Raw genomic sequence first — 60,948 nt, 5'->3', positions numbered from 1 at the left:
CTAATAGGCTACACAGGGGATGGAACAAGCAGGGACAGAGTAGAGAATTCCTCTTGGAATTATTATGAAGATTCTGATTTACATGTTAACTGTTCTCTAGGTGGTCTTAATTGGCTTTGGTGCCAGTCACTACTTTGAACCTGAACAACTGTTGACCTCAGTGTTTTACCTTTTCCTTGATACCCAACTGCACTCCTGGTGCCCTTCAGATTTTCCCATCCACCCCAGGCAGGCCTGTGCCCGCCATGATGAGCAGCTCATCCAGCCCAGCTGAGTTCTACGGGGACAGCACCTCCCTCCTGTCCATAGACTCCAGCGTCTTCTACAGCGAGCCCCCTCTTGTCTGTGGCGACCCACTGGACTTCTTCACCATCAATGTGGGTGGCAGCCGCTACGTTCTCTCCCAGGAGCTGCTGGCATCCCACCCAGAAACCCGGCTGGGCAAGCTGGCCCTGTCCACACGGGACTCTGCCCTGGAGCTCTGCGATGACACTGACTTCCTGGAGAATGAGTTCTTCTTCGACCGCAGCTCACAGACCTTCCAGTATGTGATAAACTTCTACCGCACAGGCCACCTGCATGTCAGGGAGGAGCTTTGCGTGCTCTCCTTCTTCCAGGAGATTGAGTACTGGGGCATCGACGAGCTCTGCATCGATCCCTGCTGCCGGGGACGCTACTACCGCCGCAAGGAGCTCAAGGAGAGCCTGGACGTGCGGAACGAGGCTGAGGCTGACGAAAGCCAGGACGAAGACTTCAACGACGCCGCATGCCCAGATCTCCGCCGGCGCCTGTGGGACCTGCTGGAGAAGCCAGAGTCTTCACGAGCGGCACGCGCCTTCGGCACGCTGTCAATCATCTTCGTGGCGGTATCCATTGTCAACATTGTGCTCATCTCGCTGGACCTGGGGGATGTGGGTGGGAACGGGATCGGTGACGAGAGTGGGGGCAGTGACGGGGGTACACCTTTCTTCGTGGATGCACTGGAATATGTGTGCGTGGTGTGGTTCACTGGCGAGCTGGTGCTACGCTTCGTCTGTGTACGCGACAAGTGCCGCTTCACCCGTAGCATTCCCAATGTGATCGACCTGCTAGCCATCCTCCCCTTCTATGTGACTCTGGCAGTTGAGAGTCTGCACGGTGGCTCTACAGAGCTGGAGAACATGGGCCGCGTGGTGCAGGTGCTCAGGCTCATGAGGTCCCTGCGCATGCTCAAACTGGGACGCCACTCCACAGGTAATGTAGTCATCTATCTATACATACTATCAAGGTAAGACCCAAGTGCAGACTGTGTGAAGTAACAATGTTTATTGTGACAACAGGGGCAGGCAAACAACAGGTCAAAGCAGGCAGGGGTGGATAATCCAGAGTAGGAGCAAAGGTGCAGGCAGGCTCAGGGTCAGGGTCAGGCAGAGTGGTCAGGCGGGCAGGTACAGGGTCCGGACAGGCAAGGGTCAAAAACCACGAGGACGAGAAAAAGAGAGGCTGGGAAAAGACAGGAGCTGACAGGACGAACGCTGGTAAGCTTGACAAACTAGACTAACTGGCAACAGACAAACAGAAAACACAGGTATAAGTACACGGGATAATGGGGAATATGGGCGACACCTGGAGGGGGTGGAGACAAGCACAAGGACAGGTGAAACCGATCAGGGCATGACACATACAGTATAATCATTTGTAGCAGTCAACTGGAATGCATTTCAATTAAGAAGGTGTGCCTTGCCTTCTTAATGCGTTTGAGACAATCAGTTGTGTTAGGACAAGGTAGGGGTGGTATACAGAAGATAGCCCTATTTGGTAAAAGACCAAGTCGATATTATGGCAAGAACAGCTCAAATAAGCAAATACAGATGACAGTCAATCATTACTTTAAGACATGAAGGTCAGTCAATCTGGAAAACCACCACAGGAAAGGAAGACCCAGAGTTACCTCTGCTGCAGAGGATAAGTTCATTAGAGTTACCAGCCTCAGAAATTGCAGCCCAAATAAATGCTTCAGAGTTCACAGAGAACTAAATAGCAAGAGTGAGAAAGGGAACGATGACAGGCTAGGAGAAGGAGAAAAAAATATTAATTCATATTTCACAAATTTCCTCAGGAGATTGAGAAAAGGGGGCCTGACAGATGAATGTTCCTGAGTCCATTTGTGTATGTCTGTGTAAATGTGCGTCCGTGCGCGTGAATGGCTTGGATGTTGCTGATTTTGGCGAGGGATGAGAACCCTGGTTTGGGATGTAGGCTGTGAGTCCATGCATAATGAAGGGAGATGATGTTACCACACCAAAAGAGAAGATAAGAGGGGAGGCAGTGGATCAGAGACTGTGACAGATACAGAGCCAGCACGTCACATCTTGTCCTTTCAATGAAGAGGAAAGAAAAAAGAAAAGGTGATGAGAGGTCGACTTTGTCTTTGATCTAGGATGCACTGACACACTAGGCCATCATTACACTTTTATAGAATTATGGGATATATTACAAATCTTTGTTGGCATCCATGACTGCAATTGTGACATATTCCCTCTAGTATGCTACTTCAACAAACTGGTAAGTATGGCGTCAGGAAAAGAAAGAGAGAGAGAAATAGATTTCTCACTCTGTGTGATGGCCATTAATAAAACAGATGCTTTTAGGGGAAAAGTGTGGATTTATAGGGCATGTTCTCCACTTTGTCTACATGCTGGGACATCTTGATATCCCTGAGGAGTCTATGACATTTGCTCAGTTTAAGTCCCATGATCTGACTAAAGTTACTTGAAAATATAAAGGTAGGAGTGTTCTTGTCATGTGTGTGACAATATGTCTGTGACAATATGTCTGTGACAATATCCTGAACAAAGGTGCATCCCGATAACTGTATCATTTTATACTTATCTCCTATTTTAATATAATATCATTCTTTCCTCTGCTCCTGAAGATCTCTGGACACAGCACTCAGGGTGTCTTTCTAATCTGATTAGATAAGGGAAAAAAGATCATACAAAAGCAATATGAAAACAGATACATGAAGCTCAGAGAGACCGTAAAGCTGGCGTTGTCCTTGAGAGTGTGTTATTATTATGAACCCTCCTTGTTTGTGCTATTGGAAGCACCCATATAATCTAATAAAGGGCCCAGCGAGCACATAACGTTCTGAGAGCCATATGTTTCTTAGAGCTTGGTGAGAGCGTGGTTGTCCTATGGTTATTTTGCATACAACCTTCCCACATACTTCTTGGAATGGTGCAGGATAGTTGCTTGACTTTAACATTCTCAGCACATTTAAGGAACTTGACAAAAAAAAACGTTATTTTCTTATTTTCTTACTTCAACAAAACGTGTCCTAAATGTTCAAACATGGTTACATTTCATTTCAATTTTTGTAATGTTCTAAGAATGTTCTCCAACTTGTTTGAAATTAGGAATGTTCTCAAATAGTTCAGAGAATGTTAAGAAACAACCTTCTTTTGTGGGAATTTCAGAACTTCAGCATAACGTTTCCTTCAGGATTTCTCATGGTTCTATTTAAAGTCATATTCTTACATTGTTTTCCGAGAACGTTAAGATACAACATCCTTCTGTGTGAATTTCAGTAGTACAGCATAATGTTTCCTATAGGTTTCCTCATGGTTCTATTTGGTCATGTTCTCAAATTTGTTCTGAGAACGTTATGAAAACTTTCCATAAAACCACAAGAAAACTTTAGTAATGTTCAGAGAACATTTTAGGAATGCGAATGAAAAATATATACATTCTGTTCTCAGCATCAACACAACTCACTATCATCCATCTTGTTAAGTGTTCCTTTAAAATGTTTGAATAGACTAAAATGAACAGCTTTGTATGAGTAAAAAAAATGGCATGCTAGCTCCCTCCTAGTGGACTAATTCCATGGATAGAGAACAGATGAGCATAGGTATGACTCTCACTGACGCTGTGCCATAATACATTTTTTATTTGTTTGCATGATTAATGCCTAAGCAAAAAAATGTACATGTGTCCTATCTGTGCTTGGAGTTCAACATAGTTAATCCAAACTAAGCTAGCAGTGTTATTAAGGCTAATTGAAACATGTTCTCAGAACATGATTTAATTACCTTCAAATAACCTATAATTAATAAAACCAGTGAACCATAGTAAAACGTTCTCAGAACCTACCTAAAAATGTACCCAGAACAGGCTAAATGTTCACTTCTGTTCTCAGAACGTTTTAAAAAAATGTTCAGTTTTACCGCTCAGGAAACTTATGGCTTCGTTTCCAGAACCAATGGAAAACCAAAAACGTGCTTTCCCAGAACTTCCAAAGAACATAATGTGCTAGCTAGGTCTCATTTTGATCCCATATAGTTTCACAATAGTGTTTCAGTTGATCAACACCAATTGTTATTGGTCACATACACATGGTTAGCAGATGTTAATGCAAGTGTAGCGAAATGCTTGTGCTTCTAGTTCCGACAGTGGAGTAATATCTAACAAGTAATCTAACAAATTCACAACAACTACCTTATACACACAAATGTAAAGGGATGAATAGAGTATGCACATATAAATATATGGATGAGCGATGGTGTGCGGCATAGATGTAGTAGATGGTATAGAATACAGTATATACATGAGATGAGTAATGTAGGATATGTAAACATTATTAAAGTGACATCATTTAAAGTGACTAGTGATACCTTTTATTAAGTCTATTTATTTATGTGCCAGAGATTTGATAAAAAGAACAAAGTAAACTTGGTAAACTTCACCCAATATCTATTTTCTACTTGAGAAGTTTGGAGAGCTTTACAAGCAATTTCAGCGTGTGAATAGTCCTACCACCTGCTCAGTTGTGTATATTTAGAGTTTTGCACTTGTTTTAACTGCCAGCTTGCTGTTAAATTTTCCCCACTAAATTCTCAGTCATGAGTTTCGCACATCAACACTTGTTGTTGTTTACATTAGCTCTTTGTGGAATACAGTGTATAAGTTGGATAGATGCACTACAGTACCTTCATGTTAGGCAAGTGAAAAGGTATTTAGACTGATTTAAGAGTTAATTATTCAGGTAAATTATTATACACTTGAAAGTGTGCCCCTGCCACACTAAGATTTGCATACCATCAAAGAGTGTACACTTTCAGCATGGTCTTCCAACAGATGGCATCATGCTAACGCATCAGTGCAGACAGCCGTCAGACTATCTAACGTTAGACAATGCACTTTCAGGTGTACGACCTGAATAAGTAATCTGTCATTTAATCTCCTTACAAGATGTATAATTGACCCCAGCCCTCTGTATCCCTGTGTCCCCCAGGCCTCAAGTCCCTGGGCCTGACCATCACCCAGTGCTACGAGGAGGTGGGTCTCCTGCTCCTCTTCCTCTCCGTGGGCATCTCCATCTTTGCCATGGTGGAGTTTTCCCTGGAGCATGACATCCCCGGTACCACCTTCAGCAGCGTGCCGTGTGCCTGGTGGTGGGCCACCACCTCCATGACCACGGTGGGCTACGGAGACATCCGCCCCGACACCACCCTGGGCAAGGTACTGGCCTTTCTCTGCATTTTGTCTGGAATCCTGATCTTGGCACTGCCCATCGCTATCATCAACGAACGCTTCTCTGCCTGCTACTTCACTCTCAAGATGAAGGAGGCGGCGCTGCGGCACGGGGAGGCGCTCAAGAGGCTGGCGCGGGGTTCACTGGGTGACTCGGAGGTGGGTGAGGCAGCAAGGGGAGGAGGGGTGAACCTGAGGGATGTTTACGCTAGGAGTGTGACGGAGATGCTGAAGCTGCAGGGGAGGGAGAGGGCCAGCACACGGAGTAGTGGAGGGGGTGAGCTCTGGTGGTAGTGTGGAGACGGACCACAAGGGCAGCTGTGGAGAAAAAGCTATGGAAAAGTTAAGTCAATTGGGTTAAAGATGGAATCTGCAGTTGGGGGAAACAACACTACTGGCTGCTCCACCACTGTTGTTTTTCTTGCTGAGCTGAGGAGCGTCGCAAAGCATGGTAAAAAATGTAATCGGTTCATACTATGCTCTTTTATAGCTCGTGCAATGATGTCAGAGGGGGAAAAACATTGCAAGCGGACGTGGTTGTTTCACCATTAAGGATTCCAGCTTTAGGAATACCGTCAGAATATGACAACAGTGTGTACAATGTATAGGACATATCTAAAGGATGATGGGGGACAATTACTTATGTCACCTGAAAGATTAGCCACAACTTTCATGGCTAACCTTTTTCAGTGTTGTGTTCTCTGACACAACTGTTGCATGTTCTGTCTCCTCTGTATGTGTCACATAGACAAGATGTACAGTATAGACTGAGTGATGTTACATTGTGTTTGATATTTCAAAACTTCTCTCCGCTGAAAGATGTAGTATGTTGTGATGTATAGAACAGTACAACATGATTTCATTGGAGAGCAATAAACAGATTTGACTTCTTCTTCACCCCGGTCTCTTTTTCCTGCGGGGTCACAGTAAAATACCATAAGAGCGCTGGGAGGAGGAGTCTCCGAGTCAAGTCTGTATGCAGAGCACACACAAATATCCTGAATTGGTTAAAGTCATTCCACAGGGTAGGTTTGACAGAGCAAATGAAATGTGACCATACTTTATCAAATAACATCAATGATGCTATTTAGGCCTGTATAGCATTTGGGAAGTCATCAAACGCTATTGTTTAAACTAAATATAGACAAATATAGGCTGAGGGTTTCAAGCTGTGGTTGATTTCAAATGGAATTTTGATAATAATATAATAACAATATATGTTGGATTCAGGTCTGTGGAGATCTTCACAATTGCTGTAATAATCTGTTCAGAATCTCAAACAGCTCTGACCACTTACACCATGTAATAATCTCAATTGCAATCCAGGTCATTTGGTTGTGTTAGTATATGAAGTACAGTGATAACACGTTAAGTTGTTGTATAAATTAATAAACAAACTATCTACCCTTGTATTCTCATTTGAACTTTGTTGTGCTTTTAAATGGTTGAAAGCACAGTGATAACACATTTTGGTGACAACTAAACCAAAAATCTGACATTTGATTTTCCATTGGAATTTGGTTGTGCTTTTAGAAGGAGTGAAAGCCATGTAAGGGAATCATTGTGATACCACATTAGGAATTCAACAAACCTTTGGTTGTATTTCTGAGTGGGTGAAAATAGCTGTAATCTCATTGATCAACGTATCAACCAAATATTACGCAATTAAGTGGTGTGCCCAGTGGGAAGAGACTGTTCCATCTCCATAACACAATCCAACCTGCCCTCAGAGTAGAATGTTTTCTCTATGTAGCACTAAAATAAAATATTTTTCTCACATTTCTCCCCTGCAGTCACCTATAAATACTGTAAATGATATACTGTACATACATTCGGATTATACTGTATTTAATCATGTAGGGAAAATATTTCCAGACCATGGGATTTTTAGCCTACTCCAAACCTCACCTTCAGCCTTCTCCGAAACTGAAGAGCTTTTCCCGAACATTCTCAAGAAAGTATTGTTTTTACTCCTGACAGTCACAGATTTCCTTACATGGCTTTTGGGCCACAGGGCCAGCCCCTTATCTCTTGGACATGTAGGAGTCCCTGCTATTATGGCCAACCTGCACAGATGTCAATGCTTTATGGGCCGGTCAACATATGAGGACAGTCTAAATATTAATTAGCAGTCTGAGACATTGGGCATACAGCACTGAAGTAGTGATGGAACAGAGTGGATTGCGTGGATTGCGTGCATATTGTACAGCTACATGGTATGGGAGTCGTTTTGAGATAAGATGTAGAAAAAAATTGATTTACAGTGAACCCTTTCCCAACCATTTCTGGCCAAACAAACAAAATAGCGGTAGTTCACAGTAGTAGTTCTCACTTGGCAGAACACATTTTTTATATTTTCATTGTGACCCCTTGTTTTACCACAAGGGACCTCTGGCCTACTTATTTGTCTAGACCAGTGGTTCCCAACCTTTTTTTTAACCTTAGCACACATTGATGGGATATAAAATGATTTGGCACACCTAAAATGTCCCTATTAATTTATTTAGTGGTAATGACCTCCATCTCATCTGAGCCATACTGCAAATCATCTATTTTCTGTGACAATTTTTTTTAAATATAGGTTAAATAGGGTTTATTTGAAATATTTTTATAGTTTTGATAGTTCCTTTCTTATGATGGTTAATTTAGTTTAGAACGGTTTGGGCTACAGACGAGCGGTTTTCTGCATGGCAAATGTGCAACCAGGCTGTGGTATAGCTAAGCACAGAGCCATAATAAATATCAGACTTGCCTGTGCTAATGTTTTTCACAGATGAAACAAAATTATACAAATGACTTTGCTCGTGATGCACGCCCCTCAAACAGCCTGAGAAACAAGTTAGGATACAGATCCCATTTAATGTATTATCTGACTGGCACTAGTGCTTCTAAGTCAAAAATCCCATGTGCATTCCACATGTCATGTTTAGCCTATAATTGACTGTTACATTTTTTTTTCAATAATAGGAAAAGTTTCAAGGCACATCTGAGAGTTCCTGGAGGTACACCAGTGTGCTGTGGTACACGGGTTGAGAACCACCTGTCTAGACGAGAGAATCAAGGACAATAATCCACATCCATCTCCAGAGTGCATCTCAGTACACTCATTCAATATTATTGGAGGGATTGTATAATTTATACAATGTTCTATCCTCTGTATTTGTATTTGGGGAATAAATGACAAATAGAACTGGCATCAACCCCAGGAAAACGTTTTGTGTTGGCAGGAGAGTAATCAACATGAGAGTGATAATAGTCCTTTTAATGCTGCATCAGATGAGTCCTGTTTGAACAGGCCCTGTGAGTTTTTATAAAACACACATGAAGCTCAAATAATAAGGGAGTCAATCAGACAGAGCGCACCAATCAGCATGCTCTCTGGTGAGGCTATTGGAATATAATTAATTTGCATGTGTTTGATCTACAGGGATGAGAGCACTATCCATGTCCCAGCTGGACAAGTACTCCCAAACCTCTGGAGAAAACGTACACACACACACACACAGTCAGGCAAGCTAATTAGTTGTGTGTGTGTGTGTGTGTGTGTGTGTGTGTGTGTGTGTGTGTGTGCGTGTGTGTGTGCGTGCGTGCGTGCGTGCGTGCGTGCGTGCGTGCGTGCGTGCGTGCGTGCGTGCGTGCGTGCGTGTTGAACTATCCTTGTGAGCCCTGAAAAATCCTATTCTAGAGTTAGGGTTACAATTAGGGTTAGAATTAGGGTTAGGTATAGTTTTAGGATTAGGGGTTTAGGTTAGTCTTAGATTTAAGGTTAGTGTTATGGTTATGGTTAGGTTAAGGGTTAATTTTAGGGAAAATAAGATTTGGATTGGAATCAATTATTTGGTCCCCACAAGGATAGCAAAACAAAACTGTGTGTGTGTGAAAGAGAAAGACAGTTAAGAGAAGGGAGAGATCAGAGAGAGAGACTGAGGGAGAGAGAGTGTGTTGACAGTGATCAGACACCATCCGGACCAGGCATGTCAAAACAGTTTTTACTTCGGATGCTTTATGGGTTGAGCTGTTTATTTTACTGCATCCTTTTCCTGGATTCTTTTTAGAGGATAAATCTCTTGGGTTTTACAAGCAGCCCCAGTACAAGTTACTTACACTAAACAGACATACACCACTCAACCGATGTTACCTTTTTAAAAGAGTAACTATCAAACATAGGCAATAGCCACTGTATTGTTTCTCATACAGGATGGTAATAGAGAGGAGAATATAAACTGTTTTAGTTTGAATGCTAGTTGTGTCTAAGTACTTGGACCCCAAACTCAATTGCTATTTCATGGCTCTGGAAGTATATTCACTTTGCTAACAGTTCTATCCCTGAGGTAAATCTTTCTGCCTGAGAGAAACGGTTAGACATCCTGCAGCCTTGCAGCTGTGTTTAACATACAGCAGGTTTAGTCAGGAAAAACTGCTAGAGAATATAGTTTACATTACTGATCACAATATCATACTTTCTTGTTAACATGTATGTGAAATGTATGTCAAGATGTTTAAGTTTCTATAAAAAAAAGATTCCATTTGATAAACAACCCTGCCTTCTCTGCTTTTACTTTCCTTGTATATCTCTGGCATCTTCTCTCTCACTCGTTCTTACTACTAGTGGTTCAAGGAGGGATATTGCCGCCTGGACAGGCAGAAGGACATGTGCTGGGCTATGTAGTACATCTTCTTTTAGGGGTATGGGGTGAAAGAGACATGAGAAGAGATTGACCAGTAATTTCTGGTAGTATTTCACAAATAGGTCAGAGTAGCAGAGGACAGATGTGAGTATTCAGTGTGTGTGAGATCAATAGGATATTTATGTTTTACCCAAATGTTCCCCCTTTCCTCCCCCCCATTCATCTCTCGTTTTTCAGTACTAAAGCCGTGTCGGAAATAGGACACACAATCTACTGTAGGTGAGTAAAGTAACAATGTTAAAGCAAAAGGGCTTTGTTACACCATTGTTTATGACCTGTGTTGTCGTTTAGAAACATTGTTGACATTGGCAACCAACTATGTCATCAATGTCATTTGAAGCGGTTCGCGATTGCAACTTCATGGCTAGTACGGAGCCTCAATCTGAAGCAGGATGGTGCAGAAGTCAAAATGAGGGCCAGGCATTCCCAGGGGCAGAGAGAGAACAAAACACGCCATGAGGCAAAAACACTGCTGGGACACTCAGGGAGAGAACACCGGGCCAAGGGCACTGAAAATTATGGAGAAACGTCCTGCTATAGCTTCAAAACTATCCTCACGTTCTAATAGTATGCTTATAAAAGAATGGACTTGCAGAACCTAGCTCTTGCAATACAGAGCCTGTTGCTTGTTGCTGGGGGTATTTCAAGTGCCTCGTGTGTGTAGATATCTGGTCCTCCCCCATCGCTGAGGCCCTGAGCACAAGTCTTTCATCCCAAACTTCAAACGTAGTCTCATTAAACCCTTACGTCACACAGTCCTCAAGGAAGCACAGTGCCCATTTTGGAAGCAGAATAGAGAATCGATCCCCCCCTTGCTTTCCAGGGTCCCATAGTTAATTAGGATCGGCAGTTAACTCTCATGGTACGTCTTTAGTAAAGTTCCAGTGCCATGTTCTATAAATTGTCAGCAAAAGTCTTGTTAAGATGATGATCTCTGACTGTTATAATCAGTGTCTAACCATTTGGAAGTGGTCTGACAAGCTGCATGGATTTTTTTTGGGGGGGGGTGCTATTACAACAGTCAATTGTAAGTATTCTTAGAATGAGTTACCTGCTATTCAGTACTGAGGTTATAAGTAGTGGTCTACATTGACGTGGTGCATGGAGAGAAAGGCATGCAGCAGTAGTGTGATCTCCTCAAGCTCCACCCACCTGTCTGACCTCTGAACCCAACAGGGAATATCCTTTGCTTTGTCCTTGGAAGAATACACCCCTCCTGTCTAATGTAACTGGGTTAATGAGCTGGGAACTAGCACCTGGAATTATATACATCCCCCATTTCCCCTAACAAAGCCTACAGTAACACTCAAATTATAATAAATTGGTCTGATATCACTAGCGCAGTGTTTGCTTTAGACTTCTGGTCTATTATTCATGTGGTTGTTATTGTTCATTTGCAATGTTTCTGTTTGGTTCACTTCTTTCATATTTCCTGGTTCCAACGTAAATGTAGTGACCACCTATGCTGAAAGACAAAATACGTAATTATACTGACCAAATACATAAAACGCCACATGCAATAATTTCAACGATTTGACTCGGTCACAGTTCATGTAAGAAAATCAGTCAATTGAAATAAATTCATTAGGCCCTAATCTATGGATTTCACATGACTGGGCAGGGGCGCAGCCATGGGTGGGCCTGGGAGGGCATAGGCCCAACCACTTGGGAGCCGTGGATTTCACATGACTGGGCAGGGGCGCAGTCTTTCCCCAAAAAAGGGATTTATTACAGACAGAAATAGTCCTCAGTTTCATCAGCTTTTCGGGTGGCTGGTCTCAGACGATCCCACAGGTGAAGAAGCTGGATGTGGGGGTCCTGGGCTGGCACGGTTACACGTGGACTGCGGTTGTGAGGCCGGTTGGTCGTACTGCCAAATTCTCTAAAACGACATCCTGGCTTATGCTAGAGAAATTAATATTAAATTCTCTAGCAACAGCTCTGATGGACATAACTGCAGTCAGAATGCTAATTGCACGCTCCCTCAAAACCTGATACATCTGTGGCATTGTGTTGTGTGACAAAACTGCATATTTTAGAGTGGCCTTTTATTGTCCCCAGCACAAGGTGCACCTGTGTAATGATCATGCTGTTTAATCAGCTTCTTGATATGCCACACCTGTCAGGCAGATGGATTATCCTGGCAAAGAAGAAATGCTCACTAACAGGGATGTAAACAAATGTGTGCACAAAATTGGAGAGAAATATGCTTTTTGTGCATATAGAAAATGTGGGTATCTTTTATTCCACCTCATGAAACATGGGACCAACACTTTACTTATGTTTATATTTTTGTTCAGTATACATTGGGTTGAGTAACACTACTTTTAATGTTTTCATTTACAAGCGCAGTGGCGATGTTTTCAGTCCAGTTGCGAGGACTAAAAACTGTCACAAGTCAAGATGTGAGCGATTAAAACACACATATTAAGGGCTCTTATGTTACTTTATGGCTCAATACTAGAACAGCACTCTCGGTTGAACTAAAGTGTGGTGGAGGAAAAAGGCATGAGAGTGCCACTTGGAGCTTGAGTGAGCGCTCAGCATACAGTTTCTCCTTCCTGTGTCAGTGGGTGGAATATGTAATCCATCTATGATCATGTCAGTGGAAATCTCTAAAACACAAGTGGGCTGGATAGAATGCCAGTTGATATTTAAAATGTGAGGAGATTAAAAACACTGTTTATTTGATAGAGCGCTTTGGATTAGGTTGCCTTTTGATATTGATATACAGTGCATTCGAGAAATTATTCAGACCCCTTCACCTTTTCCACATTTTGTTACAGCCTTATTCTAAAATGGATTAAATAAAAAATGGTTGTCATCAATCTACATACAATACCCCATAATGACAAAGACAAAACACACTTTTATAAACGAAATATTCAGACCTTTTGCTATTAGACTCAAAATTGAGCTTAGGTGCATCCTGTTTCCATTGATCATCCTTGAGATGTTTCTACAACTTGATTGGAGTCCACCTGTGGTAAATTCAATTGATTGGACATGATTTGGAAAGGCACACACCTGTCTATATAAGGTCCCACAATTCACAGTGCATGTCAGAGAAAAACCAAGCCATGAGGTTCAAGGAATTGTCCGTAGAGTGCAGAGACAGGATTGTGTCGAGGCACAGATCTGGGGAAGGGTACCAAAACATGTCTGCAGCATTGAAGGTCCCTAAGAACACAGTGGCCTCCATCATTCTTAAATGGAAGAAGTTTGGAACCTCAAGACTCTTCCTAGAGCTGGCCACCCGGCCAAACTGAGCTATCGGGGGAGAAGGGCCTTGGTCAGGGAGGTGACCAAGAACCCGATGGTCACTCTGACAGAGCTCTAGAGTTCCTCTGTGGAGATGGGAGACAAGGACAACCATCTCTCTAGGAGGACAACCATCTCTGCAGCACTCCACCAATCAGGCCTTTATGGTAGTGTGGCCAGATGGAAGCCACTCCTCAGTAAAAGGCACATGACAGCTTGCTTGGAGTTTGCCAAAAGGCACCTAAAGGACTCTCAGACCATGAGAAACAAGATTCTCTGGTCTGGTCTGATGAAACCAAGATTGAACTCTTTGGCCTGAATGCCAAGCGTCACATCTAGAGGAAACCTGGCACCAGCCCTCGGTGAAACATGGTGGTGGCAGCATCATGCTGTGGGGATGTTTTTCAGCTGCAGAGACAATTCAGGATAGAGGGAAAGATGAACGGAGCAGAGTACAGAGTGTTCCTTGATGAAAATCTGTTTCAGAGCGCTCAGGATCTCAGACTGGGGTGAAGGTTTACCTTCCAACAGGACAACAACCCTAAGCACACAGCCAAGACAAAGTAGGAGTGGCTTCGGGACAAGTCTCTGAATGTCCTTGGGTGGCCCAGCCAGAGCCCGGACTTGAACCCGACCGAACAACTCTGGAAAGACCTGAAAATAGCTGTGCAGCGACGCTCCCCATCCAACCTGACATAGCTTGAGAGGATCTGCAGAGAAGAATGGGAGAAACTCCATAAATACAGATGTGGCAAACTTGTAGTGTCATACCCAAAAATCCTCGAGGCTGTAATCGCTGCCAAAGGTGTTTCAACAAAGTACTGAGTAAAGGGTCTGAATACTTATGTGTATGTGATATTTCCGTTTTTTATTTTGTATAAATTTGCTATCATTTGAAAAAAATGTTGCTTTGTCATTATGGGGTATTGTGTGTAGAACGATTTAACGGTTTAATAAATTATAGAATGAGGGGGTAACACAATAAAATGTGGAACAAAGTCAAGGGGTCTGCATATTTGCTGAATGCACTGTATGCTTTAATTGGAACAGCTTTTTAAAACGTGTCAATTAAGTGAGGATGATTTTTCTGTCTTTCACTTTTCCTCTTGTAAATAAAATGTTTGATTTAACTAGGCAAGTCAGTTAAGAACAAATTCTTATTTACAATGACGGCCTATCCCAGCCAAACTCTAACCTGGACGACGCTGGGCCAATTGTGCGGCGCCCTATGGGACTCCCAATCACAGCTGTTTTTGATACAGCCTGGAATCGAACCAGGGTCTGTAGTGATGCCGCTATCACTGAGAAGCAGTGCCTTAGACCGCTGCGCCACTCGGGAACTCTTAATCATACTCACAGTTTAATACCTTCATAATTTTTAATCGATGAGTGAAAATCATTTCAATCAAGTCGTGGTGAACCAGTCAGAGATAGGATAATTCCTTGTGGAAGCCATGCCTTTGATCACCTGATGTCTGAATGAGTGTCACCAGAAGTCATCTCCACACTCCAACAACATCATAATACAAAACAAATTGTCAGTTTAGAGTGTGTCTCTGTTGATTAATCCTCACAATGTATGCATTGACACATCCAACCTGTACATTTCCACAATTAATCAAAATCAAATTTATTTATATAGCCCTTCTTAGATCAGCAGACATCTCAAAGTGCTGTACAGAAACCCAGCCTAAAACCCAAAACAGCAAGCAATGCAGGTGTAGAAGCACGGTGGCTAGGAAAAACTCCCTAGAAAGGCCAAAACCTAGGAAGAAACCTAGAGAGGAACCAGGCTATGAGGGGTGGCCAGTCCTCTTCTGGCTGTGCCGGGTGGAGATTATAACAGAACATGTCCAAGATGTTCAAATGTTCATAAATGACCAGCAGGGTCAAATAATAATAATCACAGTAGTTGTCGAGGGTGCAACAGGTCAGGACCTCAGGAGTAAATGTCAGTTGGCTTTTCATAGCCGATCATTGAGAGTATCTCTACTGCTCCTGCTGTCTCTAGAGAGTTGAAAACAGCAGGTCTGGGACAGGTAGCACGTCCGGTGAACAGGTCAGGGTTCCATAGCCGCAGGCAGAACAGTTGAAACTGGATCAGCAGCACGGCCAGGTGGACTGGGGACAGCAAGGAGTCATCATGCCAGGTAGTCCTGAGGCATGGTCCTAGGGCTCATGTCCTCAGAGAGAGAGAAAAGAAAGAAAGAAAGAAAGAAAGAGAGAAAGAGAGAATTAGAGAGAGCATACTTAAATTCACACAGGACACCGGATAAGACAGGAGAAATACTCCAGATATAACAGACTGACCCTAGCCCCCCGACACATAAACTACTGCAGCATAAATACTGGAGGCTGAGACAGGAGGGGACAGGAGACACTGTGGCCCCATCCGATGATACCCCCGGACAGGGCCAAACAGGCAGGATATAACTCCACCCACTTTGCCAAAGCACAGCCCCCACACCACTAGAGGGATATCTTCAACCACCAACTTACCATCCTGAGACAAGGCCGAGTATAGCCCACAAAGATCTCCGCCACGGGACACAACCCAAGGGGGGGCGCCAACCCAGACAGGAAGACCATGTCAGTGACTCAACTCACTCAAGTGACGCACCCCTCTTAGGGACGGCATGGAAGAGCACCAGTAAGCCAGTGACTCAGCCCCTGTAATAGGGTTAGAGGCAGTGAAGAGAAGGGAACCAGCCAGGCAGAGACAGCAAGGGCGATTCGTTGCTCCAGTGCCTTTCCGTTCACATTCACACTCCTGGGCCAGATTACACCCAATCATAGGACCTACTGAAGAGATGAGTCTTCAATAAAGACTTAAAGGTTGAGACCGAGTCTGCATCTCTCACATGGGTAGGCAGACCATTCCATAAAAATGGAGCTCTATAGGAGAAAGCCCTGCCTCCAGCTGTTTGCTTAGAAATTCTATGGACAATTAAGAGGCCTGCGTCTTGTGACCATAGCGTACGTGTAGGTATGTACGGCAGGACCAAATCGGAAAGATAGGTAGGAGCAAGCCCATGTAATGCTTTGTAGGTTAGCAGTAAAACCTTGAAATCAGCCCTTGCCTTAACAGGAAGCCAGTGTAGGGAGGCTAGCACTGGAGTAATATGATCAAATTGTTTGGTTCTAGTCAGGATTCTAGCAGCCGTATTTAGCACTAACTGAAGTTTATTTAGTGCTTTATCCGGATAGCCGGAAAGTAGAGCATTGCAGTCGTCTAACCTAGAAGTGAAAAATGCATGGATACATTTTTCTGCATAATTTATGGACAGAAAATGTCAGATTTTTGCAATGTTACGTAGATGGAAAAAAGCTGTCCTTGAAACAGTCTTGATATGTTTTATTTGAGACGACTGTACAACCATCAAGATGAATTGTCAGGTTCAACAGAATAGCTCTTTGTTTCTTGGGTCCTAGAACAAGCATCTCTGTTTTGTCCGAGTTTAAAAGTAGAACGTTTGCATCCATCCACTTCCTTATGTCTGAAACACAGGCTTCCAGCGAGGGCAATTTTGGGGCTTCACCATGTTTCATTGAAATGTACAGCTGTGTGTCATCCGCATAGCAGTGAAAGTTAACATTATGTATTCGAATGACATCCCCCCAAGAGGTAAAACATATAGTGAAAACAATAGTGGTCCTAAAACAGAACCTTGAGGAACACCGAAATTTACAGTTGATTCGTCAGAGGACAAACCATCCACAGAGACAAACTGATATCTTTCCGACAGATAAGATCTAAACCAGGCCAGAACTTGTCCGTGTAGACCAATTTGGGTTTCCAATCTCTCCAAAAGAATGTGGTGATCGATGGTATCAAAAGCAGCACTAAGGTCTAGGAGCATGAGGACAGATGCAGAGCCTCAGTCTGACGCCATTAGAAGGTAATTTACAACCTTCACAAGTGCAGTCTCAGTGCTATGATGGGGTCTAAAACCAGACTGAAGCATTTCGTATACATTGTTTGTCTTCAGGAAGGCAGTGAGTTGCTGTGCAACAGCTTTTTTCTTTTCTGGATAGAGAGCCGTTTATTATGTTCAACATAGGAGGGCCAAGCACAGGAAGCAGCTCTTTCAGTAGTTAGTTGGATTTAGGGTCCAGTATGCAGCTTGAAGGTTTAGAGGCCATGATTATTTTCATCATTGTGTCAAGAGATATAGTACTAAAACACTTGAGTGTCTCCCTTGATCCTAGGTCCTGGCAGAGTTGTGCAGACTCAGGACAACTGAGCTTTGGAGGAATACGCAGATTTAAAGAGGAGTCCGTAATTTGCTTTCTAATGATCATGATCTTTTCCTCAAAGAAGTTCATGAATTTATTGCTGCTGAAGTGAAAGCCATCCTCTCTTGGGGAATGCTGCTTTTTAGTTAACTTTGCGACAGTATCAAAAAGACATTTTGGGTTGTTCTTATTTTCCTCAATTAAGTTGGGAAAAAAGGATGATCGAGCAGCAGTGAGGACTCTTCGATACTGCACGGTACTGTCTTTCCAAGCTAGTTGGAAGACTTCCAGTTTGGTGTAGCGCCATTTCCGTTCCAATTTTCTGGAAGCTTGCTTCAGAGCTCTGGTATTTTCTGTATACCAGGGAGCTGTAACGCTCGTCCTCCTCCTCCTCTGAGGATGAGCAAGGATCGGACCAATATGCAGCGTGGGTTGAATACATAACGATTTATTAAAGAAAGACGAACACGAAGAACACTTGACAAAATACAAAATAACAAAACGACGTGAACAGACCTGTACTTGAGAACATAAAACAAGAACGCACGAACAGGAACGAACGAACGAACGAACGAAACAGTCCCGTGTGGCACAGGCACTGACACAGGAACAATCACCCACAAACAAACAGTGAGAACAGCCTACCTTAATATGGTTCTCAATCAGAGGAAACGTAAAACACCTGCCCCTGATTGAGAACCATATCAGGCTAATTGAAAATGAACCCAACATAGAAACACATAACATAGAATGCCCACCCCAACTCACGCCCTGACCATACTAAACAAAGACAAAACAAAGGAAATAAGGTCAGGAACGTGACAGGAGCTAGTTTCTTATGACAAATGTTTTTAGTTTTTAGGGGTGCGACTGCATCTAGGGTATTGCGCAAGGTTAAATTGAGTTCCTCAGTTAGGTGGTTAACTGATTTTTGTCCTCTGACGTCCTTGGGTAGGCAGAGGGAGTCTGGAAGGGCATCAAGGAATCTTTGGGTTGTCTGAGAATTTATAGCATGACTTTTGATGATCCTTGGTTGGGGTCTGAGCAGATTATTTGTTGCGATTGCAAACGTAATAAAATGGTGGTCCAATAGTCCAGGATTATGAGGAAAAACATTAAGATCCACAACATTTATTCCATGGGACAAAACTAGGTCCAGAGTATGACTGTGGCAGTGAGTAGGTCCGGAGACATGTTGGAGAAAACCCACTGAGTCGATGATGGCTCCGAAAGCCTTTTGGAGTGGGTCTGTGGACTTTTCCATGTGAATATTAAAGTCATCAAAAATTAGAATATTATCTGCTATGACTACAAGGTCCGATAGGAATTCAGGGAACTCAGTGAGGAACGCTGTATATGGCACAGGAGGCCTGTAAACAGTAGCTATAAAAAGTGATTGAGTAGGCTGCATAGATTTCATGACTAGAAGCTCAAAAGACGGAAATTTAGTGGTTTTTTTGTCAATTGAAATTTGCTATCGTAAATGTTAGCAACACCTCCGCCTTTGCGGGATGCGCAGGGCCTCATCAGGCTTAAGCCATGTTTCAGTCAGGCCAATCACATCAAGATTATGATCAGTAATTAGTTCATTGACTATAACTGCCTTGGAAGTGAGGGATCTAACATTAAGTAGCCCTATTTTGAGATATGAGGTATCACAATCTCTTTCAATAATGGCAGGAATGGAGGAGGTCTTTATTCTAGTGAGATTGCTAAAGCGAACACCGCCATGTTTAGTTTTGCCCAACCTAGGTCGAGGCACAGACACGGTCTCAATGGGGATAGCTGAGCTGACTACACTGACTCTGCTAGTGGCAGACTTCACTAAGCTGGCAGGCTAGCTAACAGCCTGCTGCCTGGCCTGCACTCTATTTCATTGTGGAGCTAGGGGAGTTAGAGCCCTGTCTATGTTCGTAGATAAGATAAGAGCACCCCTCCAGCTAGGATGGAGACCGTCACTCCTCAACAGGCCAGGTTTGGTCCTGTTTGTGGGTGAGTCCCAGAAAGAGGGACAATTATCTACAAATTCTATCTTTTGGGATGGGCAGAAAACAGTTTTCAACCAGCGATTGAGTTGTGAGACTCTGCTGTAGAGCTCATCACTCCCCCTAACTGGGAGGGGGCCAGAGACAATTACTCGATGCCGACATCTTTCTAGCTGATTTACACGCTGAAGCTATGTTGCGCTTGGTGACCTCTGACTGTTTCATCCTAACATCGTTGGTGCCGACGTGGATAACAATATCCCTATACTCTCTACACTCACCAGTTTTAGCTTTAGCCAGCACCATCTTCAGATTAGCCTTAACGTCGATAGTCCTGCCCCCTGGTAAACAGTGTATGATCGCTGGATGATTCGTTTTAAATCTAATACTGTGGGTAATGGAGTCGCCAATGACTAGGGTATTCAATTTGTCAGAGCTAATGGTGGGAGGCTTCGACGTCTCAGACCCCGTAACGGGAGGAGTAGAGACCAGAGAATGCTCGTCCTCTGACTCGACTGGCTGCTTAATGGGGAGAACCGGTTGAAAGTTTCTGTCGGCTGAATGAGTGACACCGGTTGAGCATTCCTACAGCATTTCCCTTCAGAAGCCATGAGAAAGTTGTCCGGCTGCGGGGACTGTGCGAGGGGATTTATACTAACATTACTATCTGTACTTACTGGTGGCACAGACCCTGTTTCATCCTTTCCTACACTGAAATTACCCTTGCCTAACGATTGCGTCTGAAGCTGGGCTTGCAGCACAGCTATCCTCGCCGTAAGGCGATCGTTCTCCTGTATATTATGAGTACAGCGACTATAATTAGAAGGCATCATGTTAATGTTACTACTTAGCTTTGGCTGGTGGAGGTCCTGACGAACCATGTCCAGATAAAGCGTCCAGAGTGAAAATATAAACGGTAATTAAAAAGTAAAAACCGTAAAGTTGTCAGGTAGCAAAGTAAGGTTAGCAATAAAAAAAAGTTGAGAGAGGGAAAAACTAAAAATATAAACTGTAATTAAAAGTAAAAACCGTAAAGTTGTCAAGTAGCAAAGTAAGGTTAGCAACAAAACGCACAGCAGCACGTAAACAAGTCTGCAAGTTGTGACTGCTTACCCTCTTCAAATCCTAACCATATAGGAGGGTAAATGCTAAACTGACCTTTACTGTCTAGCTAGGGGCAACTTCTTCCCTCTACATGTTTGATTGTCCTTCTCTCTTTTCCAGTTGTTCAGTGACTTTCACATGATTTCTTTATGTCTGAATATAGCGACAGACATAAGACTACATTGAAAATGTCAGCCTGAGATAAACCAGCTTCCAACCTAAGTGACACTAATTAGTTATCGTGTGAAACATTTTGTTCAAAGTGACAACTGGATTTTAAATATCATCCAAAATATTTTGCTGTGAGCCTCTAGGGCCCACACATTCTGGGAAGGGATTTGCACACTTGGCGAAGCAGTCCCATGCTAAAAAGACTAAAGAGAGAGAGAGAGTAAATCAAGATGACTACGACACATTGTAGCCTGAAGGAATGACTCACACCCTGATTTTAATCCAACATCATAGGCATTGCCGACTCAGTCTTGTACTGAAGCTAAATGTTCATATTTATCCAGTGCCAGAGTTAGCTCAAGGGCTAAACACACGCACGTCAAAGAGATGGCATAAATATCTTTCCATGCTTAAGCGATGTTGCAAGGATATTGAATGCCAAGTAGCTAGCTTAACTGCTAAATATATATTTCATCCGACACCAAAAAGATTTTTAGGGGCTACAAATCAGCTTTTATAACTTTGTACGCCTATCGATCTAACTGGTTTTCCGTTCAAATTTCAAAATTGACTGGTAAGGACTAGCCTTGTACGACCATCCATATCTAGCAAGCTTACATTCTGTTTAAGCTCTCAAATCAGGATGGTCGAGCGGGGCTAGGTAAGGATACACAGATACACAGACGTTACTCCACTCTTCATTCTGAGTGGAGACAGTGAGAAATGGAGAGAAAGGGGGAGAGAAAATAAAGAAAGAAAGAGAAACAGAGAGAGCCAAGTGTCTGCAGGTTTTGGGTTTTTCCTTTCAGTTAAGACCTAGACAACCAGATGAGGGGAGTTCCTTACTAATTAGTGACCATTCACCAATCAAGTACAAGTGTAACGGATGTGAAATGGCTTGCTAGTTAGCGGTGGTGCGCGCTAATAGCCTTTCAATCGGAGACGTCACTTGCTTTGAGACCTTGAAGTAGTGGTTCCCCTTGCTCTGCAAGGGCCGCGGCTTTTGTGGAGCGATGGGTAACGATGCTTCGTGGGTGACTGTTGTTGATGTGTGCAGAGGGTCCCTGGTTCGCGCGAGGGGACGGACTAAAGTTATACTGTTACACAAGGGCGGAGCAAAAACCCTCAGGCACGCTTTGACACGTGCCATACAGTAAGGCTCAGACAGGGCTGCATAACAAACCAATGGCTGATGTGCCATTGGTTTGGCACCTGTCTGTGTCTAGAACAATGTCAGTATACAACAATCATACCAATCAAATATTAATAGATTTCCTATGAAGCTTTTTCTCTCCCAGCTGCTATGAGGTGACATTTGGTAGACCAGCCCCCTTGTTTTGCTGGGGCACTTCAGTTGAGACATGGTAATGAGGTTAATGAACCCTGTCTGTTATCAGTACGTTAAACAACGTTTTGTTGCTGCTTGTTCCAGTTAAACATGCAGGTGTGTTCTAACGTTTGCCTTCCATATGCCAAGCTGATATCTGATCAGGGCAAGAGGAGAGATGGGTGGCACCTCACAATGGCTGCTGATTAGGTGTGGGTATTTCTGTCCTGAAAGCACCTTCCAAATAAGGGTTAAGGTAAAATAAAGTGTCACCTATGATTATCTTAAAAGAGATTGGATGCCATTCAAATGACTTCAGCCCCACTCTTCTAACCCTCTCTGATTTTATTTGGTAATTGTAGGGAAGAATGTAGGACAAGGAGCTTGTCCTTATGTATACAATTATCTAGGATTCAATGTTTGTGACATTGAAAGTAATAGCAGCAGCAAGGTTTCCAGTATCTGGCATATCCTGAGGGAGTGGCACTGGCACACTTGGTTTTCTCTTGAACATCTTTTAAAATGATAAGGCTATACGAAGGTTTGAAATTAAACTTCTCTACATGATTCTCTATTTACAATGAAAACCCTCATTCATTTATACCTCATACAAGCCACAATAGGCTTCTGATTGTTGCCAGCAAAATCCTCACAATGCTCTTACAAATTATTTATAGTATTGTTTGTGGTTGAAATTGATGGAAATCTCAACTTCATAGCCTGTCACACTAGCTGTGAATTCCCATATGTGTATACAGAAGTCCATTTGTTTACATAATCTTATTCTTTGAGGTTATTTGGAAGCCAAAATGACTAAAATATTCACAGGCAAAAAAATAAGTAATTTGATGTTTTCCACATCCTAGTCGTATACTGCCATCTGGTGTCTGTTCCACAGTAGCACACTTTGTGTACTGAAAATTAAAGTGGTTATCATTATAGTTTTATCCACATGGGGTCATCAACAGATTCAAACCAACAGAATGAAAACAAGGTCAGTTTCTGTTTCACCATGAGGATAGTATATGGCTATGCCTACTTCTCAACATGTCCTCACCAAACAGGTTTATATGGAGGAGCAATTTTTGTAGAATAAACACAAGTAGGTGTGGACATGGATCTGATTTTGGGTCACACCATAGTCTAGAAAGAGGGAATATTGCAACATTTTCCTAATGTAGCCTACTGCAGAACAAACTCTCTTGTGTCATGTAGAAAATACTAAGGATTTGGGTCAACAGTGGTGGTTCTCTTCTTAATTTCATATTTTGGCATCTTTTGATCCCTAGACCTCTATGGAGATTCAGTCGGGTATACTGACTTAACAGGATGCAATTTCTGGATACTCAGTTCAGAGAATGTTCCCCAGTCATGTACGACAGTAAGACACAACCAAAACATGCCACCATCTATTCTTTATTTGCACGAACATCTGCTATTGTGACCATAAATGATAATGAGGTGTAGCTGAACATCCAGTATGAAATGAATGGGGGAGGAGACACTTCAACAATTTATTGGCCCTCACACTGGCTATATAGTAAAGGGAAGAGCAAAACATGTTTTCCACAAACTATCGTCAACCAGTGTGGTTCAGGCCACTGGGGGCAAACCCCAGAACATAACACTGTAGAAAATTGACATGTGTCCTTTCCAACAGCGACTACACACACAGGCAAGGCCCAACAATTTCCCCAAAAAACATATTGAACAGGGGTTAAATGTTTTTGAGCATTAATTGATGGAATAAATAAAGCAGTACCATTTAAAATGGGGAAAGTGTAATCACCTATGAAACTACACTTAACAAAAATATAAACACAACATGTAAAGTGTTGGTCCCATGTTTCATGAGCTGAAACAAAATATCTCGGAAATATTCCATACTCATGAAAAGTGTATTTCTCTCAAATGTTTTGCACACATTTGTTTACATCCCTGCTAGTTAGCATTTCTCCTTTGCCAAGATAATCCATCCACTTGATAGGTGTGGCATATCAAGAAGCTGATTAAACAGCATGATCATTACACAGGTGCATATTGCGCTGGGGACAATAAAAGGCCACTAAAATGTGCAGTTTTGTTACACAACACAATGTCACAAGTTGGTATAACCATGCCAGCCCAGGACCTTCACATCCAGGATTGTCTGACAAGCCACCCTGACAGCTGATGAAGCTGTGGGTTTGCGCAACCGAATAATTTTTGCAAACTGTCAGAAACCATCTCAGGGAAGCTCATCTGTGTGCGCTTTGTCCTAAACCAGGGTCTTCACCTGACTGCAGTTCGGAGTCGTAACCGACTTCAGTGGGCAAATGCTCACATTCGATGGTCACTGGCACGCTGGAGAAGTGTGCTCTTCAAGGATGAATCCCGGTTTCAACTGCATGGAGCAGGTATCAGCGTGTATGGCGTCGTGTAGACGATCGGTTTGTTGACGTAAACGTTGTGAACAGAGTGCCCCATGGTGGCAGTGGGGTTATGGAATGGACAGGTATAAGCTACCGAAAACGAACACAATTGCATTTTATCATGACAATTTTAATGCACTGAGATACCATGATGATATCCAGAGGCCCATTGTCATGCCATTCATCCGCCGCCATCACCTCATGTTTCAATGTCGCAAGGATCTGTATGTCAGTTCTTCCATGGCCTACTTACTCACCAGACATGTCACCCATTGTACGACAGTATGGTCCACTTCCCGCCAATATCCACCAACTTCGCACAACCATTGAGGAGCGGGACAAAAATTCCACAGGCCACAATCAACTCTATGCGAAGGAGATGTGTCGCGCTCCATGAGGCAAATGGTGGTCACTAGATACTGATTACCTTATGAACTCAGTAAAATATTTGAAAATGTTGCATGTTTATATTTTTGTTCGGTGTACGTGGGGCAGCGTTTTGTATAGTAGTGTGTTGACAGGCTTCCCAAATGCTGCAGTTACTAGCTATATTTTATTGGAACCTTTATTTGATGGCGAAAAGCACACACACCAAATTGAAAAAAAACACCGTGTTTATTTTAAGACACCAAAAGGCCTGAATACTCAGGAACATTATGAAATACTTCGTTGCGAAGTGGTCATGGTAAATAACTTGACACAGACAATTGGAAAATGATAAACACAAATCCGCATTGGAATTATAAGGTTAAGCACAACAGTGTCCCATCATTATGAAAAATACACAGCCCCCAGACAGTTCGAAGAGACATTTAGTCAACCATTTGAAATGTCGCCTGCCTCAGTCTCTTACACGGTTTGGTAGCTGGTTGTTGATCCCGTTCCTTCTTTGTGAAGGAAATACAAAGCTGCCGTTGGTGTTGGGTTGCCGGGGACGTTTGGAATCCACCCTGGCATGAGTGTGGCGCTAGCCTAGCATGCTAACTAGTAACGTAAGACCTTGGTTTAAATCGGCTCGTTTCAATTTTAACGGACAAAAACAAAAAAAGGCAATGCAGGCGGCCTGATTAGATTTGTAAACAAGGTCAACGTAAAGCGTTCACTATGTTTACATAGTATTCACTTGGTTTACATAACTAGCTACTAACTAAGACAACGAATAGTGGAAAGGAGAGTCCCAACCCATAACAAAAATCTAAATTAACAATCAAAAGGTGAAGTGAGTTTCAAACATGGCTACCGTTAACTAATTGGCTAAATGAAAAGCCTAAATTAGCTGTCACAAATTAGACATGCTAACGTTACCATCATAACATATTTAATCGTTAAACATTTATAGTATAACGTTATAGCTAGCTAGCTATGTCAGCAAAATAGTATTTTCGTTTTGTCCGTAACATTTCGATAATGAATACATTGTCCGCATCATCAGCACTGCAGATTGTCCGAAAGATCTCCACACTCCGTCGTAGAAAACTGCAGCCGCCTGACTGCTTCTTTGATTAGATTCCCAGACAATATTAATTCCTGAAGTAACTGATGTGGGTCGTCGTTCTCGACAGCTGCGCTGATCCTCTTTCGGTTCCAAGGTTTGAAATTGTCCCACTCCTGGTTACTTGAGCCAGGGAAGCTGTATGGACTAGCTCTGTTACTACGTTGCCCCCGGTTTCGAAGTCGTATGCAGCACCCGGTTCGTTTTTGCAGGGCCACGCCATTGTTGTTGTTGTTAGCTTGTTTGATGTTGCTACTGCTGCAGTTGCCGGTGAGACCGTGGAGACACGACATCGTCTTTTGATTAGCACTATTGTTGTGAAGCTGCAGCGCCTCGCCGATTTTCGTGACCAAAGCGTCCACTTCTTTCGAATCGACGGTAACAGATTGCTCCAAGAGGATGTAGTTCTCCTTTCGACAAGGCATTTTGTTGTATTTCGTGTGTTTCTTAGCTGTATTTTCAAAATGAATGGGAGCCTATTTCAGTTCCTTCCTCTCACCACGTTGCTCCGCAGAAAAGCAAGCAAGTAACCCTCTCGATATTTTGTAAACAATGGATGACGTAGGATCCGGAATGTACCATTTCCAATGTGGGTGCGATCATCATTGAAATTATTTCAAATAGTGGGAATCATCATTTCTATTATTTTCCGTACAAAGTATTACATAATACATTTTATTACAAAATTCCGCATGTATGACATACATTTTCTGAACACAACTCTGACTATTCATATCTTATTTAAAGACCGACAAGCACGATTCCCCTGATTATATTCAGTCTTGGCACATCTAGCCAACTGGACACGTAACTCGTAACTGTCTAGCTATGTTATGTGGGTCAAAAGAACGATGTTTTTAAAACAACCTCATATTGTCATACACCTGACTTATTTCTTGGTGCAAATTGCTATATTCCACAACCCATGAAATCAAAAACCTTTGACTGAGAAGTATTTTATCACAGTTAGCTATCATTCAATTGTTTTCATGCAATATTATTTTCAATATCATCCCTCCACTCTAAAATGCTTCATATTTCAAATGTTTAACGAAGATTTGCTGGATTGTTGAAATAACCATAATTGATTAATGTTCGGATTATATCAATTACAATTATTACATTATGGTAATAAACAAAACAAAAATTGTGGGCATAATTTGTGCAGATGTACCTGTAAATGCATCAGAATACACGATCTCTTATGCGCAAAACGTGCTGTATGCGTTTGATTTACATCAGTGGTTAGAACATGGAGTACGTTTCTGATTTCTCCGAATCGTACTGAACTCAAACGCTCCAGTCAAAGAGCGCCCTCATGACCATATAAGGGGCGACTATCGTGTTCACGTGGTGCGTGTCTGTACTACAGCCTGTCCCTAGCCCCTTCATGTCATTCGGGTACGTGATAGATTTACTTAACACTTCGCAAGGCTTAAAATAAAGTCAGTATGGGTAGTGGATGTAGTTTATACTTATAAGATGTTTACTAGGTTCAGAGTACAATGCAATATCGATTTCCTCATTCTCTTCCGCTATGACTGAGACATACAGTAAACAGCTGGCTGGTCAACAACAATTCCTGTTTGTCTCAACAACTATTCCTGTTTGTCTGTGGTCTGCACTAGCAGCTGGTTGTGTTCCTGTTGCAGGAATATTCCCATTTTACTAGTATGACTCTATCCTTGTCGGGGAGGGGGAGGGGAACTGGGGAAACAGTGTATTGAGTGTATAGTGTCTATTCATTTGACTTTGATAGGACTTGGATCTCTGCCAAAGCAGAGGGTCATTGGGTTTCTTCCTTCCATTGAGTATGTGCTGACCCCATATAAGGCTCTTCCTAGTATTGCATCCACTGAAAAACAATAAAATAACTATTACATTGTTCAACATAAATAAACCCTGAGCTAACAGTCAAGTTACTCATCCGAGTTTGACAATGAGATCCTGACCTATGGGACATACAGTTCAGAGATTACATGACAGACAGACAGACAGAGCCCTTTTGTAATGTCTCATTTGGGCTGAAACTCAGCAAAAATATGTAGTTGGCTTCAGTAAATATTTGGTAGAGTTGAACTTGATGGATATGTAATGTGATGCTCCCAGAGATCTTGTATTAGAATAATTGACCTTTATCATATATCTTTGATTCAGTAAAAGAGAAGAGGGCATCCTCTACTGTTTATTAATATACCATTTTTCCAATGAATAATTTGGCCCTCTGGTGTGTTTACCATGAACTGAACTTCATCTACAACTTCATCTAAAGTGCAATTGACTATCCAGCTCCCTATCACATGGCAATGTTTGCATTGTGAACATGATGCAGTGAATGCCATTGGCTGTAGGACTCACTTGGCAGAGCTGCAGTGCATGCTGTTACTTGAGAGAAAGCAACGCTCTACAACCTTCAGCCAATCATAAAGCTCTCTCACCATATGAGATTGATCAACAAAGATTACATGCTGTCACCCGATACTCTTTTCAGGAGCATAGTGACCTTACTTCACCTGATTTTCCTATAATTTACAGGCTATCAATCTGTCGAGTCACATAACAGCCTCATAATGCTAAGGGGTTGTGGAAGTAGATTCCTGGCTGTAGAATTCAGTGCTGCACAACTTCTGTTCACAGTTGTAGTCCAGGTACCTTTTTATTTACCACACCCTTTTGTCTGATTTAGAAAGAATGGCACAACAAAAATGTATCATAATGCACACCCAAGTTCTGAAGTACAATTCATGTTTGATCTGAAACGGCTATCAGGGGGTATACTAACTCTGAGAAGGAGGGAGAGTGTCAGAGTCAATTTCACATTAATTTGTCAGTGCTGTGAGTACCATCACCTCAACCGGAACTCCCAGTTTGCCCAAAAGACAGCCAAACACTAAGCTCCACTTTTGCCTATAAACAGCGTAGCTTGTTTTCCACCCTTAATTTAGGTCCTTAAATGTCATGTCTAATTTGGTTAGGGAGAATGCATGCGCTGTGTCAGTGATTAAGGGATCCTGCTCAGAGGCGGTGGATAGTTTGCTCGGCGTGCTGTTGCTCCATGGTGCAACTATCAACTGGGTCCCCATAGAGAGTCAGTTCTAGGAACCTGCTCCATGGAGAAACAGACAGTGTGTTGGACAAAATCTTAGACCCTGTATGCTGACATAACTTCCTCAGTTGATGACTCGGTAATGCATGTAGATGCGTGACAGTAATTGGGATGGATGATGCTTGTACTAGATAGCTGATTGAAATGAGATGTCATTGAAGGAAGGGATTAACAATGACTCACTACTTAATTACAAAGTGTTGTAAATTAACAATATTTTAAAATACTTTAAACAGTTTCTTACCCCGAAAGATGTCCACAGAATGATGGGGGTAAACTATCTGGATGTTAAATGGCTGACCCTGAAATCGCATGCTAATAGTAGTAGCGATTTCCAGGTCAATGTACTCTTAGTCATTTAGACTAAAGTTAGCTATTGCAGGCAACTACAGCCAACTTACAATGTCAGAAAACTATTTAAGAACATTGACATTTAAGCGACCATATGGACCTACCTTTAAAAGGATAGTACAACCAACTGACAAATGTAGGCTACCTAATATTATCGGTAATTAGCACAATAATGTGTTGCCATAACTTGGTTTGAAGTTACTTTTATTTGATTTAGGCATACTATTTGGAGCATTCTTACAGAGCTCCTGCTTCATCCATTACTTTGCATTAAACTATTCTAATGCTATACTGTGTGTATGAAATCTAAAACATATGTTTTGGTTGTATGTCAGACCTTGCTCTACTGCTATTGGTGTAAAGATCTGCATTAAAGTAAACAGAGAGCATTGTTGGACCATTGCATAACATTCAATACACAGCACCACCAAATGACCCCATACAGGTTTGTACTGTACATCCTGTTTCACTGAGAGTTGTGTAACCCGTCTGCCTCTGGATTTCTGCCTCTCAAAGTCATGTAAGGTGAAAGTACAGTAAGAGACATTTGGGAGGTGCCTGCTTCTGAAATGCTGTTCTCTGCAATGAGGACCATAATGAGTATGGAAAGGTTTATTTTGAAATGCTACAAAGGAGCAAGAGGTCAACACAAGCACTATAACACTAATACTATTATTACTACTAATGTTAGTAATAATAACACAAGTAAAACTGAAGTATAAAACAAGGTTCATATATGCCACTTAAGCATTCTATAAACAGAGAAAGAGGAGAATAGTAGATTAGAACATTAATTAGATTAGAACATACCAGAACATGCTGTGTTTATAGAACAGATATCAAATACATAGACTAAACATAGAAATAAAGGACTTGAGGGTCATATTCCAGAACGTGGGGGCTGCTGTAAAATAATCTACTTCAAAGTGTGAGATAAGGATTTGAGAAGTGTTATTGTATGAATGTTAAGAGCCACCATTTCCCCACATTTCAGTTGAAGGCATTCAGATGTACAACTGACTAGGTATCCCCCTTTCCCTTTCATTTATAATACTTTATCAATGGTTCTTTTTCTTTCATTGTTGTCAAAGCACAAAGCATGCTACTGCCAAGTAACCTAGGCGATAATCCTTGTGCTTCACAGTACATTTGTCAACATAGGGAGAGTGTGTGAGTTCCTGTGAGTGTAGATTCGTAGTCCTATCCTCTTTGCAGTGGGCTAGCTGAGATTAGCGAGACATTTTCCCACTTCCTGCTAATGCTAGTGAGGCGTTTCCTTGGTACACAACCAAACACACTGAACAAAGTGCTTAAGGCATGAAAGAGCCTTGAGTTGTTCGCACAACTTTACCAAAGCTTCCTTTTGTGACCCCTTTACTTAATTCTGCATATGTTTTTTTTTTATCCTACAGGAATTGCACATTGGGGTATTCCATAGAATTTATATGGATTAAGGATTTGAAAGTAGAGAATTGGAAACTGATTCTGATTCTAACAACTCTTCCTCAAAAGATTATCCAAAAAATGGTCCAATCTGCTCCTCCCAATTCCCAAGGACAACAGACCTGCTTGGATAACAGGGTCTGTGCTCTAACACTGTGATTGAATTAATCTATTTCTCTCCTTTACTTTTGTCCCATTTGATTGATGGATTAGTTGGATATGTATCCGTTATTGTTTTCCCCTATTGCCTCCTGCTGCTTTGGAGAAGTGGTCATCATGAAGGAAAGCAGATAAGGAAACAATGCTCTTTAAGCCAATTTAGATGCAGCCAGGGGTTTGGAAAACCTTGAGCACAGTGAACAAGAAGACATCTTGTTAGAACAAGCCTATTCAAGGATGTAACTGTCTACTCTGGGCAACATGGAGGATATGGAGATAGTGAACCAACCACATGGGTTTGCTATTGAAATGCCTGCATGGTGTTGACTGTTTTTATTGACCTCCCAATGCTTCACACTGAGCAAGCATAATCCCTGTGTATTTGTGTTCATTTTGTTTTTATGTAGGGTGTTTGTGCATCAACAGTGCGAGTGTGTGGGGGTGTTTAATCAGGCTCTCAGATCAGTGGATCAGAGTCACAGGAGGGGTTTCTAGTTGCTATGAAACAACAATACATTAGGAGATTAATTTAGTATCAATTCCAGGGCTGTTTGTGAGAGCGGCTGTTTGTATCTGTGTGTGTCATAGGGGAAATCCATTTGAATTCAATCCGTTTTTGAAATCACCCCTTTTAATTTGAACGAAACCTTCCATACATACATGCTCAAAGTGACACTTTGGACCTGAATGCCAAAACATTCAAGAGATAAAAGTGCTCAAAGTTGACCCTTTTGCATACCCCACCATACCATGAGACATCCATCCATGTCTTAATCACTGGAAAAGATAAATGGTTGAGATTTAAATAATTTAAAAGCTTACAAACAGGGTTGTCAAACTATTATATAATTTATTGAAAAAAATCATCTGAGGTTGTTGTGTTGTGCCCGCCATCGGTTGAGACACAACATGCTCTTGAATACAGGGCGGGTATCATGTGAATAAAATAAAAAATTGAAATGTCAACTTTCAAATGGTACTGCAAAAATGGTTGGAGATCCACATATCAGATAATGTTGACTTGAATGGGAATAAATTATACTGTTAATCCTCCATAGAAAACCTATTGAAATCATAGAAATATAGATAATAGAATAGACTTGACCATTTACATAAGTCAGGGGTGTCAAACTCATTTTGCCCTGGGGCCGCATTCGGTTTTCAATGCGGTCCAGAGGGCTGCACTGAAAATGTGTTATTTCCCCGCTGTTAAAATATGATAAAAATAGTCCCCTATCCATGTTATTTTTCATTTTCTATGCTTCCTGACTGTCTAGCCTTCATTTCAGTGATTGTGTGAGCTGAACACGGTCAATAAACTGTATGAATGTAGGACCATTATCATTTCTACACAATTTCGATTTGGTTTTAGTCATTTTAAAGTATATTAAGTTTGAGCACCGTTTATCTCCTGAATGATTTGGCATTCAGGTCCAAAAAGTCCCTTTCTGACCACTTCTTCCATGGGCAACCATGTATGGAAAGTTTTGTTTAAATCAAATGGGATGCTGTCAAAAAGTGATTGAATTCAAATGGATTTACGCCATAGTGTGTCTGTTGTGGGAGCTGTGGGGCTGTAAGGCTACATGTGCATTCACCATACATTCACCATGCAAATTCAAATATTTGCTCTATAGGGCTCTATAGGGCCATTTACAGTTAACCAATTCAGGAAATTATTCCTCATAGAAATAATGGCCGATTTCTTTTATTTCTGAATTGAATTTGATTTCACTTCATGAATTGATAGAATTCAAAATAGAATTGGCTCCATTGCTAGTTGATATAGACCCATGGTGCGTTTATTGCCCCTTTTTAGTCAGCATTCATCTTCCCCAGGCTAGCATGGTGATCCTCCACCCAGTCAAAACAAAGCCAAACGGGAGCCTGGGAAACGAGCTGGGGAGAGAGGGAGGCAGGAATAATACCAGGCTTGCCTAGAGGGAGGGTGTTTCTCTCTCACTCTCAGAAAACCTCACCCTGGACAAATCCTGGGACTGTGATCTGATTTGGTGTGTATGTGAGATTACAGGAGTTTAGAAGGAGACGGCGACAGTATAAAGCTCCGTGTGTGTGTGTGTGTGTGTGTGTGTGTGTGTGTGTGTGTGTGTGTGTGTGTGTGTGTGTGTGTGTGTGTGTGTGTGTGTGTGTGTGTGTGTGTGTGTGTGTGTGTGTGTGTGTGTGTGTGTGTGTGTGTGTGTGTGTGTGTGAATTAATACACATATCCATATTCTTTATGGAACATGATATTTATTTTTTGGGATTAAATGAATAATGAGAATGGAGGTTTCCATTTCAACTCAGTCGTTTCATTTTCTGATTGAAACTAATTTCAGATGAAACGTCTTAAATATCCCAATGATCAGAAATTCCAATCAAGATTTTCCATTCACTAACCGAGTTGACTGAGTTGATATGGGACTGATGCCCATTGTTTGGCACATTTGTTTTTGGTGGGCCACACTTGTCACACTCATTTACTATTTCTAAGAATCCCTCCCTTTGGCCCCTCCCCTCTCTCCCCTCCCACCCTTTCCCAGGCTTTTTCGGGCCCCCGTGTCGTAGTGAAGGCCAGGTTTGTGTTGTTGGCCGGCAGGAGCACGTGTTCCAGTGAATGCACCGATTGCCCTCTGATGCTGGCCCGCTGCCAACGCATGAGCCAATTGGCTATGTTTACTCTGCGCAGAGTCTCCGTTCTCCAGTCCTGCTCCTGCGTTCACTGTCCTGCTTTTTCACCATATCTTATTATCTAACTGTCACAGTTTCTCTCCCTCTCTCTCTCTGGCCTCACCCCAGTACAAAGGGCAACAGTGACCGTAGCAGTGAGAGGAGAATGCTACCTTAGGAATGGCTGTTGTTATCGATGAGCCTTCTGTCTACACCTAGCATTGAAGTTGGATTGAGGCCCACACTCAGTAAGATCCAATTATAATAGCCGGTAAGATCATGCTGACCATTGCCAGAGGTCGACATCGATGCACTGTGTGCGTGATATGGTCTAGTGTGGAAAGTGGACTCATTAGTCATTAGACATGTCCAAGATTTAAATGGATCAGTGTTATGCAAAATAGGCTCGTCATCATCCACAGCAACATATACGAATACAGTATGTCATCAGCTTTTCCCAAACAGTTTGTTCCTTGAATACACTGGTCAAAACCTCCATGTTGTCTCTGTAGGAAAACACATCAGGCAAACATGACCCGTCACCCAAACAAACAAACAGGCCCAACAAGGAGAGAAGTGGCATTGAACTTCAGAGTAAATAGAGCCATCTGTTTTGAAATAGGGGACCCTGGTTCGAGGCTATTTCAGTCGTTTGACCGTCTGGGCTCTTTTTTTCTAAGTATAGCCATTGGTACACAGCTGGCTTGAGTGAGACATTTTCAACAATATGGCCATGGGGCCGGTGGGATGGGTCAAGCGTCACCCAGTTTTAGACCCACAAGGCTGTGAGTTATGACAGAGCTTGTTGGTACATAACTCTATCATGGCCACTGTATTCTGCTGACGAACACATTTAGCACAGATTGTAAAGTGCCTGGTGAATGATGTCCGCCATGTTGTCTGACTAAAGGTTATGGAACTGAGTCCAAACAGACTCTGAAGCAGGGCACAAACAGCGAAAGCTTTATCGTGTAGGACGTGTCGGTACGAGGGCAGACATTTTCTGTTTTTCTAGAAACTCTCCTACCTACACCTCCCCCTTCTTTTTCTCTCTGCTTGTTGCCACATGGCTCTCTGCTGGTCTCCTTCACAATGGTAGAACATTCAAGAGAAAAACGTTTTTTTAATGGACAGAACTGTACACAGCCCCTATGCAGGGGCCCCAATAATAAAGTGTTACACAACATTTTCATATCTAATCATCTGCTGTTCTGTCTCCCATGACAGCAGAGTACGTTATGTTTTCTCAGCATTCAGAGTGGGATGGAGTATATTTGGCTCTGGGCATATCTATCTATCTATCTATCTATCTATCTATCTATCTATCTATCTATCTGTCTATCTGTCTATCTGTCTATCTGTCTGTCTGTCTGTCTGTCTGTCTGTCTGTCTGTCTGTCTGTCTGTCTGTCTGTCTGTCTGTCTGTCTGACAGACAGTACATTAACTATTTAACCAGATCCAGAACCAGCTGTCTCCATGTGTATCAGAGGCCCTGTACTCTGCCTACGTTGTCTGTCACACGGACACATGCACACACGCATAGAAACCCTATCCTATCTAGGCTCTGGTGGTCAACACACCAGACAGCGTCCCCTAAGCTGTCCCTCTTCTCAACCAAAAACGCAACAGTATGAGGGAGGAGTATTTTGTCAACATTGGTACAAGATATGCAAGAGCAAACTGAGTGAATACCTCTGTTTTTTAAACTGTTCTCATAAGATAACATTTTACCCCAATCCTAACCATAGAGTATGATGGTTCAAATATATGTTATGTGACCTGGGGAACAGAAAACAAAAAAACAATTATATATTAAAGTAAACATGTTGACATGTTACACATGGTATCCTGAGTCTACCAATCTGACCCACCTCACCCTACAGTCAATAATATGTGTAATCTATCTCTGTAATCATAGACCCAGTCTATGGGGTGACAGGTTGTTTTGCTCGTATGATACTATGTTTACACACTGCCAAAAGGCACCACCAGTAATCAGATGAATATATCATGAGACCAGCGGTTATACGAGGAAAGCTACAACAAACAACCTCCTCCTCCCCCTCCTCTTCCCTGTCTCCATTGTTTTTCATAGCGATTGTCCGGAGGATGTCAGGTTCACTGCTGTACAAATCCATCTTGGTATATGTAGACACACACTGAAAGATATCTCTGAAGAGTTGTAGTAAACATTGACACGTTTCTTGGCTCCACCCTCTCACCATAAGGAAATCTACCCGAAGAGATACTGTTTCCTTGTGATTGGCTAGTTTTCTTACTTGTGATTCAATTAGTTTAGATTTTAGTTGCTCTCTCAACAACTGCTGGGTGCACGCATAGAGATTAAGATAGAGGACTCATCTTTATATCTGTGACAGCATGGGCAGTGCAATTGAGGCTACAACCCATAGGAATCCCCACCCAGTTGACCACTTTAAAATGGAGGAAGCATGGTGGAAGCCGTCAATGGTGCTGCCCAAGATAAAACAGCCTTTTAGCCACTAGAGTCCTCTATCATTGTCTATGGGTGCATGCTGCATGTGCTGTGGTCATGCCACACCTTTAGGGGAACACCAACCCTTTTCTCTGAACTGCAAGTCACAGTTTGGTGTGTGTGTGTGTGTGTGTGTGTGTGTGTGTGTGTGTGTGTGTGTGTGTGTCTGTCTGTGTGTGCCCGTGCACATGTCTATGTGTGTGAAATGACATAAGAACACTTAAATTCAACCCAGTTGTGTTGAAAGCTGACCAGACTGGTAATAATATACTGCCAGGGTATCTCACACCAACAGACAGACACACACAATCTCATTTTCTCTCGCATACCACAAGGGTCAAACGTAAAGGTCAGATTCGATATCATTTCTTGCATCAAAAACTATTTGTGGATCTCAGTCAATGAAATCAAAACTGAAATGATAGAATTTCCTGTATAACCTGTCATTCAGTCATAATGTGCCTAACATTATTACTGTCATAATGTGCCTCAATGCAAATATAATGAGTCACCGCAATATCAATAGTTATGGTATCATAGTACACCCACAGGAAATAAACATAACTGACACCTGTTTTGAACCACTAGAGGGCAGTGTCTATTTATTGAACGGACTCCACACAGTTGTAGTAGTGCATGTCGATCTTGAGATATTGATTCACCTGCTATTCTCGTAAGATAAAATATATTTTCACTAATCCCATCTCTTTAATGTATCAGCATTTCCATGGACCTGATTAGAATTTTAATTGCAAACATAACTGTCCTTTGTGAATAATCGTCTTTCAACTGTGTGAACCGTTATTGACAACAGCACTGTTATCAGTTATCACAGCCAGACAAACATATTAACAGACTGATAAACATATTGACCGAGGGATGTTGTGATGAAGATATTCAGCCATTCAGCATGCTGTATGGCCCGTGCAGGAATGTTGGGTCATCAACACAGACTCTGGGAATGTCCACGTGTAGGCCCCATCTCTACCACAGGAGGTTGGTGGCACCTTAATTGGGGAGGACGGGCTCGTGGTAATGGCTGGAGCGTAATCCGTGGAATGGTATCAAATACATCCAACACATGGTTTCCATGGTTTCCAGGTGTTGGATGCCATTCCATTCGCTCATTACAGCCATTATTCTGAGCTATCCTCCCCTTAACAGCCCCCTGTGATCTCCACCCATGTTCTGTGTGATGTATTTGCTACTGTGGTTTTCCTAGAATCACACCTATGACCCCAGGAAGGAGGTTGGGTTAGGGTCATGACTTATTATATAACAGTATGGGACACTGGTCCCAGATCCCTCGTCTTAGTGGGAGAGAGTATAGATAGTATGTGTTGTTCAGCACGCCATGGCTCTCTACCTCCCTTGTTGTGTGTGAGTGGATGAATGTTAAAGACTCCAGCCACCCAATCCATAGACTGTTCTTTCTGCTTCCGCACGGCAAGCAGTACAGATGCATCAAGTCTGACACCAATAAACTCCTGAACAACTTCTATCCCCAAGCCATAAGACTGCTAAATAGCTAACAAAATGGCTGCACAGACCTTCACTTTATGCACACTCACAAGACCCTACACACTCACTTCATTTTCTCACACACACACAACATGCGCACACATTTATACTGACTACACACACACACACACACACTATACATATCTACCTTTATTTTTTATTTAACCTTTATTTAACTAGGCAAGTCAGTTAAATTAAGAACAAATTCATATTTTACAATGACGGCCTACCCCAGCCAAACCCTCCCCTAACCCAGATGACGCTGGGCCATTTGTGCTCCGCCCTATGGGACTCTGGATCCCGGCCGGTTGTGATACAGCCCGGGATCGAACAAGGGTCTGTAGTGACGCCTCTAGCACTGAGATGCAGTGCCTTAGAGTGCCGCTGCGTCACTCGGGAGCCCTATTAATCCAGTATCCCTGCAAATTGTAAATATGGTATTGCAACTGACCCTGTATATAGAGCTTACTTACTTTGTGTTATTCTTATATCTATTTCTCGTATGTTGTTGTTCTACCTTATGTTCATTTTAGTATTACACTGTTATTGATTACTGCATTGTTGGGTTTAGAGGTTGCAAGAAAGGCATTTCACTATACGTGTGCACGTGACATTAAAACTTGAAACATGAAACTTGATGTTTGACCAAGGTATGTTTGAGTTTACCCCCAGGCCTTTATGTCACTGCTGGTGTGGTGTGTTTGAGTTTACCCCCAGGCCTTTATGTCACTGCTGGTGTGGTGTGTTTGAGTTTACCCCCAGGCCTTTATGTCACTGCTGGTGTGGTGTGTTTGAGTTTACCCCCAGGCCTTTATGTCACTGCTGGTGTGGTGTGTTTGAGTTTACTCCCAGGCCTTTATGTCACTGCTGGTGTGGTGTGTTTGAGTTTACCCCCAGGCCTTTATGTCACTGCTGGTGTGGTGTGTTTGAGTTTACCTCCAGGCCTTTATGTCACTGCTGGTGTGGTGTGTTTGAGTTTACCCCCAGGCCTTTATGTCACTGCTGGTGTGGTGTGTTTGAGTTTACTCCCAGGCCTTTATGTCACTGCTGGTGTGGTGTGTTTGAGTTTACCCCCAGGCCTTTATGTCACTGCTGGTGTGGTGTGTTTGAGTTTACCCCCAGGCCTTTATGTCACTGCTGGTGTGGTGTGTTTGAGTTTACCCCCAGGCCTTTATGTCACTGCTGGTGTGATGTGTTTGAGTTTACCCCCAGGCCTTTATGTCACTGCTGGTGTGGTGTGTTTGAGTTTACTCCCAGGCCTTTATGTCACTGCTGGTGTGGTGTGTTTGAGTTTACCCCCAGGCCTTTATGTCACTGCTGGTGTGGTGTGTGCCTATGTGTTGGTTTATGTTAGAGGGTCTCGTGCTCTATTGTTTGTGCGCGTGTCCGTGACTGTGTGTGTTTGTCTGAGTGAATGAGTGTGTTTGAGCGGAGGCCTTGTAATGTGTCGACTATGGTTTATGGGTGTGTCCCTGATCGGCTGCTTAGCGCGAGGCAGCCTCGTCTAAATATTAACTACATAAATAACCAGTAGCATCCATGACATCCGTCTCACGTCAGATGACCTCTCTTCAATCAGCACCATCAGAAATCAACACACACACACACACACACACACACACACACACACACACACACACACACACACACACACACACACACACACACACACACACACACACACACACACACACACACACACACACACACACACACACAGCATCAGGTACTCAAACCTCAATGGACTGCTGTGTTATGTAGCAGTGTATCTGTTTTTAGACTGAATAGTTCACACAGGGCTATTTATTTGTCCCCTTCAGCATGAGAGAGGCTAGGGGTCCAGTAACAGGGTGTATGTGCTGAGTCTTTAGAGACCCTTTGTGAAAATGCTTCAGTAATAGTCTCTTTCTTACCTTGGAGAACAACAGTGGAAGTGTTCTCCTCTTCTTTTTTTCATATATCTACTATATTCACCGTTTGTGCGTGATGTACTGGCCGGTTGTATTTTTATACCACACCGCTCAGCAAAATAACACAGGAATCAGGATTTTCAGGGGAATCTCAGTTTAGAATCACATCTCATCATCTTCAGAGAGCGCTTAACAGGGTCGCGCCGCTCGAGTGTGTAAGAATTGGTCGCCCTGGCGTGTGATACTGATAGGTTGGGAAAGCGAACACAACACAATTGGGCGTGCCGGCTGATGAATCATGAGGATTTGTATGACAGAGGGTCATGTTGCTTTACGTTTCATGTGACAAATTCTGCCTGATTTCCCCTTTGTTTCCCTCAATGTGTCACATCGGCAACCATCCATATCTGTTCTGTTTGGATGGGAAGACCCAGGAGGAAGTCAGTGAGCACAGATATGATCCCTTGTACCTCTCACCTCTCTCTCTACCGCAAATTTGCTGTCTCTCGCTCTCTATCATCTCTCTTCTTCTCTCTTTGTTTTCCTTTGTGTCTGTCTCGGTCTCTGTCTCCAGTCTACATTTTTCTTTAGAGCTCAAACTATCCTCCTACTGTGTGCCACACTCTGGCTCCACTGTACAATGACAGGCAACCCCCTGGAATATCATTCTACTGTGGAGGTTTTGTCAGCTCTCAGGCTTCAATAGGCCACGGTCACCCCAAGGTGTTCCACTACACACACACACACACACACACACACACACACACACACACACACACACACACACACACACACACACACACACACACACACACACACACACACACACACACACACACACACACACACACACACACACACACACACCAGAAATGAGGTAGAAACAATGGCAGAGAAAGCCGGGAGCAATCTCTTATGACCTCCCTGTGTCGGGCTTCTCCAAACCCATTAAGGTCTCTCTGGAGAATTTACACCTACACACACATGCGCGCATACACTTTCTCTTACCGTCTCTCTTCCTCGCCATTTGCTTTCATTCAATCCCCCCCCCCCCCTCAATTTGTCTACCTTTCTCTCTCTCTCACCCTGCCAACTATGTCTCTTTCTCCCCCTCTCTCTACACCTCTGTGTCTCTAGGGGTAGTCTCTGTGCCTGCAGCTAAAGCCTGAGGGGCCAATCCATCAAGAGTAGCCTCCCTCCTTTTCGTCCTGCTCTATCCTCTCACCGCCCCCATTAGTTCTCTCTCCGTTAGATATTTCTCTTTCACTCGCTCCTCTCTTTTCCATACGTGTATTCTCTCTCTCTCCCTTTTCAGTTGAAAACGTTAGTGTGTACTACTGGTATGACAAGTTCTGCATCTGTTGGGGAGCATGCTTGAGTTGGCAGACTGCATAAGTTATAGACCACATCAGTTATGACCAGCATCAGTCACAGTCAGCATCCATAGCACCCTGTATCCCTCTGCTGTCTTCCATCTGGGCATGGTCAGAACCTGGATGGGAGACTACCTGGGGAAATCAGTCTGGTGATATACCTTCATATCAGAACATTCATACTTCTACACCCCCAGACCACAACAGTTGTAAAAGCAGACTTCCCATACATCAACGAAAAGACAAACTCTCAAGACACAGACACAAATGTGGAACACACACACACACCCACCCCCTCCTGCTGACCCTCGTCCACCCAGCTCGAACGCAGCCAGTCCAATATGGAGGTGAGTTATGCCTTCATAAAATCCCTATGGTAGGTAATCTGTTAGGAGGCTGGAGCCATACTTTTCTGATCACACTCTCTCACATACAAACTGACAAACACCATCCTCTGCTGATTGCCAAAGGCGAAGGTCAGGCTTTGACGGAATGAGTGCCATTGTTGCAGAAATATCAGTGACAAGTGACACGGATGTCAACCTTCGTGGGAGTTATGAGGCCAGGGTCAGCGAGGGAGTGTATGGATGAAGTTGCCCCTAGACACTGATCTAAGTTCAGTTTTGAGTTATCCCATCTAATGGTTAAGGTTAGAGTTTGGAGAGAGGGATCTCATCCTAGATCTGTGCCTAAGGGCAAGTTCAACCTAGAGCTTCAGGGGATTTAGAGTTACTACATATAACCACCAGAGGGAGACAGAGATGTATTTACTGTACAGATATTTCAGATGCTCTTAATCAGTTTTTTCTTTCTCTGTCAATTTTATTTCTTACTTCCTTTCTTCATCTTTTCCTCTCCTCTTCTCCTTTTTCTCCTTTAGTCCAATGCTTTTTTCTCTCTGAATTTCTCCCCTCTTTAATCACCATCTGTCTATCTTCGTCTCCCATCACAATGTCTCCTCTCTCTTTATCCATTTTTATACTTGCTGTATCTGTATTGTATGTTGGCCATCCTATGCCTTACCTTGGGCAGGAACACACACACACACACACACACACACACACACACACACACACACGCACACGCACACGCACACAAAGCTCATGCCTCCTAGTGGTAGTGGGGATTCAAGTGTGTCTAAGCCCATTGGGAAGGCGCTGGTAATTCTCCATGTCAGATTTGGGGGATTTTCAGAGCATGAGCCTATACCAGCTCCACTACTCTGTTAGTTTGTTTGTGTAGTTACTGTTGTGTTGTAGTACTCTCATATACACAAAGGTAAACAGAACCCCACTAACAAACACATGCACACACACACACACACACACACACACACACCTTCCCCACTCCTCTCCATTCTCCCCTTCCACCTTTCTTCACCCCCTTCCCTAACCCTACATTCCCTCCTCAGTCCTGTACAGGGTCCTGTCGTGGTGCAGATTCAGGTCAGTGTCCCTGATGACACAGCAGAGCGCACACACACACACATCAGACCATAGTATGTCCTGCTGCCTGTCAGCAGTCTGTCTGTGGTCTCCCTAAGACAGTGTGTGTGTGTGTGTGTGTGTGTGTGTGTGTGTGTGTGTGTGTGTGTGTGTGCGTGCGCGCGCGCGCAAGTATCGTGGGTGTGTGTCGATGAGTGTGTAGGGAGTAGCTGTTGGTAGATATCCATTGATATTTCATCAGTTGCAGTATGTACCCCATCTGGGGCTTAAATGTATATTGAGTGTCTAAAGGACATTGGCCTTGCTAGACTCCTGTTCTTCTCTCCTCCACTGTCCATAGATTCTTCTTCTTTTTACACAATCTTCTTTTTACCCAGTACTCTGCTCAATATTAATACTCACAAGTACGCTATTTTGTTCTGTTGTTGATGTGAAGGGAGAGGAAAAGGGATGAGAGAGAAAGGGATTGAGAAAAGTCATGCAAAAAACACAGAGAGGGCAAGCGATGAAGAGAGAGACAGGCAATGAACAGAGAGAGCATAAGAGGAAGAGAAAGAGAGAGAGAGAGAGAGAGAGAGAGAGAGAGAGAGAGAGAGAGAGAGAGAGAGAGAGAGAGAGAGAGAGAGAGAGAGAGAGAGAGAGAGAGAGGGGAGCAGATGGAGAGAGATGACACGATTTACTCCCACTAATGAGTGACGCACTTTTCGGCCCATCAAAGTGCCCGCTGAAAAATCATGGGTCCTCGGCTCCTGTCCCCCAGCCGTCAAAGTGAACCGACCGTGTCACAGGCCCGACTGGCGGGATGAAGGGATGGAGGGAGAGAGAACGAGAGAATGACAGAAAATGAGAGAGAGGGTGAACGAGGGTAGGGGAGATTTATGATATAACATTAAGCAGCCAAGGCCATGTTGTAATAATCTCATGTTCAAATGTTTTGGCAGGCAAGTGCAATGTTGTCCTTGTCTGCTGCAAAACTCTGTTGTCATTGCAGAATGTCAGTGTTACATGTTACTGCTATAGGCTGCATTAACCCTGCCCCTTCCTAGAATCATTTTATCTATAGCTCCATCACTCTTTCTCTCTTTTCTCATCCCTTTTTCCCTCTTAGTCCTACAACAACAGCAGGGATCCTCTCTCCCTCGTTCAGTCTCGCCAGTTCCCTCCACAAACTCAAACATTGAGTAACTTGCTATTGCTTGGGGCCAGTAGTGTGTAAACATGTGTATTGCTGCTTGCCGCTCTGTCAAGGTTAAATTAAAATAACAATTGGGGTGATTATATGTGTATGCGTGTAGTAAGAGTGTATGTGTGTATGCATGTGTTTCTATGTACGCGCGTGTGTGTGCGCGTGTGTGTGTGTGTGTGTGTGTTTGTACAAGTGGGAGAAAATGAACTGGCTCTGCTCGAGCAGCAGAAAATCTGTTACTGCCAGCAGACGTGGCCAGTGCCGCGAATCACATCGGAGTGGAGCAGAATGCTGATCTCCTACCCCTCCTCCTCCTCCTGTCCTCCCTCCTCTATTCCTCCCTCCTCTATTCCTCCCTTCTCTCCTCCTCCCACTCCTCTCATCCTTCTGCTCCTCCCTTCCTCATCCCCCTCTTTTCCTCCTCCTCTACTCTTCCCCCTCCTCCCATCCACAGCAGACAGGATAGATAGACAAACAACCTCAAAATGTGTGGAGCTGAAATGCATAGTGAAGCTGCTGTATGTTTAACTCATTTTAGATGAAGTGCTGTCACGTCCAACTACAATGTGAACGGTTATTGTGGAAACATTGTGTGCTGTGGAGAATGACTATGGTCATGTTGGCTAACCCATGTGTTTCCCCTCTCTGTCTTTCCTTTGATAACCTGCACTGTACTTATCCACCAGTCCCATGGGTGGAGCTCTCCCACCAATGGAGGCTGTTGAGGGGAGGACGGCTCATAATAATGGCTGGAATGGAGTCAATGGAATGGTATCAACCACATCAAACATGTGATTTCCATGTGGTCGATACCATTGACTCCATTCCAGCCATTATTATGAGCCGTCCTCCCCTCAGCAGCCTCCACTGTCTCACACATAGCTTAGGCTTACATTCAGCAGTTTTATGTGACTCCTTCTCCGGTGTCTACAAACATGTTTGACCATCTATCTCTATGTATTAACACAACATTGCAACACTGTGAAGTAGTATTAGCTAATTAGCCAGACAATGCCCATTAATTTTTGAATAGGACTGGTGGAAAGCTTGACTGACCTTCTGAATACAGAACTACTAAGGGGGCCTTGTAAAGAGTAATGCAGCAGACAAAGCTAGAGATCAGTGTCACCAGCCATAGAGCTGAACCAGCCATTCTCTGGACAGGTGTTATTAGCTCTCCTGGTTGGGTTTTATGAGGCAACCCTTACAGCAAGCACCCACTGGATGAGAACATCTCTATAAACACACACCACAGACACACAACAGACACACACACACACACACACACACACACACACACACACACACACACACACACACACACACACACACACTAGGAGCTCCCCAGTATTTCATGATCACTCTCCTTTGCACTCTCAGACCGTGGGCATGTTGTTAGTGTCCCTCATAGAGCCTGTCACCTCCAGACTCACACACTCATTCCCCCTTCTCTGTGTCCGTTCCCCACTCTCTGTCGCTTTCTACAGACACACACCACGCCTGAATATTTCATACTAATTGGACATTTCAGGATGACTCTGCCATAACTAGGAGACGTCAGGATTGCCAGATGCATTATTAAAACTTTCCCTCCGCTCTCTCACCCTCCGCTCTCTCACCCTCCGCTCTCTCACCCTCCCTCTCTCACCCTCCCTCTCTCACCCTCCCTCTGTGTCCTTCTCTCTGTCTGTCTTTTGTGCCCTCTCTTTCCTCGTGCGCTGTGTTCTTCTATTTCAAAAACAACGCATGCTCTTTGATCAGAGTGGCATGGTGAACGTTGCCTTTCCCCGGCCTCGTTTTGTTTATGTGCTGCACAGTGCATAAGAAGTCGAAAAAGAAAGATGGGAGAACGAGTTTTAGTCTGATGTACATAGCTAATGTAGAGGACATCATTACAGACTTATTTCATCATTACTCTGAATGCTGTTTTTCAGCCACGGAAACTGTTGGTATCAGCAAGTTCAGCGAGTTTTCTCTCCAATGCATGGACACATATATAAAAATAACACATGCGCATGCGCACACACAAATGTCTTACACACTCAGACGTATGCAAACACAAAAGGGCCTCGTGCCTCTCTACGCCTGGTGATCATTAAGAAGAATAAGAGACCTGATGTGTGTCCCTAAAGGCCGGGGTGAGGTGAGGTGAGGCGAGAGATAGATAGATATAAAAAGAAGGGGAAAAGAAAGACGTATATTTGGGACAATGACAGAAGAGGACAGGCAAGGATAGAGGGGAAGCGAAGAGGGGGAATGAGGGAGAGAAAGAATAACTGAAGAAAACGGCAAAATGCATAAAGAATGCAGAGCAGACAGCAGCCGTGTCTGGGGCTGCCAACATCCAAATGAGATACCCTGGCATTTAGAATGTGGGGCGAACGCCCAAAATCAACAAGGGGCCATATGAATAATGAACAGAGAAACTTTCTGTTTGTGTGTGTGTGTGTGTGTGTGTGTGTGTGTGTGTGTGTGTGTGTGTGTGTGTGTGTGTGTGTGTGTGTGTGTGTGTGTGTGTGTGTGTGTGTGTGTGTGTGTGTGTGTGTGTGTGTGTGTGTGTGTTCATGAGTGTGCCGCTGGTTCCCTTTGTCATCCTATCAGGCAAGGTCATGCTTACAACTCTCGCTGGCAGCCGTCGCTATCTCTGACTCTCCAGCTCTCCCTCCTTCTCCTCTTTCCCTCTCTCATTATGCACTTTTTGCTCCTTCTGGGAACTTTTTTCACTCTCTCTCTCCCTCCCTCTATCTTTGCCTTTATGTATGAGAATGTACTTTTGTATTGTTTCACAGAACAGCACCTCCTCTGATCTAGGGTGCATCTCAATAGACTAAAGTGCCTTACTCTCATGTCCTCTCAGTTTCATCTGAAGAAAAATATACAGAGTGACACATCAATATTTGTTTTGCATCTGTTCAACTCTCTCAGAGCAGTGCAGATCGAGTATAAGAGATGAAGAGAAACCCTCTGCTAAGTTATTACGGCTTATTACTGATGCCCACCTTAATTCTCCCCATTTCTTGATGGAGTGAATATAGAGTGAAACTTTTGGTGTCTCTCTGAGCTGTGTAGGGACTGCGGATAGAATGGGGGGTTTAGGGCGGTGAGGCAAGTTCTTGCTGATGCACACAGTGTTTTAATCATTGAGTGAAGCGGGTTGGGTCTAAATGAGGCTGACCAGCTGTTAGAGAAGCCTCTCTCACTGACTCAGGTGTTTTTTAAAGGCCTGCAGAAGAAACTCCAATACATACGCCACCAACAGATCCCCGAGGACCCAGTCAGGGTGCAGAGGCATACCTGGAGACAAACTACGAGAGAGAGAGCAAGAGAGAGAGAGTGTTTCTAGCCTGTTCTAGTCTTCTTCCTTCCTTATGTCTCTTGACAGTGCCTTCAGAAAGTATTCACACCTCTTCACTTTTTCTACATTGGTTGTTGATAAGAGAATTATGTTCTCAAGGTACATAACTCAATTTCATTATATTACTCAGTCTGCAAACCAGAATTTGTAAGATCCTGGTCGAATGAAACAGACGGAGGCCCAGCTAAAATAGTCAAAAAGGTTTATTCACGGGAACGTTCTGAAGTCAAGAATACAAAACAATTCATTTTATACTGACTTCCCACGCACCACATTCACACAACCATACGCACACACATACACACAATGTCCTGCTACGCACACACATTCACACTACCCAGCCGACAGAGATTAGGGAGACCTTGTCCTTGAGACGTACTCCCCGTTCTCTCCCAAATCTCTAGTCAGGTCGGCACCGAGCTCAGACAGTCTGTGTTTAAAATACCATAAAGACATATTGTTTTACCCTAATTCTGACTAGGACTACACATTTATTGATTATGATTTTATACATTCTAACCAATTCCATACAATTATATGTTTCAGGGTGGAATATTCTAATCATTCAATTAACAGATAATTCTCAAAAATCATCATTTTTTTCAACGATTTACACAAAATACTCTGTAATGTCAAAGTGGAAGAAACATTTTAACACTTAAAAAAAACCTGACTATGTCTTGATTAGATAAGTATTCAACCCCCTGAGTCAATACATGTTACAATCACCTTTGGCAGTTACTACAGTTGTGAGTCTTTTGGGGATAAGTCTCAAAATATTGGATTGTAAAATATTTGCCCATTATTCTTATTTTAAACTCTTCAAGCTCTGTCAAGTTGGTTGTTGATCATTGCTAGACACCCATTTTCAGGTCTTGCCATAGATTTTCAGGCAGATTTAAGTCAAAACTGTAACTAGGCCACTAGGGAACTTGTTATCTTGGTAGGCAACTCCAGTGTATATTTGGCCTTGAGTTTTAGGTTGTTGTCCTGCTGAAAGGTGAATTTGTCTCCCAGTATCTGGTGGAAAGCAGACTGAACTAGGTTTTCCTCTAGGATTGTGCCTGTGCTTAGCTCTATTCCGTTTCTTTTTATCCTAAAAAGCTCCTTAGTCCTTGCCGATGACAAGCATGCCCATAACATGATGCAGCCACCACCTCGCTTGAAAATATGAAGAGTGGTACTTAATGATGTGTTGTGTTGGATTTGCCACAAACATAATGCTTTGTATTCAGGACAAAAAGTTAATTTCTCTACCATATTTTTTGCAGTATTACTTTAGCACCTTATTGCAAACAGGATGCAGGGTTTTTTGTTTGTTTTTTCAGCACAGGCTTCCTTCTTTTCACTCTGTAAATTAGCTTAGTATTGTGGAGTAACTGCAATGTCGTAGATCCATCCTTATTTTTCTCCTATCACAACCATTAAACTCTGTAAATGTTTTAGTCACCATTGGCCTCGTGGTGAAATCCCTGAGCGGTTTCCTTTCTCGCTGGCAACTGAGTTAGGAAGGATGCCTGTATCTTTGTAGTGACTGGGATTAATAATACAAATGAATGACATCACCATGCTCAAATGGATATTCAGTCTCTGCTTGTTTTATTTTTACCTATCTACCAATAGGTGTCCTTCTGTGTGAGGCAATGGAAAACCTCCCTAGTCTTTGTGGTTGAATCTGTGTTTGAAATTCACTGTATGTGTGGGGTACAGAGATGAAGTAGTCATTCAAAAATCATGTTAAACACAATTATTGCACACAGAGTGAGTCCATGCAACTTATTGTGTGACTTGTTAAGCACATTTTTTTTCTCCTGAACTTTAGGCTTGTCATAACAAAAAGGTTGAATACTCAGAGAAAGAAAATCCACTTTGACATCGTGGGGTACTGTGGGGAGATAAGTGACACAAAATCTAAATTGAATCGATTTTAAATTCAGGCTGTAACAAATCAAAATGCGGAAAAAGTTGAGGGGTGGGAATAATTTCTGAAGGCACTGTATGTTACTGTCGTTCCCCCTTTTTCTACACTATGTATACAAAAGTATGTGGACAACCCTTCAAATTAGAGGATTCGGCTATTTTAGCTATAGCCGTTGCTGACAGGTGTATAAAATTGAGCCCACAGCCCTGCAATCTCCATAGACAAACATTGGCAGTAGAATGTCCTTCCTGAAGAGCTCAGTGACTTTCAACGTGGCCCCGTCATAGGATGCCACCTTTCCAACATGTCAGTTCATAAATGTTTTGCCCTGCTAGAGCTGCCCCAGTCAACTGTAAGTGCTGTTATTGTGGAGTGGAAATGTCTAGGAGCAACAACGGCTCAGCCGCGAAGTGATAGGCCACGCAAGCTCACAGAACGGGACCGCCGAGTGCTGAAGTGTGTAAAAATCGTCTGTCCTCGGTTGCAACACTCACTACCAAGTTCCAAACTACCTCTGGACGCAACGTCAGCACAAGAACTGTTCATCGGGAGCTTCATGAAATGGGTTTCCATGGCTGAGCAGCCACACACAAGACTAAGATCACCATGTGCAATACCAAGCATCAGCTGGAGTGGTGTAAAGCTCGCCGCCATTGGACTCTGGAGCAGTGGAAACACGTTCTGTGGCGTAATGAATCATGCTTCACAATCTGGCAGTCCAACGGAGCCAGGAGAACGCTGCCTGCCCCAATGCATAGTGCCAACTGTAAAGTCTGGTGGAGGAGGAATAATAGTCTGGGGCTGTTTTTCATGGTTCGGGCTAGGCCCCTTAGTTCCAGTGAAGGGAAATCTTAACACTATAGTATACAATGACATTCTAGATCATTCTGTGCTTCCAACTTTCTTGCAACAGTTTGGGGAAGACCCTTTCCAGTTTCAACATGACAATGCCCCCGTGCACTAAGCGAGGTACAAACAGAAATGGTTTGTTGAGATCTGTGTGGAAGAACTTGACTGGTCTGCACAGAGCCCTGACCTCAACTCCATCGAACACCTTTGGGATGAATTGGAACGCCGACTGCGAGCCAGGCCTAATCGCCCAACATCAGTGCCAGACCTCACTAATGCTCTTGTGGCTGAATGGACGCAATGTTCCAACATTTAGTGGAAAGCCTTCCCAGAAGAGTGGAGGGGTCTGTTATAGCAGCAAAGGGGGGAACAACTCCATATTAATGCCTATGATCTTGGAATGAGACAAGCAGGCGTCCACGTACTTTTGATCATGTAGTGTATTTTCACCCATTTTCTCAGTAACAGCACCATTGTGCCACTGGTTTGCCTCGAGAACACCTTGTCCAGACCTTGCGTGCTTTGCGTCTTGTGTGTTTATGAGATTCAGATTTAAAGGTAAAGCCCCAAAACTATTCACTGAGAGGAAGAAGAAGAGGACGAAGTAGAAGAGAGTCCACACCAGTCAACAGCCTTAGCCTCAGAAAGCTGCTGGTTTAGCATCTCTTCTCCAGATTATCTCCAGACTGGGGAGACACTGGTTTAAGGAAGTAAGGGCTAAAATAAACACAGCTCTGTGAATGTGCTGCAATCCCCCTATTCCTATAAGCTGCCTGATCCATCCCCTATTCCAGGCTGCCTGGTTGGGAATAGGCTCTGGAAATTCTGCTGTTTGGGGGAAAATCCTGTTAATGACTAGGAAAAGCAGGAGACACACGTTAGAGTGGAGTAATACGATTAGGAAGGAGTTGGAGAGGCTGGGTTGAGTTTGAGCTGATTTTGGGCAAAGAGGAAACATTTCAAAAAGGTCTCAATTTCTGGGAGAAGTTGAGGTTTTCAGACTCTTTTGGAATCTTCGAAGGTACATATGTCCTTTCGCTAACACTTGACTAGGCGTGCGGGTGTGAGACGTGTGTGCGTGTGTGTGTGTGTTTGCACAGACAGGATTGTTGACATGCGAGAAACTGTCATCTGGGATTGGCCTTGGGAGAGAGATAATCGCATGTGTGAGAGCCCCAGTGTGGTTTTCTAAAGGTTAGGGAGCGGGTGTGTTTTGGTGGCAATCCAGCGCCTGACCCAATTTCTATTAATTGTGTCGTGCTACTTCCTCAGTCTTGTCTAAAGAAGTGTTGTTGTGTGTGCATGTGTGTGTGTGTGTTTGAGTGTGTATGTGTGAGATCATTCATCCAGATAGTCAGGTATAGCTGTGTGCATGTGTGTGTCAGTGTGGTAGGTAAACAATGTTTTCATCAAGGGGTTTTGGAGACACGTCCAAATCTTATGGCTTTTACCTGTCAGCAAATAGTATACAGTCTATTTACCTGCTGTCCCACCTCCTCTAGAGGTTGTGTCAAGTTGGCTGGATGTCCTTTGGGTGGTCGGACCATTGGTGATACACACGGGACACTGTTGAGCGTGGAAAAACCCAGCAGCGTAGGCAGTTCTTGACACAAACCGGTGCACCTACTACCATATCCTGTTCAAAGGCACTTAAATATTTTGTCTTGCCCATTTACCTTCTAAATGGCCCACATACACAGTCCATGTCTCAATTGTCGCAAGGCTTAAAAATCCTTCTTTAACCATCTCCTCCCCTTCATCTATACTGATTGAAGTGGATTTAAAAAGTGACATCAATAAGGGATCATAGCTTTTACCTGGACAGGTTAAAGAAGGATTTTTAAGCCTTGAGACAATTGAGACATGGATTTAGCCTTTGAACGGGGTATGGTATTAGGTGCCAGGCACACAGGTTTGAGTATGTCAAGAACTGCAACGCTGCTGGGTTTTTCACGCTCAACAGTTTCCCTTAGCTCCCAATTGGCGTATATATTTTTCGAAATATATACGCCAATATACAGCACCCCCAAACCAAAAAATCTTCCCGTGGGCCATGTTTCCACCTGTTACTAAATTCATAAATGAATGTCATAAATTGGCCCATTCCCCTAGTGAGTCGGTCCCTAAATAGAAGGAGAGCATGAACAACAGTGATGTGTAGTGAGGTGGCCCTTCAGCCTTCTAGCTCTAATCTTAGAACATCTTTCCAATCTGAAGTGTGAAAGGACATACAGTATTTTTTCAATCAAAATGATGCAGCTAAGATCAAATAAAATCCTTGACATAAAAAGACCCCCAACCAGCCTCCTTCCTCACTCCATGTCCATGCCCCATGCCCACTAGATAAGAAAACAGAAATAAAGAAAATAGAATAAAAAGATGTAGGATCTAGATCCTGCACTGATTGATTCATGAGGTGGCGATTTAGTGATTTTCACTTTAGCTTGCCTGATCCTTCCTCCTCTCTTCATCTCTTACCCTCCTCCTTTTCTCTTCCCCTCTGAGTGCTATATGAAAGAACGATCAGATCTCACGGCCAGCAGACAAGTTTCTCCCATAACCTTGAACAGATGATGGGAACTTCCGCATCTGTCTTTCACTCTTTGTTTCTCATTCCCTTTCTTTCTTTAGGGCTTTATAGCATTATGTAAAGGTTGCAGCCTTTAATATCATCAAGTCCCTCTCTGTCTGGATTCATATACTCTCACAATAGTTACCTACAGAACAGCTATGAACAGAGAGAGTTTGAGAGAGAGAGTTAAAGGGTTAGGCCGTTTGAGAGGCAAAGAAAGGGGATAGAAAGGAATGCAGAAAGAGAAAAAATGAGAGCGAGAGAGAGAGAGCATTCATCCACTAAAGCACTTGTGAAATCCATTCTAGCTAGCAGCATTCAGCAGTAAAATTCTGACTCCCTTTCCCTTTTAACTGGGCGAGTTGGATATCTCTGCCTCTCAGTCTGTCAAATGTCCATTAAAAAACAGCACTCATGCTTATCAGAGCACAGTCCTATTAATTGGTTTGTTTGTTTTATCTCATTTTTTGTGTTTTTTATGGAAATGAACTGCACTTAATTGCCAATTCATTTTGTGTTCCTTTCAGTATGGGAATGAGGCTGTCATCAAAATAATGAGCTGGTTGTCATTGCAGGAGCCCTGCTGTTTAGATTCTCTATGAGAGGTTATTCTGTGTGAATCCCCTTTGGGAGTGCAGAGGTACAGTTGAAGTCGGAAGTTTACATACATCTTAGCCAAATACATTTAAACTCAGTTTTTCACAATTCCTGGCATTTAATCCCGGTAAAAAGTCCCTGTCTTAGGCTAGTTAGGATCACCACTTTATTTTAAGAATGTGAAATGTCAGAATAATAGTAGAGAGAGAGATTTATTTCAGCTTTTATTTATTTCATCACATTCCCAGTAGGTCAGAAGTTTACATACACTCAATTAGTATTTGGTAGCATTGCCTTTAAATTGTGTAACTTGGGTCAAACGTTTCAGGTAGCCTTCCACAAGCTTCCCACAATACGTTGGGTGAATTTTGGCCCATTCCTCCTGACAGAGCTGGTGTAACTGAGTAAGGTTTGTAGGCCTCCTTGCTCGCACACACTTTTTCAGTTCTGCCCACAAATGTTCTATAGGATTGAGGTCAGAGCTTTGTGATGGCCACTCCAATACCTTTACTTTGTTGTCCTTAAGCCATTTTGCCACAACTTTGGAAGTATGCTTGGGGTCATTGTCTTCCAAGATGGTGTAGCAGTCAGACGTCTTTTGTCCTCATCTTGTCGTGTCCTGTGTATAAATTGTGTATATATCTTTTTATATATATATTTTTCGCATATATTTTCAAAATATTTTTCTTAACCTCAACTTCAACATACTCTCCTGCAATCCGCCTCACCCAATGTGGTATGGATCTGCTATTTTCTTTACATTTGAACCGGAACCCCCAACAGAAGCTAGCCAGCTAACTAGCTAGTAGCTAGTAGTCAGCTTGCCACTGCTAGCGGTCATCAGCTATCTTTAGCCCGGACAACTCTCGCCAGTCTGCACAGCTCGACTCAAACCAGAGCAAATCGGACGTATTTTTCTCCATATCTCCGAATTCCTACCGCAAGCTCTGAACCTTTTCACTTGGATCATCGCAGCTAGCTAGCTGCTATCCGAGTGGCCACTCCTGGCTCACGTCTCTGTACCGAAGCAAGAACCAACTAGCCTGGAGCTAGCCTTTGCTAGGCCCATCTCCCGGTTAGCCGAAGAGGTCCATCAGCCACTCCTTGGGCTACAATACCTATTTTGCCAATTGACCTGGACCTCCGCCGACCCATCACGGCTGAACTACCGACGTAATTCGCCCGAGGAGGTTTTTCAACTGGCTCCTCCATCGTGACGTCCCCTGAATGCCCATCTGCTAGCCTGCTAGCAGCGGCCCACTAGCTGTCTAGAGCATATCGGACTGTTATCTTAAGAGGCCCATCGGACAAATTCTTTGGCCACTATACCTATTTTGCCAATTGGCCTGGACCCTTTTACCACACGGAGCCCTGCTGATCCACGACGACTGGTATGCCGACGTAACTGCATGAGGGGGCTACAACTGACTTCTTCCGTCGCGACATTGCTCTAAGGCTCTTCTGCTAGCTTACTAGCCCCGGCCCGCTAGCCACCTGAATTGCCGTGTCTCCGGCCCGCCGAGCCACTCACTGGACCCCTATGATCACTCGGCTATGCATGCCTGTCCCTAATGTCAATATGCAATGTCCATTGCTGTTTTGGTTAGTAATTATTGCCTTATTTCACTGTAGAGCCTCTAACCCTGCTCAATACGCCTTAGTTAACCCTTTAGTTCCACCTCCCACACATGCGGTGACCTCACCTGGTTTAAATGTTTCTAGAGACAATATCTCTCTCATCGTCACTCAATGCATAGGTTTACCTCAACTGTATTCACATCTTACCATACCTTTGTCTGTACATTATGCCTTGAATCTATTCTACCGTGCTCAGAAACCTGCTCCTTTTACTCTCTGTTCCGAACGTACTAGACAACCAGTTTTTATAGCCTTTAGCCTTACCCATATCCTACTCCTCCTCTGTTCCTCTGGTGATGTAGAGGTTAATCCAGGCCCTGCAGTGCCTAGCTCCCCTCCCATTCCCCAGGCACTCTCATTTGTTGACTTCTGTAACCGTAAAAGCCTTGGTTTCATGCATGTTAACATTAGAAGCCTCCTCCCTAAGTTTGTTTTATTCACTGCCTTAGCACACTCTGCCAACCCGGATGTCCTAGCCGTGTCTGAATCCTGGCTTAGGAAGACCACCAAAAACCCTGAAATTTCCATCCCTAACTATAACATTTTCCGACAAGATAGAACTGCCAAAGGGGGCGGAGTTGCAATCTACTGCAGAGGACAGCCTGCAGAGTTCTGTCTTACTATCCAATGTCTGTGCCCAAACAATTTGCGCTTCTACCTTTAAAAATTCACCTTTGCAGAAACAAGTCTCTCACCGTTGCTGCTTGCTATAGACCACCTTCTGCGCCCCAGCTGTGCCCTGGACACCATATGTGAATTGATTGCCCCCATCTATCTTCAGAGCTCGTGCTGTTAGGTGACCGAAATTGGGACATGCTTAACAGCCCGGCCATCCTACAATCTAAGCTTGATGCCCTCAATCTCACACAAATTATCAATGAACCTATCAGGTACAACCCCAAATCCGTAAACACGGGCATCCTCACAGATATCATCCTAACCAACCTGCCCTCCAAATACACCTCTGCGGTCTTCAACCAGGATCTCAGCGATCACTGCCTCATTGCCTGCGTCCGTAATAGGTCTGCGGTCAAACGACCACCCCTCATCACTGTCAAACGCTCCCTAAAACACTTCAGCGAGCAGGCCTTTCTAATCGACCTGGCCTGGGTATCCTGGAAGGATATTGCCAGGTTATTCTTTAAAAGTGCTTTCCTCACCATCTTAAATAAGCATGAACAAGGAACAGATATAGCCCTTGGTTCACTCCAGACCTGACTGCCCTTGACCAGCACCTCCGCGATATGCAACTTTTCAGGGAAGTTAGGAATCAATATACACAGGCAGTTAGGAAAGAAAAGGCTAGCTTTTTCAAACAGAAATTTGCATCCTGTAGCACAACCTCCAAAAAGTTCTGGGACACTGTAAAGTCCATGGAAAATAAGAGCTCCTCCTCCCAGCTGCCCACTGCACTGAGGCTAGGAAACAGTGTCACCACCGATAAATCCGCGATAATTGAGAATTTCTATAAGCATTTTTCTACGGCTGGCCATGCTTTCCACCTGGATACCCCTCTCCGGTCAACAGCCCTGCTGTCACACCCTGGCCTTAGTTATCTTTGTTTTCATTATTATTTTAGTTAGGTCAGGGTGTGACATGGGGAAGTTTGTGTGTTTTTGTATTGTCTAGGGCACAGGTGTCAAACTCATTCCACGGGGGGCCGAGTGTCTGCGGGTTTTCGCTCCTCCCTTGTACTTGATTGATGAATTAACGTCACTAATTAGTTAGGAACTCCCCACACCTGGTTGTCTAGGGCTTTATTGAAAGGAAAAACCAAAAACCTGCAGACACTAGGCCCTCCGTGGAATGAGTTTGACACCCCTGGTCTAGGGTGTTGTATGGTTTAGGGGGTTTAGTAGAGTAGATGGTTTAGTGTTCAGTGTAGGTGTCTAGGAAAGTCTATGGTTGCCTGAATTGGGTCTCAATTAGAGACAGCTGGTTATTGTTGTCTCTGATTGGGAGCCATATTTAAGGCAACCATAGGCTTTAGCTGTTTTGTGGGTAATTGTCTATGTCTAGTCTATGTTGCACGTTTGCACTTAGTCATTTATAGCTTCACGTTCGTCAGTTTGTTGTTTTGTTTCGTTCGTTGCTCTTCTCAAATAAAAGAAGAATGTATTTCTCACACGCTGCGTTTTGGTCCTCTCTACAAAGTCAAGACGATCGTGACACCTGCGCCCGCCATAGCAACTTGCCCAAGCCTACCCATTTCTCCTTCACCCAAATCCAGATAGCTGATGTTCTGAAAGAGCTGCAAAATCTGGACCTCTACAAATCAGCCGGGCTAGACAATCTGGACCCTCTCTTTCTAAAATTATCCGCCGAAATTGTAGCAACCCCTATTACTAGCCTGTTCAACCTCTCTTTCGTATCGTCTGAGATCCCCAAAGATGGGAAAGCTGCCCCCTCTTCAAAAGGGGAGACACTCTAGACCCAAACTGCTACAGACCTATATCTATCCTACCCTGCCTTTCTAAGGTCTTCGAAAGCCAAGTTAACAAACAGATCAACGACCATTTTGAATCCCACCATACCTTCTCCGCTATGCAATCTGGTTTCCAAGCTGGTCATGGGTGCACCTCAGCCACGCTCAAGGTCCTAAACGATATCATAACCGCCATCGATAAGAGACAATACTGTGCAGCTGTATTCAAAGACTTGGCCAAGGCTTTCGACTCTGTCAATCACCAGATTCCTAACACACTACCGTATAATGACAAAGCGAAAACAGGTTTAGACATTTTTGCTAATTTATTAAATATAAAAACAGAAATACCTTATTTAAATAAGTATTCAGACCCTTTGCTATGAGCTCAGTAGCATCCTGTTTCCATTGGCCATCCTTGAGATGTTTCGAAAACTTGATTGGAGTCCACCTGGTAAATTCAATTAATTGGACATGATTTGGAAAGGCACACACCTGTATATATATATATAAGGTCCCACAGTTGACAGTGCATGTCAGAGCAAAAACCAAGCCATGAGGTCGAAAGAATTGTCCGTAGAGCTCCGAGACAGGATTGTGTCGAGGCACAAATCTGGGGAATAGTGCCAAACATTTCTGCAGCATTGAAGGTCCCCAAGAATAGTGGCCTCTATCATTCTTAAATGAAATAATTTTGGAACCACCAAGACTCTTCCTATAGGTGGCCATCTGGCCAAACTGAGCAATCGGGGGAGAAGGGCCTTGGTCAGGGAGGTGACCAAGAACTCGATGGTCACTCTGACAGAGCTCCAGAGTTCCTCTGTGGAGATGGGAGAACCTTCCAGAAGCACAACAATCTCTGCAGTACTCCACCAATCAGGCTTTTATGGTAGTGGCCAAACACAAGCCACTCCTCAGCAAAAGGCTGAGGAGGATTCTGAATGTCCTTGAGTAGCACAGCCAGAGCCGGATCGAACATCTCTGGAGAGACCTGAAAATAGCTGTGCATCCAACCTGAGCTTGATACTATCTGCAGAGAAGAGTGGGAGAAAATCCCCAAATACAGCTGTGCCAAGCTTATGGCGTAATTCCCAAGAAGACTCAAGGCTGTAATCGCTGACAAAGGTGCTTCAACAAAGTACTGAGTCATGGGTCTGAATACTTACGTAAATGTGATATTTCTGTTTTTGCTTAGAATAAGGCTGTAACTAACAAAATGTAGAAAAAGTCAAGGGGTCTGAATACATTCCGAATGTACGGTATAGGCCTATGTAGCTTATATGTTTTCATTTGAAGTATCTTTTAATCCTTTGCTTGTTTGTAACAATTCCAAAGACATTGGCAACTTTGTATTTTGAGTCAACTTTGTTGTGATGGTAGGCTTATCAGCGGTTACATAGAGACAGATAAACATCTTGATTCTATGTTGAGCGGAGATCTTCTGTGTATAAAGTCATGTGGAAGGGCAAAATCATCTAACGACGCACTTAGCTGTTCTACGAGTGGTCTGAGGCATCTAACGACACACTTAGCTGTTCTACGAGTGGTCTGAGGCAGTCGGTAAATAATGAGTGTTTTCAAGTTCAACTTTAGTAATGATGGTTTTGGGAAACAGCTCAGATTTAACCATGCTCCTACAACGTTTGTTACGTTCCAAATTCCATTTAATATGTGTTACATTTACACCCCCAAAACTATGTGGAATTTCCTCCCTATCACTCCCTCTCAATTGCTTTCACATTTCTCAGAACAAGTCACTGAGGGCAGGGAGAAAGGGTGCACGTCTTCAGTATGAAACCAAGCCCAATACCAAGCTCTATCCCCACATTTCATGTATTTTCCGTTGACACTCACTGTACTGACATAGCACATCATTATGGAAGAATGGAGAAGGGAGAAGCCCATTTGAGGTGACCTCCCTACATAGGTGGAGTGAACTCTCGCCCTGCTGAGGAGTTCTACTGTCAGGCAGGAGTAGCTGTCAGGGTGATTTGAGAGGGTGTGCGTTCAACAGAGGAGGTACCAGCACTTAAGGAGAGACAGCTCTCCGTGTTCTAAATGGAAAAGAAAAGGATGATTGTCTTGGTGGCGAACACTGTCCCTGTGATGCTGTCAGAATCACTCTCTCTCCCATCTAATTGTTTCAATCTCTCCTCTGAGGACTGACAGAAGAGGTTTATGACTCGTTGTTCCTCCATCAAAAGGATTCCATCTCTATCTCTCATACTCTTCTTCTCTTTCCTTCTTGCACTTGTTATTCCCACTAAGGAATCAATAGGAGTAGCTTCAGTAGTAAGAGTCTACGTCAACCAATCCCAGTAGATGCACCATGTTTCTGTCTCTTTCTCCATCACTTTCTCTCTCAGGAATATGACAGAGGTTGTGGGAGCTGTCTTGTGTTGTACTTGTGGGATAATGTTCAATGCTCTCTGTCATCTCTTTTCAATGCTACAGGGGTCTGTGAGCCGGGTGTTGTAGTGTATGTGTGTTTGTGTGAATCCTTTGTGCATGTTTATTGTGTGTGTGAATGTGTGTACGTGTGTGAGGGCATGTGTGTGTGACTGATCTCAGCTCCTCTGCAGTTGGAGCTCAGTAGTGAGGATGCAGTAGTCACTGCCATCCATCCAGAAACACTGCAGGAGATTGGTGGTTTTTTTTTTTAGATGAGAGGGGACAGACATGTCGATATGTTAGGGGACCTTGAGTCAGTGTGTCAAATACTCTGGGTAAAAAGGACTAGCTGAGTGTGTGTGTGGGTGTGTGTCCTCCCAGTATACAGCCCCAACTCCCCCCACCTCTAGTGACAAATGCGTTTGTTCCCCTCCTCTCTCTTTCCTCACCTCAACCTCCATGACAACCCAACAACAACGACATAAAATACCAACCCACTCCGAACTTGAATTGCATGTTCGTTTTTCTTATCAGGATTATCATTCATTTGGAGCTAGCATTTCTCATCTTTATGGTATACTGTATTTTGAATGTTCCCATTCGTCTTTAGCATGGCACGTAGCTGAAATTGCCCAGAGATAGGGTATTGGTTTGATGTGTGGTGCGGGTTTGAGATAACGACTGCCTGCCTGCTGCCTGTGGCACCTTTGGAATCAGGAGGGAGGTACTTATTGTGTCCAGTTGCTTAGGAACGCTGCTCCAACTTGTCATTCTCCAGAATGAATGCACATGGTAAATAGAGGGGATGTTGGGAGGGTTACTCGGTTTATAAAACAGTTTAGGATGAAAGTCTGTTTAGTAGAGGGGCAATCTGCAGTTAAAACAATAACATTACCACCCCGCCACTGCTTTGGTAAACAGCTGTGGGATGGGGCTTGATAAATGCAACTAATCTCAAGTGAATATAACCATATTTTGAGGATATACTGTGATTGTTTACAAATACGTTGTTTACAAACAATGGAGTAAAATAAGATTATATTTGGGGTTCTGATGGGGTAAGACAAACTAAGCTTGTGAGGCATTTATACATTACATTATTCAAGAATCAATGGGTTCTCAAACAGAAAAATAACACTGCATGTAAAGTGTTGGTCCCATGTTTCATGAGCTGAAACAAAAGACGTATTTATCTCACATTTTGTGCAGAAATTAGTTTACATTCCTGTTAGTGAGCATTTATTCTTTCCTGAGGATTATTTATGTCTGTTAAAGAGCCATTTTGTGGGGAAAACTAATTCTGATTGGCTGGGCCTGGCTCCCCAGTGGGTGGGCCTGGCTCCTAAGTGAGTGGA

At 43.3% G+C, this 60,948-nt stretch overlaps 2 protein-coding genes across 2 annotated transcripts; one reads left to right on the top strand and one right to left on the bottom strand.

The window, feature by feature from the left end:
* Window positions 1-245: 245 nt before the first annotated feature.
* Window positions 246-5,808, top strand: LOC120047180 (potassium voltage-gated channel subfamily V member 1-like). Its single transcript, XM_038992712.1, has 2 exons — window positions 246-1,233; window positions 5,276-5,808. The coding sequence occupies exons 1-2, from the start codon at window positions 246-248 to the stop codon at window positions 5,806-5,808; spliced, it is 1,521 nt and encodes a 506-aa protein (XP_038848640.1).
* A 19,485-nt stretch (window positions 5,809-25,293) lies between these two features.
* Window positions 25,294-26,730, bottom strand: LOC120047641 (GSK-3-binding protein-like). The gene has a single exon (XM_038993186.1). The coding sequence runs from the start codon at window positions 26,612-26,614 to the stop codon at window positions 26,126-26,128; it is 489 nt and encodes a 162-aa protein (XP_038849114.1). The 5' UTR covers window positions 26,615-26,730; the 3' UTR covers window positions 25,294-26,125.
* Between the last annotated feature and the right edge of the window lie 34,218 nt (window positions 26,731-60,948).

Source organism: Salvelinus namaycush, chromosome 5 (assembly GCF_016432855.1).
Source record: "Salvelinus namaycush isolate Seneca chromosome 5, SaNama_1.0, whole genome shotgun sequence".
Taxonomy (NCBI): domain Eukaryota; kingdom Metazoa; phylum Chordata; class Actinopteri; order Salmoniformes; family Salmonidae; genus Salvelinus; species Salvelinus namaycush.
This window is presented reverse-complemented; position numbering and strand designations above follow the sequence as displayed.

What these genes read in the sequence shown, in the direction of transcription:
- LOC120047641 (XM_038993186.1), bottom strand. Translation starts at nt 26,614, where the DNA reads ATGCCTTGTCGAAAGGAGAACTACATCCTCTTGGAGCAATCTGTTACC.
- LOC120047180 (XM_038992712.1), top strand. Translation starts at nt 246, where the DNA reads ATGATGAGCAGCTCATCCAGCCCAGCTGAGTTCTACGGGGACAGCACC. An exon ending in ACTGGGACGCCACTCCACAG is followed by an intron (nt 1,234 to 5,275) that starts GTAATGTAGTCA and finishes TGTGTCCCCCAG; the next exon opens with GCCTCAAGTCCCTGGGCCTG.